The sequence below is a fragment of the Archocentrus centrarchus genome, unplaced genomic scaffold (genome assembly GCF_007364275.1).
Source record: "Archocentrus centrarchus isolate MPI-CPG fArcCen1 unplaced genomic scaffold, fArcCen1 scaffold_33_ctg1, whole genome shotgun sequence".
In the NCBI taxonomy this organism is placed as follows: Eukaryota; Metazoa; Chordata; class Actinopteri; order Cichliformes; family Cichlidae; genus Archocentrus; species Archocentrus centrarchus.
This window is the reverse complement of record NW_022060261.1, coordinates 167540-228483: the sequence shown is the minus strand read 5'-3', so window position 1 is coordinate 228483 and position 60944 is coordinate 167540. Positions and strand designations below refer to the sequence as shown.

Below are 60944 nucleotides of genomic sequence, written 5' to 3'. Positions count from 1 at the left end.
CAGGAAACACAGCAGGCAGTGAAAAGCTCAAATCATTCACTGATTACATGAACACAGCTGCACAGAGGACACATGACTTTACTGTGACACTGAACAGGAGAGGACTTTGTGTATAGTCACAGTGCAGTCTGTGATAATGTGCTACTCTTAAACTAAAGACAGAGATAGACGACAACGAAGAGTCTTTTTCATTTTGACTGCACACAGTTTTCCACAGTGTTTTTTGTCCAAACTTTATTGAAACTTGTTGCTGCATCATCTCTAAAATGAGCAGATCTATAGACGAGTTTGTGGGTCTGTCAGCTGTTTGTGTGGAGTTGTTCTTTGTGTTCACCTCAAACCAACCTGAGTGTCATTTCTCTTTAGTTCTGATCTCACTGCTGAGCTGCACAACAAACCAAGGTCAGTAACCTTCTTCTGTCACAGCTTCAACCTGATAAATGCTCACTAATATGACCTGTTTGGCTTCATGTTTCATTGTAACCCTCACAGCTCGTCTGACTGTGAGTCCCAGCAGCTCTCAGTTCTTTAAAGGAGACTTTGTGTCTCTGAGCTGTGAGGAGGACGACAGCTCTGCTGGATGGACTCTGAGGAGGAACACAAGCAACCTACAGAGGACTCAGTGTGGAACAGATGGATTTGGAAAACCAGCTGGTTCTTCCTGTAACATTATTGTTTTCCCATGGGACAGTGGAGTTTACTGGTGTGAGTCCAGAGAGGGTGCCATCAGTAACATGGTTAAGCTCACAGTCTCTGGTAAGCTGAGTGTGTGGAGTTAGTGTTGATGAAGCTGTGTGTAAATGGATGAAATGCTGTAGTTTGTCTCTGTGTTGAGGTGGATCAGTGATCCTGCAGAGTCCTGTCCTCCCTGTGATGGAGGGAGATGACGTCACTCTGCTCTGTCAAACAAAGACCACTCCCTCCAACCTCCCAGCTGCTTTCTATAAAGATGGCTCCCTCATCAGGAAGCAGCCTACAGGTCACATGACCATCCAGCATGTTTCCAGGTCTGATGAAGGCCTCTACAAGTGTGACATCAGCGGTCATGGAGAGTCTCCATCCAGCTGGATCACTGTCACAGGTGACACACTCACCTGTCTGTGTTTCTGCAGGTTTCAACATTCACAATGTGACCAGAACTTAATGACTGTGTTTGCTTTATTTTAGAGAGACACACCACCACACCTCCACCTACATCCACACCTCCACCTACATCAGCCTCTCCTGGTTCCTCTCTCCTCCCTGTGATCTCCTCTGTTGGATCAGTCTGTCTTGTGGTTCTACTGGTGTTACTGGTTCTGCTGGTGAGACGATGTGTTCACAGGAAACCTGAAGGTGAGACTCAGACTTCCTGATCTTTCACATTTGAGTTTCTGTTAATGTAAACATTATACTACTGTTATTTATTATGTGTTTGTGTTTAATTTCCATGCAACTCAGTCACATTGTTACATATAACAAAAAAAATCCAGTAAACTATTTTCCTGTTAAATTTGAATCATTTCAGCAGTTCAAGATGAAGCAGCAGAAGATGAGGTCAGAGATGAAATCAACTACAGTGACATCAACATATCAAATCCTCAACTTCAGCCAAACAAACAGAAGAAAGGTAACATTGGTGTTGTTTGTTTTTTTGTTTGTTTGTTTTTGGTTACATGATTCTTCGGTGTGTGTAGTCAGATATTTACATCAAAAATGCTCCAACTGCACAAACACAGTCCAGAGGTTCATTACAGGCAGCCCAGTTAGCTGAGGTGAAGCCTAGCAGACAGCTAGCAGCTACAGCCGCCTGTGTCACCATCCACCTGTCAGTCAATGAGACCACGCCTCTAACTATGCAAACCTAAAGCCTAAATACAAGTTAAACAGGTGAAGTGGCTCCGTATTGTTGTGGTTTTCACATTTGCTTGGCCAGTGAACGATCACTGGTTCAATTCTAGCCGGAGACAGAAAATCTCCTTTGGCGCTGCACCAGGATAAACTTCCAATGAACAATTCTGACAAATCAGAGAGAGCTACCTGCTGTGGTGACAGTGATAAGGGAGCAGCTAAATGTAGCTTCTTCTTATACAATTTAAACACATGAGTTAAAAATAAAATGTCCACAGAGACCAAAACAGTTTCAATATCGGTCTGTAAACATGTTTATTTCTGCTGTATATTTTTTACATGGAAGTCATGTTAGACTGACTCACTGCTGGAGCCTCATGTGTTTTCATGGTAGATGGTTGGTTTGCTCAGTGCTCAGCTGTCAGAAGCCAGAGATGCTGATCCTGTAGATGCTCTGGACTGAGCATCATTTAGACAGAAGCTTTATAATAACTGGTCCAATGATGTTACATATATATAATATATATATGGTTAGAGCTGCTTCTTGGAGGACTTTGGTAAAACCTCACACTGCAGCAACATTCTTCACATCGATGATCAAGTGTAAAAATGTGTGTTGTTCTAACAGTAAAACAAACACCTTAATTATTTGATGATACAGTTTAACCCTGAAATATTTTTTAAATTTAATTTTTACAAACTTTTTATTTGATTTGTTTCCTTTGTCCAAACTTCCAATAAGTCATCGTAACCAAGATTTCAAGTCTGTAAAGTCTCAGGTTGCGCTCACTGAGTGTTCTTTGCTGGCCTGTGTGTTTGTTGTCTGTGGTTAACAGAAGCTAACAGAAGCTAACACCTCTGCAGTCGTACAGCTTCCTGTTTCAATCACCTGCGGGTGTTGCTCAGAGAGAGCAACAACAAATAACTGCATTAAGTGAACTTCAGTGTTTTTCACAGCTTATCTTTGAACTGACTTTACTGCTTCATATTTACATGACATCAACATTTTAAATGCATTTATCTCAGTGAGTCTGTGTGTTATCCTGCAGAGAGTGCTCCAGCTGCAGACTACTCAGCAGTGAGGACAGAGAACATCAGCTATGGACGAATCATCATCAAGGAGAACAAAAACAGATCAAAGATGAGAGGTACAGCTGCTCTTCTTTGTCTCCTGTCTGCGCTGAGACCATCTGACTCTCAGTAAACAGCACAGCAGCAGCATTATGAATTATGAACCTGCAGGTGATCCACATTTACTGAGTGAAGAACATAAAGAATTTCAGGAGCTGGAACAGGAGTATGATCTTCAGCTCCTGTTTAATGCAGTTCAATTCAATTTTATTTATATAGCCCCATATCACAACAAACAGTCACTTTTACTGTAACGTAAAGACCCTACAGTAATACAGAGAAAACCCAACAGTCAAAACGACCCCCTATGAGCAGCACTTGGTGACAGTGGGAAGGAAAAACTCCCTTTAACAGGAAGAAACCTCCAGCAGAACCAGGCTCAGGGAGGGGGGGTCATCTGCTGAGGGGGGAGAGACAGAGAGTAATAATAATTAATGAGTAAATACAGAGTGAAAAGAGGTGAATGAAAAGAAACAGTGCATTATGGGAACCCCCCAGCAGTCTAGGCCTATAGCAGCATAACTAAGGGAGGGTTCAGGGTCACCTGATCCAGCCCTAACTATAAGCTTTATCATAAAGGAAAGTTTTAAGCCTAATCTTAAAAATAGAGAGGGTGTCTGTCTCCTGAATCCAAGCTGGGAGCTGGTTCCACAGAAGAGGCGCCTGAAAGCTGAAGGCTCTGCCTCCCATTCTACTCTTAAGTATCCGAGGAACCACAAGTAAGCCAGCAGTCTGAGAGTGAAGTGCTCTGTTGGGGTGATATGATACTATGAGGTCTTTGAGATAAGATGGGGCCTGATTATTCAAGACCTTGTAGGTGAGGAGAAGAATTTTAAATTCTATTCTAGATTTAACAGGGAGCCAATGAAGAGAAGCCAATATGGGAGAAATCTGCTCTCTCTTTCTAGTCCCTGTCAGTACTCTAGCTGCAGCATTTTGGATCAGCTGAAGGCTTTTCAGGGAGCTTTTAGGACAGCCTGATAATAATGAATTACAATAGTCCACCCTAGAAGTAGTAAATGCATGAATTAGCTTTTCAGCATCACTCTGAGGAAGGATGTTTCTAATTTTAGAAATAAATTAAATAAATTTTAGAAATGCAAAAAAGAAATTTTTTTTCATATTTGTTTAATATGTGCATTGAAGGACATATCTGGTGAAAAATGACTCCAAGATTTCTCACAGTGTTACTGGAGGCCAAAGTAATGCCATCCAGAGTAAGTATCTGGTTAGACCACAAGTCGAGTAATACTAATGTTCTTATACATTAGACTCAATTAACTATACACAGGCAGATACAACAATAATTATACAACCACTGACTGGTTAAGTCGATGACACTAATTCGTCATGGCACCCATCATGGCATCATGACAGCACCTGTCAGTGGGTGGGATTTATCAGGGAACACATGAATATTTTGTCCTCAAAGTTGACGTTAGAAGCAGGAAAAATGGGTAGCGTGTGTCATGTTTGCTGCAGCAAGGCAGAAGACCCCAACGCAAGACTCTCGAGGCTCGAATTATGTTTAACTTAAGCTTTATTAAACAATTCAATACCAAAAACTGAACAGGAGCCAGCTACACGGCTTCTGCTGGATGTTGGCTTCTGCCAACATCCGGGGCAATGCAGATGAGGACCCGACAAAGATAAAAGTAGACAATAAATTCACTAGAGCTAATGAGGAGACTGACAACAAGTGGTTAGCACTGTCCTATCTCTCTCCCCCCTCAGCAGATGACTGCCCCTCCCTGAGCCTGGTTCTGCTGGAGGTTTCTTCCTGTTAAAGGGAGTTTTTCCTTCCCACTGTCACCAAGTGCTGCTCATAGGGGGTCGTTTTGACTGTTGGGTTTTCTCTGTATTATTGTAGGGTCTTTACCCACAATACAAAGCGCCTTGAGGCAACTGTTTGCTGTGATTTGGTTCCATATAAATAAAATTGAATTGAATTGAACATAATTACAGAGACAAAATAAGGGGAAGCAAAAAGGAAATAACTTAACATGGTACAGACAGACTTGACACACAGAGGAAATCTAAAACCAACTACAACACAAAGGCTGACATAAGACAAGAGACTCCACAACACAGGGGAGGGACACTAAGGGAAAACGCAAGTAAAACTAGACTCTAAAGCTAATGGGAGCACAATAAAACAGAACACAGGAAAACAGGAAGAGAAGCTAAACACAAAACATCGAACAAGGGCCAAGACATGGGGATACAGATAGACAAAGGAAAACAAACACACAACCACAGACACAGGGAAGACAAGAACTATGGGCAAACCAGAATGAAATACAAATAACTATATCCAAAAACAGAATACAAAACTATAACAAACCAAGAAGCTAAATTATAAGCTGGGTTGCAGGGGGCTGGAGCCAATAGGCGAAAGGTAGGGTATATCCTGTACAGGTTGCCAGCCTGTTGCAGGGCCAACACAGAGAGACAGACAACCATTCACAGCTATGGCCAATTTAGAGTGACCAATTAACTTAACCCCAGTAACTGTATGTGGGAGGAAACCTACACAGACACAGGGAGAGCATGCAAACTCCACACAGCAAGAGGTGGAATTGACCTCAGACCTTCTAGATGTAAGGTAGCAGTGCTAACCACTGTGCTGGCCTGTGCTACACTAAAAGAACTCAAAACACTGGGCCACCGGCCCAGGACCATGAAAGCATTAAGATTTGAATGAGGGCCAAATTGTGATGACTAAATGAATGGGTAAGAGCATTTCCAGCACCTGTGGGGTGTTCCTGGTCTGCAGTGATTAGTGTCTATCAAAAGCAGTCCAAGACAGGAACAGTGATGAACCAGTGACAGGGTCATAGGCAGCTGAGGCTCACTGGTGTATGTGGGGAGTGAAGGCTGTTATCTAAATTGTTAGCTTGATGAATGTGTTGTTGATATCAGGCATATAAAGAGGCAACTATCATACAATGAATCCCTTTGACTTCATAAAGTTCTGCATGTAAAACCACAGCAGCTACTTCCTGTTAACTGTAGTCTGTAACTGTAGTCTGAAGCTGATGAGGCCTCTCACCACAGACAGTTCTGGTTTGGCCAGCGACAGGTTCATGTTGTGAGAACTTGTTTGCTTTGTGCTCTGTGGTGAACTGTGTCAGACTGCACTGACAGAACATGGCAGCGCTGTGGTTGTGCACCTTCCCTGTTCACATCAGCACCCACCAGTTCCTTGTAGTCTATTGTTGTTTCTCAGCAGAGGTGTAAAGAAGTGGAAAAAAACTGACAACCCCGTGCTAGCTGCAAAAGCTCAAACTTAATCTGTGCACAATCAGATTTAAAATGTTTAGCCACAGCTGACGTGTAATAGTCTCTCAGTATTGTTGTACCTGTAGTAATGTGTGTGTTTGGTTCTGCAGAGCCTGGTCCAGCTGTGGTGTACTCAGCAGTGAGAACAGAAGACGTCAGTTATGAACAAATAGCCGTCACACCAAAGAGGAAAAGAGGTACAGCTGCTCTTTGACTTTGGACAGAGACGACTGTTTCTGTGCTAAGTTAAGCTAACCACATGATGACTCATACTACTGGTCATCATTTCAAAGATATTTTTTACCATACAGTTGTGCTGTTTAAAGTATAAAACACTATGTGAAGTCACTTATAAATTTCCTGTGCAGTAGAAACTGTCCTGAAGTCTATCAGGTTTACATTTAAATCATACAAATGTCTCCATGAAGGTGAAGGGCTAATTCACCTTATGTGAGGCAGAGAATGAGCACAGAGGCTGCACCAAGGTTCAGTATAAGATAAAGAAGGATTATTTTTAACTGTGTATCATGCAAAGCCACTCTGGAAATAAGAGTTTCAGTATAAATGTGGAGACAGTGTATCTATTGTGTTTGTCTGCAGAGTGGAAGCAGCCAGTTTACCATCCAAATATCTCACACATTTTAACAATAAATAAAAGCCAACAACACCGTCTCAATGCAGATACTTTAGTAAACTTTGCTGTAATACACCATGTGCACTGCATATTAATTAACAATATTGACAATTTAACACACATTAACTGGCAGAAATAAATCTGCTTTTGACTCACAATAAGTTTATTAACAGTTGTTTTCATTCATCTTTAAGAAGCTTTTTTGGTCACCACAGACAACATCTCATCATGTACAGCTCACAGATACCTGCCTGTGGTGCACCACAAGGTTCAATTTTAGGTCTTTTTGTTTTTCTATACAAAATTAACTAGGTCAGTCTTACACACCCACGCCTCGCTTCACTGCTGCACCACCACTGTGCACCCTGCTCACCTTTACTCTCTGAAGTCACTGCTCGAGAGAGAGAGAGAGAGAGAGAGAGATGTTTTTGTGCTAGCAGAGCAAAACATTCTTACTAATCTATGCGATATTGTCCATGAATATTTTGCTAGGCCCATCCATCCATTTATTTTCTAAACTAGTGGGAGGTGGAGCTTATCACAGGTGTTGTGGTGAGAGGTGAGGTACAGGCTTTAAAGGTCACCAGTGCATCACATTGCATTGAAAGGTGGCTAAATGTTGCAACAAAGTAATTAATTAAGCAGGAATGAGGTGAAATAAAACTAAAAATATTTGACTTTTTAATGTGATTTGATGCACTTGATGAGCTAATTTGCTGCTCTGTTGGTTCCAGGTTTGATTTTGTGAATTTCAGTATGGATTTAAAGTGTGTTCTGTATGCTGGTTCCAGTACAGTCTGAACTGGGACTGTGTGATGCAGAGAGGTGCAGCTTGTAATCATGTTTCCTGTTGTTTGAACTGTGTGTGTTTGTGTTCAGCCTTTAAACCAGAGCCAGACGTCATCTACTCTTCACTGAAGTAGTCCACCAGTCCAACCACTGACGTCCAGCTGCTGCTCTCTGACTGCTCCCCCAGCACCTCACACCACAGACCATCATCATGTTACATGGGGTGGTTATGGCTCAGAAGGTAGAGCAGGTCACTGACTAATCGGAAGGTTGGCGGTTTGATTCCTGGCTGCTCCAGTCTGCATGCCAAAGTATTGTTGGACAAGATACCGAACTCCAAGTTGTTCTCCGATGCAACATCAGAGTGTACATGGGTGAATACAAATGTGTTGTATAAGCGCTTTGAGTGCTCAGCTAGAGTAGAAAAATATAAGAACTAGTCCATTTACAAAGATTTGGACTGTATATATTTTTAATTGGAGTCTTGAAATTGTATCAGTAATGATAATATAAGTATGTTAATATGTTTTATGGCCACAGTAACTTCACTCCATTTGTTTCAAATATGCACCTTGCTCTAGTTCCCACAGCAGCTGTTTACTCTGCAGGATTAATAAACCTTTGTTTGCCTCTGTGTTTCTCGTGTGGTTCTGTGGGTTTCACCAAGATGGCAGATGGAAAATTTGACTTTTTCCACTTTGGTTGTGGTTAACCCAACATCGCTTCATTGCAGAAAGAAAAGAAGCAAGCTTTAAACCGCAGCAGCAGAAACGTTTCAGTAGCTGTAAACAGCACTGAAAACTTCAGAGCAGGAAGAGAGCTTCACCTGGATGTTCTAAACCAGACAAGAACCAGCCAGGAGCTGATACATAACAACACTATTCACCCAAAAATTCTCTGGTAGCATAATATTACTCACTGGGAGTTCAATAAATACCAGCGTGGCTTCTCTTGGTAGCACCTCACACAGGAGGCATCATAGTTAGATGCTTGAACCACCTCAGCTCCTCATGATATGGATGAGCAGCAGCTCTGCTCTACTCTGAGAGATTGTGAACACCTCTGTGTTCCCCCAAATAAGATGGAGGAGGTGGCTGGTAAGAGAGAGCTCTGGGCTTCTCTGTTTAGGCTGCTGCCGCCGTGTCCCGACCATGGATGGATGAAATAATAATAAAAAAGTTATGCATTTTCCCCCATGATTTCTCTGGTGAAAACTTCCATGGTAGCACAACATATTTGATATTTGATTAACAAATTCATGTGAAATTAAGCATGTGTTTAAGTCAAACAGTTGTTTCATTAACTGCACGTGCTCAAAGTTTTAGTATGAAATTGATGAGCTGCATGTATCCATGTAGTGTTTCCAGTTCAGCAGCTCCCTCTAGTGGCCACATATAAAGGCTGTGGGAGGATGGTGTTAATCTACCACACCAGGCAGGACCCCAGGTGCAGGCTGTGCAGAGATGCCCCTGAGACAACACAGCACATAACAGCAGGGTGAAAGATGCTAGCAGGCAGGGCATACATGGAACGCCATAACCAAGTGGCCTACATAGTACACAGGAACATCTGTGCCAAGTATGACCTGGAAGTCACAAGGTCAAAATGGAACACGCCCCCAAGGGTGGTTGAGAACAACAGAGCTAATATCCTGTGGGACTTCCAGATACAGACAGACAAACTTGTGGTGGCTAACCAACCGGACATCGTAGTGGTGGACAAACAAAGGAAGAAGGTCCTGGTGATAGACGCTGCAATACCAAATGATGGGAACATCAAGAAGAAGGAACACGAGAAGATCGACAAATACCAAGGAGAGAGGAGCTGGAAAGGATGTGGAAGATGAAGGTAACAGTGGTCCCTGTGGTAATCGGAACACTCGGGACAGTGACCCCCAAACTGGGAGAGTGGCTCCAGCAGATTCCAGGAACAACATCTGAGATCCAGAAGAGCTGGTAACAGCTAAGATACTGCGCATGAAGGTAATTTTAAACCTCTGTTTTACAGAAAGAAAACATTTTCATAGGAAGAGCACATGTTCAGCCTGTTAAACAATGGAAGCATCATAAATGACCTTCTTGTATCCATGTAGTGTTTCCAGTCCAGCAGCTCCCTCTAGTGTCCATATCTAAAGCCTGTGGGAGGATGGTGTTAATCTAAAATGTGAATCATAGTGTTCCAGTCAGTCATCAGTGTGTCTCTGCACAGCTGTCATTAACATGTGTTCAGAGGGCCTCAGTGTGTGAATGGTTCCAGTTCAGCTCCATAACAGCAGCGTCCCTGGTTTGATTCCTGTGTTTCAGCTCATATCTGCCTCTCACTGAGGGGGACGTGTGTGTGTGTGTGTGTGTGTGTGTGTGTGTGTGTGTGTGTGTGTGTGTGTGTGTGTGTGTGTGTGTGTGTGTGTGTGTGTGTGTGTGACTGGTTGATCTTCAAATGTATTTTCACTTGTACTAATGTCTATCTTTAGACAAAGAACAAAAGTGAGCCCCCACACACTGCCTCTGCACCAATAGTAAAGCTGGTGCTCAGAGGAAGAGGGCGGGGCTTTACTTGGTGTCAGTGAGAGAAATGAAAAAAAGCTCAAATGAGTGAGAAGGACGATGAAGGAAACATCTGTGCTGTGTCTGCTCTGTAAGTAGAATCTCTGTGTTTGTTTGAATTATTGACCTTTGACTGTCTGCTCTCCTGATAACTGATGATGGAGGAGAAGACATGAAAAACTAATCAGGCTGAATTCAAGTTCAAACACCATGAGGACCAACTGCAGGTCTGAGGAGGAAGTGTAACAATGTTACTGATGAATCTAACAGTGAGAAGCTTCAATCAAATGTTGCTGATTGTGTGAACAGAACAGTGCAGCGGACACACACCAGTTAAAGTGGGATTGTGTAAATCCTCCTGTCATAATGATACTGTAACTTTAAGCGTTTCCTGGTTCAGCAGGAACTCCATTAGTGGAGCATGAAGTCCAAAATGTTGTGATCAGTTTATTTTATAATTGTGTCACTGTGAGGATGAAAAGTTCAATCCTGGAGCCTCTGTTAGACTACGGGCACCATTTTCTGACCTGCTTTGGCTCTCTGCTCCTCTCAGAGGGAAGCATCACTGTAAATCAATACAAAGTTGTTCTGAGTGATCACCTTTGTGTGTTCATGTCAAACCAACCTGAGTGTCATTTCTCTTTAGTTCTGATCTCACTGCTGAGCTGCACAACAAACCAAGGTCAGTAACCTTCTTCTGTCACAGCTTCAACCTGATCAATGCTCACTAATATGACCTGTTTGGCTTCAGTTCTCAAACCTAAAGGTGGAGAGACCCCGGTATTTAAGCCCCAGTAGGTTTGACCCTGATGGTGGTTCTGACCCACTATTGTTCATGTACATAATCACATGTGCCAAAGTGTCAAAGGAGGTGTGGGTCATTACAATCTGTAGTTTAGGGTGAAAATGTGAGGTTTTGACCCATTCTATCAAGTGAACCTGCTGAGGTCACCTGAACAAAGGTGTGAGTGGTGGTTCAGTCACCTGGGAGGGAGCTCAGGACAGCACTGTAAGTGGGGGAAAGTTGGTGACATAATCCACCTCCTCTGTTCAATGATGGTTGTTCACAGTGAACATAGATGCTTCTTTTGCTCCTCTTTCAAACCATCTGTTTTCCTGGTCCAAAATGTGAGCATTAGCATCCTCAAAAGAGTGACCTTTGACCTTCAGATGCAGATGTACAGATGAGTCCTGTCTGTCGAGGTGGCTCTTCTATGTTGTGCCATTTGTTTGTGAAGTGACTGAGGCCGCTTTTCCACCTACGGAGTTCCAGTGCTCGTGCCAGTATTTGAACCATTCAGCGGCGTTTCCACCGCGGAAGCACTCAGTGCTCGACCAAAAAACAGGTTCAACTCTGGCCCTGTAAACTAGTTGGTTTTAAATCAAGAACGCGTGATAAAGCGGCAGAGGGGCGTGACTCTGCCATCTCAGCATCAAGTTTTCTACCATATTACATGTGTATTACAGGAGAAAAGCGAAGCGATTTTCACGGCTGTGAATTAGGTTGGACTCTAAGGCTGAACTTGCTGCTTTGTATCAGTTCATATCACAGATAAAAGGACACAAAGTGCGTAACCAAGAGCCAACACAAGTGTCGTCTTTCTCTAATCTCTGTTTGTAGTATGTGTGGATTCAGAAATGTTTTTCTACAGGTGCTAAGGGGGGGACTAAGCATGTTACTGAGGGTGCTATGAAGGATCGTTTGTTCTGTCAGTTCTCAACACAAGCTATTTTCTTGGGGTTGCTATGACTTTTCCAGTACCCCCTAGCCCCCCCCCCCCCCCCCCCCCCCCCCGGTGCTGCCACTGAATGTAGAGCTCACTGCACTCTTCACTGCACAGCATATACTATGTTGCTAGATAGAGTGGGGCGAAACCTCACTAACGACACACTCCTTTTTCCCCCCTTGGTACATGTGATTATGCACATAAAGAATAGTGAGTCAACAAGCACCTCCAGGTAACTACACCCACAGAGGTTAAAATATCTAGAACTCTCCACCTTTTAGTTTGAGAACTGAAGAAGTCTTTTGAATGAGAGGAGAACCATCCTCATAAAAACTAAAGAGGACCAGCAGCTTTTTTCAAGATCCAGAGGCTACTGTGACCTGGATGACTGAGAAACTACACAGACACAGTCCCAGATATAATATTGTTGAAAGAAAGAATTAAGCAAAACAACCCTGCAATGTCGTTTTAACCCTCACAGCTCGTCTGACTGTGAGTCCCAGCAGCTCTCAGTTCTTTGAATTAGACTTTGTGTCTCTGAGCTGTGAGGAGGACGACAGCTCTGCTGGATGGACTCTGAGGAGGAACACAAGCAAACGACAGAGGTCTCAGTGTGGAGGTACTTGGGGAGAAGGTGCTGGTTCTTCCTGTAACATCAGTATGATGATGCATCATGACAGTGGAGTTTACTGGTGTGAGTCCAGAGAGGGTGCCATCAGTAACATGGTTAATCTCACAGTCTCTGGTAAGCTGAGTGTGTGGAGTTAGTGTTGATGAAGCTGTGTGTAAATGGATGAAATGCTGTAGTTTGTCTCTGTGTTGAGGTGGATCAGTGATCCTGCAGAGTCCTGTCCTCCCTGTGATGGAGGGAGATGACGTCACTCTGCTCTGTCAAACAAAGACCACTCCCTCCAACCTCCCAGCTGCTTTCTATAAAGATGGCTCCCTCATCAGGAAGCAGCCTACAGGTCACATGACCATCCAGCATGTTTCCAGGTCTGATGAAGGCCTCTACAAGTGTGACATCAGCGGTCATGGAGAGTCTCCATCCAGCTGGATCACTGTCACAGGTGACACACTCACCTGTCTGTGTTTCTGCAGGTTTCAACATTCACAATGTGACCAGAACTTAATGACTGTGTTTGCTTTATTTTAGAGAGACACACATCCACACCTCCACCTACATCCACACCTCCACCTACATCCTTTTTTCTCTCTGTGATGTCATTTATTGGATCAGTCTATGTTGTGGTTCTACTGGTGTTACTGGTTCTGCTGGTGAGACGATGTGTTCACAGGAAACCTGAAGGTGAGACTCAGACTTCCTGATCTTTCCTGTCTGAGTTTGTTTACTAGAACAAAGTTCACATTATTTATGATCACAGTAACTTTCATACTTGGAATCTATTCAGATATTGAATTTATATTTTTGTTAATTTTGGATCATTTTAGCATATCAAGAAGAAGATGACATCATCACTGACATCATGCACAGTGCCATCATAATATCAAATCCTCAACAACAGCCAATAGCTGGCAGTCATCACCATGGTATGTGAGATCAAAGGCCTTTAAAAAAAATACACCTGGTTTGTGTTAAGTTTCAGCCCATTGTTGTCATAGTGAAGCTGTCGGTCAGTGTTTATACAGGATTATTGTGTTCTTAACATAGACCAAAGTGAGACAGTGTGACTTTGGAGTCTATAGTCTTTTAATGCTCTGATCGAGCCGTGTGACACAAAATTTCATTAGGTAGAAGAAGATTATAGAATTATAACCAATGTAATTGATTGCATCAGATATGGTATCAATTTTATCTATAGTTGGATAGTGTACTGGTAACATTATTATTTCAAACAAGAGGCTGGGGGTTTAAATCCCAGCCAGGCGTGTGAATCCAGTAAGGGTCCCCATACCTCGGACTATGCTTGAAGCTCAGACGTTACCCAGCTTGGCAAGATCCGCGTCAAGTGTGGTGGAACCAATGAGTAGTCTACTGGAACATGGCCATGGCACAAATGCACATGAGATGAGGCTTGGGAACTGTTGGAATGCTACTACACATGCAAACAGCCAGATGATTAACCTTATACCTCCGAACATGTTGAACGTGACACAGCGTACTTCAAAAGTGCCACTGTTTGCAGACCTCTGGCAATAAATACCACAATATCCCTATATGGGCTGAGCTTTCAGGACCTGTTAGAATTTTTCCAAAAGACAAACGGTTGCGGAGTTACGGTAAAAAGCCAATAGTTCCATTGATCAGCCAACTCGGCGCTGATACACTACATCTTAACCAGCTGATCATGAGTACCAAGGGCAGAGAACTGCCACTTCAGCGGTGATTGCCTGGCGTTAAAGGCATAAAGTCTACTAGAATACTATGGACAATCCCTACTTCAGCCTTTACTGAAACCAAAAAGTTACAGCAACCACAAGGAGCTGTTCAGTTCACTGTTCAGGAGAAGCTCGACAAATACCAAGGGCTCAGAGAGGAGCTGGAAAGGATGAGGAAGATGAAGGTAACAGTGGTCCCCGTGGTAATCTGAACACTCGGGGCAGTGACACCCAAACTGGGAGAGTGGCTCCAGCAGATTCCTGGAACAACATCCGAGATCTCTGTCCATAAGAGCCCAATACTGGGAACACCTAAGATACTGTGCAGGACCCTCAAGCAGGACCCTAGCTTGGAGGGCAAAGACCTGTAATCTAGTTGTATTTGCAGTTTTTTTAACTAAAGGCTCAGCCTCAGGTCCAGATGTCAGGCGTTTGAGACACATAAAGAAACAGAGTGAAGGTAAAAATGTTCTTTGTTTCAATAAATGGACTTTATTAAAGTCGTGCATGTGAAACCACAGCAGCAACTTCCTGTTGTTGATCACAGTTGATCTGAAATAGCTGAACATTCTCACTGCAGTGTTAATACTTTGGTCAACAACAGTGTTCATGCTGTGAGAACGTGTTTGCTTTGTGCGCTGTGGTGAAGAGTGTGATTCTGCGCTGGAGAAAGATGGCAGCTTTGTGGTCGTCCAGCTGCCTTTTTCTCAGAAACAGCCCCCAGTTCTTTGTGGTCAGTCAGTGTTTCTCAGCAGAGGTGTTAAGAGGAGCAAAAGCTGTGAAAGCTGCTGCAGTTTATAAAGCAGAACATCAGTGATGTAGCAGCTCATCAGGCTCACGGTCCATCACAGCTCTCAGGTTACTGTAATGTGTGAAGGACACAAAGAAAGTTACAAGTTTTCTTGTTGTTTGGCTGTATTGGACAAACTAATGAGAATTAAAATCCACTGAGGAGTCGAGGAGACTCACAAACAGTCACATCCACACACATTCATCTGGTTTCACTGAAATCACATCAACACTCTGAGAGCAGCAATTCTTCTGAAATATGGAGGAACAGACGACCAAAGACTCCATGATCCAAAAGTCATCATTGACTCTCTTCATGATGCAACATTACAAACAGAACAAATGTTTTGTCTCATTTAGCTGCAGTGTAATGATACAGCTGTACTGCTGCAGTTGTTGTACCTGCAGTAAATGTGTTTTATTCTGCAGACACTGATTCAGCTGCAGTCTACTCAGCAGTGACAACTGAAGACGTCAGTTATGGACCAACAACCATCAGATCAAGGAGGCCCAGGTACAGCTGCACTGTAACAGAGCCAAGCTAGCTGCTGTTTGCAGCCATCATGCTAAGCTAACCAAACCACATACACTCAAGCTCAGTCCCAGTTCATATTTACCAGTGTGAACTGGGACTGTGTGATGCAGACAGGTGCAGGTTGGAGGTCTTGATTGAACTCCAAAGCTTGTAATCATGTTTCCTGTTGTTTGAACTGTGTGTGTTTGTGTTCAGACTTTAAACCAGAGCCAGACGTCGTCTACTCTTCACTGAAGTATCCACCAGTCCAACCACTGACGTCCAGCTGCTGCTCTCTGACTGCTCCCCCAGCACCTCACAGACCATCCATGTGTTAAACATAGTTTTTTTATGTTTTGAGCCTTTTTCTCATGTATATATTCTCATAACTCATAAAAATATATCCTATTTGAATTATAATATTTATTATCATTATTGTTATTCTTATTTTGCAGCAAAATCAGCAATGAGACGTATTGTATGATCCAGTGTGGGTTACAGTTAGGGTGCAGTTTATGCTGTTTTCAGAACCTATTAGTTATAATATTTCCATTTAGACACACAGATGAAAATCTCACAGAGGAACAGATGAGAACCTGACTCTAAACTTCTGGAGATCTGATGGATGTTCACAGGTTACTGCCACAAACTGGAGGATCTCCTCTGGGTTGGCTGGGAGCATCTTAGGGTCACTGAGGAGGATGTGGGGAACATTGTGGGAAAAGGGGCGTCTGAAATACTGCGATACTCAGGTTGTCCTGATGGTGCTGCAGCACCCCCTGCTGGATCATTGAGTCAAAGTCAACACCAGAAACTCCTTTATTCAAAGTTTTTTTTTTTCCACAAAGTCTCATCTTTTAAACTGTTGCAACATCTTCCTGTGTGTAATCTGTGAATCTCTGAGCTTCTGTACTCATGTATCATTCAGCTGTAATGATCAGACCATTTTATCAAAAATTAGTTCATGATTAGCAAAATGCTGGTTTGTGACAGCAGATGTGACGTCAATTTTACATCAACATTTCATGCTGTTCATGAGATACTGCATGGTGTGTATAAAGGCCCCTTAAGGAGTGAGCAATGATCAGTGGGCACCTCCAGCTAAATCATTTCTTTGCTGGAGGCTCTGGCTGCACTTTCTCTGACTCCTCTCTGCTTGATGCAGTAACATAAACATTAGAAAATGCCCGTTCACCATTACAGAGAACACAGTAACAGTAATGTTACCTCAGCTGTGCTAGTTTACAGTGACTTTTTTGCTCTAAAATAACAAAGTCATATTTCACACCTTCTTTTCTTTGCTTATTAACTCTAAACACGAGAAGAAAAAAAAAAGTGAATTCACCCTGAGGACAATCAGCAGCTGCAGCTCTGAATGTGGAAAGTTTTATTCAGTGTGAGCGCTGACACTGTGAAGTATTAAACATACTGTAAATATGTTCAGAGTTCTCTGGAATACATTTGTGCTCCTCCCCAGTTTAAATTAAAAGCATTAGAGCTCAGACAGGAAGTACAGTTGAGCCCCTACAGTTGACTATTTCATGATTAATCTGAGCACATATTTAAGTGAAGGTAATCTTTATCCATACTTTATTAAAATGCAACCATTTTATGAAGAATATAACTTTTCTTTCATGTGTATCTTTAACTACTAAACTGAAGGAGCTCATTTATGAGCTATCCCTGCACTACTTACACTCAAACATCTCCCTCGAGTTTTACTTTGTTTCTTCTCTTCTGAGAAAGATCCATTCAGAGGCTCTGGTTTGTTTTTGGGTTTTTTTAGCCTTTTTTTAGCAGAATTATGATCTGAATGTGCTGTTGAACCACACAGTTGCTGTCTGGCTACAGGTGCTGGTCATAAAATTAGAATATCATGAAAAAGTTGATTTATTTCAGTAATTCAATTCAGGCTCCTGTTGTTAATGTTTTTCCTTTTATTTTATGTATTTGTGTTATTTTTCACTTCCATATACATATGCCAGAGTTGACAGGCTGAGGGAAAAAAAGGGAAGAAAATAAACATAATGGTTCATCAAGTGCTGCATCTGTAAAAGCAGAAGGAAAAAAACAACAACAAAGAATACTTGGAAAAAGAATTTATGTGGGAAAAACAAAACAAACAAAGCATGGCTACATAAACCAAGAATATTTTTTGTGTTGTGGTTGCAAAAGTGTTTCTGTCTATGTACTTATACTTATTACTAATGAGGGAGGAAAGCCACAACTCTGTCCACCAAGAGCCAGATCCCTTAAGTATTTTCATTTTGTTCATAGGCTAAAAAATAAAACCCCACAGTACCTGGTCTATTACCTTGGAAGCGACATAGAGGCAGTATGTTGGACTGTTGCCTCCCATTCTACTCTTCAGTATCCTAGGAACCACAAGTAAGCCAGCAGTCTGAGCGTGATGAACTGGGTATGTGTCCACTGAGTCCATTTCTTGGCTGGATCGTTCTGTCATGGCCATCACTGGGCAGGACTCAAGGGTAAAGTTTAACAGGTTTATTTACAAAGAAGGTTCAAAAAGATGTCAGCACAGTCTATCAAATGTGAATTTCAATTTCCAGACAAGACGTGTCAATCCAGTTTCCTGCTCTACAGTTTCTCTCCCAGAAACCAAAGCCTCTCCTTCTCCAGAATATCTGCACAGAAGGGAAACAATAAGGTATCCACAGCACAGATGGGAGTTTGGGCAGAACAACAATCAGAGCCAGCTTCACAGACTGTGGTTAGCTCAACAATGCAGCAATGACTGAAGAAAAACCACGAGCTTAAACAGCAGCAGCAGATGAGGTCATCAGGAACAGGTGTAACAATGGCTTCCAGCTTGTGGAGTCAAAGGGTGGAGACCCAAAGACGGTCCCACCCTTGAAACACAAAGGTGAGGTTAACACACACAAAAACACACAGAGGAGAGAAAATGGAGAGGGCATACAGGAGACTGAGGGGCCATGACACAAAGTTACAACAATGCTAATACATTAATATCTAAACTATATTAAATACCAAATGAACTCATGTTTCCTTATAAGACATTTCAAACTGTTTGGTTCTTTTCTATCAGACAGCCTGAGCTGACCAGATATGTCAGCTCTACTGAGATACCTTTGCCTTAACAGACCAGCAGATCATGTGACACAAACCACACAGTCCATCTGTACAAACACACACTCATTATTGAACCAGTTTGACCAGGACACACACACACACACACACACACACAGTGTGTTTAAGAAACCTTTGAACTTTGTCCTGAGTTTGGATCATACTGCCATGTCTTGGATGGATGTGTTCTTGGAGAAAAAATCCTCGCTGACAAAGTCTTAATGCATTTATACAAAGTTTATTGCAAAAAACAGACAGTGTCAAAACAGGCGCTTTTTCCTTTGCAGCCCTAACTCAACTCAACAATGGGAGGACAAAGGCTATATAGTGTTGGCGAAACCCCCACATCCTAACTTTCCATACATGGCTATGAAAACAGCTTCAAGCCATATCCTATATCTGAACATATGGTCAATTCCTTATATGGAAGGCCAGAGAAGCTACAAGGGGCCCTCTCTGCATTCCTTTTAAGCTGAGGCCAAACCTTTATGTTAAATTCAGGTTACCCTTTTACACAAATCAATAAAGGCCTAAATGAAAGAGACCACATATGCATATATAGAGTTTAACATAGCAGTACAGACACCACAATACTCACACAGCAACAATTTATGAAGTCTGTTTATTACTCTGAACATGTCGGACAGGAGGTCATGACCTTTGACTTTTCTTCTTCAGACCAAGTTGATGTAAATCCACAGAGTGGGACGTCGTCTCTACACATTTACCTGTTTTACTGAAACTACTTCACTTCCTTCACATCACTTTGCATTTGTGGTGTTTGTTTGTCAAATGTGCGCACTCACAGCTGACAGATGGAGCATCAAGGATGTGATTGTAAAGGTGTAGCTGTGGGTGCTGATGTCACACAGGTGTGTCTGTGTAAACCAGCTGACCAGGAACTACAGGACAGTTTAGTGTTTGTCACTTTGACCTTGCTTATAACTCGACCCTCACTGACTTCTTCCTTCTGGCTCTTCTATCAACGTTCCTGTTGATTTCCAGCTTTTTCCTGCCATCATGAACTTCCTGTCTTGGTATCCAGCTGTGTGGATGTGGCTGTCAGTAAATCAGGAACTGCTTCAGTTCGGGTCATTTTTCTGGCTGATGAGACAAACGTGTGCAGCAGTGAGGAAGCAGAGTGATCAGTGATGAGATGTGACTTTATTAGAAATGATCTCTTATGAGCTGGACTCAGCATAGAGAGCAGAGGGAATGTTTCCATGGACTGAATCAAAGAGTTACTGATGACCAGAAACAGTTTCTGATCTTCACCCACTCGTGGTCACGCTCTCCTCCACTTCCCTCAGCTCACGTCTCCTTTCATGAACTGATGATGCTGACATGTTTCTGTCTCTGCTCTCACCTCAGAGCAGGAAAAACACACAAAGCTTCACATTAGAGGAAGCTGAGGGAGCCGGTCTGTTTCTGTCTGTAACTCTCACATCATCATCAGAGTGCTTCATGACTCATTTTGTCCATTGTGTGATCATATTATGAAGTAGCATGAAAATAAACTCTAAAGAAACACTGAAGTTTGAACTTTAGTGCATTTTAAACTGTTTGGATCTGTTAGTCTGAGCGATCTGCTGCTCTGTGAGCTCTGATAAGAAACTTCAAACCAGACAAGAGAAAAAATGCAGATTAAACTGCACAAACACACAAACACACACTGAGGCTGCACATACCAGCAGATCATATGATAGGACACACACATAGAGTCTGTGTGCAAACAAGTCAGTGTTTGACCAGTGTGTGTGTGTGTGTGTGTGTGTGTGTGTGTGTCAGCATCACACACACACACACACACACACGCACGCACGCACACACACACACACACACACACACACACACACACCTCTTTTCCACAGAGCTGCTGAGGCTCTGATGATTAATTTGTTATTAGCTCAGGAACAAGAATCACATTTTGTTGTCACTTAAAGTTTTATTAACACAAATCATCATTTATGAGTTTTTCACCTGTTACATTTATAAAAATATGAAGTTTGTAAAATCAGTTTATTGTAAATGAATCTGAAATCAAACACTGAAGGCTGTTTGATGAAGTTGAGTAAATGATGAGCTTCGTTTTCCTCTTAAATAAATGCTGTATGATGGATCTCAGAGCTACATTACAATAACAATAATCATAAACCTTGTTAAGTACTGATAGATGATGTTAATAATGAGCTGTTCTGGTTCTGTTGGGCTCTCACAGAGTGAAGCTGAGCTCTGTGAGCTCTGACAGACATGAGCAGCAAACACAATCAGAGATCCTTCTGTTCTCTCTCAGGAATTGTAGCCAAATGTTTCTCATGCTGTAACGTGTCCTGAGCAGCTTCATATCCCACATGGTGATACGGTCAGTTATCAGAGGACACATCAAATCCTCTGCATCACAGACATCACACTGCTGCAGGTCATTGAAGTATGATCGTCCCATCATGCTAATGCTCACAGAAGAGATCAAGGATTCAAGGATCTTTGGACACTGCATTAAAGTACAGGTGGATTTTCACATTAAACAATAATAAAACAGTGACCTCTGACACTAAATTAGAGCTAAATCAGATTTTGTTGTCAGACTGTGACAGCTGGAGTGGATTTCCAGCCCCCACCTTTGACAATACTCAGAGTGTTTGTATGTTTTCACTGAGTTATTTGACATAAACAAACAAACTAAAACAGAAATAAATAAAGCCAGCTGATTCTGAGGGGGCAGGATCAGCTGTTCTTTATATCAGATGTAGCACTCAGCTGATAGGTGGAGAAAACAGGAATGTTGTTGATAAGGTGGAGCTGTGGGTGCTGATGTCACACAGGTGTGTTTGTATAAAACAGCTGATACAAGGAAATGCAGGTCAGTTTGGGCTGTGGCTGTTTGTACAGAGGTCACATTTATATTTAATCTTTGCAGATTGATTTGAAATATTTACTTGGGTGGATTCAGTTTGTCAGCAGAGAGTTTGAGGCTCTCAGAGCTCCTTCATCAACAGTAAGTGTTTAAATGATGTCTTTCAACCTTTTAGCTGATCCGACTGAAGTTACTCTCTACTCACAGATGTGTGCATTGATTGTGTTTTCATATGTGATTATGGTTCTTACACTAAGTCATAGACTAATAAAAAAATACAGTATTTCCTATGAAAATGTAATTATGGAAGAAAATACTTAAAAAGGCTTCACATCGTTACATGCAATGTTTCAGTCTGACCTCATGGTGGCAGTGTTGTTTTATTGATAGAAGTAAAGAGGAGTACAATAAATGTTTTAAACCATGTTTTCAGACACGTTTATAACTATTAATGTGAATTAACTTTTAACTTTAAACATGTTACCTCCATCTTCAGTCCTCTGTGAATCATCACCTTAACATAGTGGAGATGTCTGTGTGTCGCAGTGATCCCAGGAGCTATGTTGTCTGGGGGCTTGTCCCCCTTAGAATAGAATAGAATAGAATGCCTATATTGTCATTATACAGGATGTACAATGAGATTGGAGGGCCACTCCTGTTCAGTGCCATGTAACAGAAAATCAAAAAATATTACAAAAATATTATAATCTAGTATAATCAATATGATCAAGAGATATACAGAAAAAAAACAATGTGTAAAAAATACAAAAAATAGAATGTATAAAATATATACATACATACCTACATTGGTGCATCTGTACATTGTAAGAAAGTAAATGCTTGTATACATATAATAATGAAGATGATGAATATTGCACTTGGTGAATGAATATTGCACTAGTGAATGAATACTGGATATTACACAATCTAGGAATGTTAGATATTGTTCAGTATGAATAATATAATATTGCACAGAGATGTGGGTGTTGCACAGTTACAGTGGGTGAGTGTGTGAGTTCAGGGTGGTGATTGCTGTGGAGAGGAAACTGTTCCTGAGTCTGTTTGTTCTGGCTTTGATGCACCTGTAGCGCCTGCCAGAGGGCAGCAGGTCAAACAGGTCAAAGCCAGGGTGTGAGCTGTCCTTGATGATGTTCCTGGCTCTGCTGATGCAGAGGGAGGTGTAGATGTCCATCAGGGAGGGGAGAGGGCAGCCAACGATTCTTTGTGCTGTCTTGACTACCCTCTGAAGCCTGACCCTGTCTGCCTCAGTGCAGCTGCCGTACCATACTGTGATACAGTACGTCAGCAGGCTCTCAATGGATGAGCGGTAGAAGGTCAGCAGCAGGTTTGAGTCCAAGTTGTTCTTCCTGAGGACCCTCAGGAAGTGAAGTCGCTGCTGAGCCTTCTTGATAACAGCTGTGATGTTATCTGACCAAGAGAGATCAGCAGAGATGAGGACACCAAGAAACCTGAAGGTGTGGACCCTCTCCACACGCTCGCCGTTGATGTAGAGGGGAGCTGGGTCAGTCCTGTGCTTCCTGAAGTCGATGATGATCTCTTTGGTTTTCATGGTGTTCAGTACCAGGTTGTTCTCTGAACACCAGGCTGTCAACTTCAGGACCTCCTCTCTGTAAGCTGCCTCATCTCCCTTTGAGATGAGTCCGACCACTGTGGTGTCGTCAGCAAATTTGACGATGAGGTTGTTATTGTGGGCCGGACTGCAGTCATGGGTGTAGAGACAGTACAGGAGGGGGCTCAGCACACAGCCCTGTGGGGAGCCAGTGCTCAGTGTGCGGGTGGAGGAGAGATGGGGGCCAAGTCTCACAGTCTGGGGCCGCTTGTAGGGTCTCCCATAGCAAATTGGTCCTGGGAGAGGGAAGCAGTCTGAACTAGTGCGGAAGGTTGAGAGATACCGACTAGATATATATTCGGACTCACCTCAAGGCATGGCCAGGGCTCTGGAACCAGTCCCTCAGTGGCCTCAGAGTCTCATCTCTGTTCTATGCGGATGATGTGGTCCTATTGGCTTCATCAGGTGGTGGCCTCGAGCTCGCAGTGGAGCAGTTTACAGCTGAGTGTGAAGCAGCTGGCATGAGAATCAGCACCTCTAAGTCTGAGGCCATGGTCCTCTGCCAGAAAAGAGTGGAGCGCCCACTCTGGCTCAAGGCTGAGTTCCTGCCCCTAGTGGAGAAGTTTAAGTATCTCAGGTCTAGTTCATGAGTGATGGAAGAGTTTAACAGGAGATCGACAGATGGATCGGGGCTGCGTCTGCAGTGATGCGGATGCTGAACTTGTCTGTTGTGGTGAAGAGGGAGCTTAGTGTAAAAGCGAAGCTGTCTATTAACCGGTCGATCTACGTTCCTACCCTCACCTACGGTTGTGAGCTCTGAGTAATGACCGAAAGAATAAGATGGTGAATACAACCGGCAGAAACGAGCTTCCTCGAAAGGGTGGCCGACCTCTCCCCTAGAGATAGGGTGAAGAGTGCGGCCATTCGTGAGGGGATCAGAGTAGAGCCGCTATTCCTCCACATTGAGAGGAGCCAGTTGAGGTGGTTTGGGTATCTGACACCTCTTGGGTGAGGTGTTCTGGGCATGTTCCACTGGGAGGAGGCCCGGAGTAGATCCAGGATACACTGGAGAGATTATATCTCTCAGCTGGCCTGCCTTGGGGTCCTTCTGCATGAGCTGGTGGAAGTGGCTGGGGAGAGGGAGGTCTGGGCTTCTCTGCTTAGGCTGCTGCCCCCACGACCCGGCCTCGAATAGGCACAAGAAAATGGATGGATGGATGGATGGAACATGTTACAGTTTTCAGTTATGATTGTGTTAATGAACTCGAATCAAAATACAGCATTTCATATGATAGAATAATTATAGGAGAAGATTTACATACAATATGGGCTTCACTCTATTTAGTTATCTGCACATAGGACAGCTGATGCAACATCATTGATTTTTTTTTAGAAAAATGTTGTTCAGTCTTTTTGTTTATTTTATTGTCTCTATCATTAAATTAATCATAATTTAAATTAATGATAATATAATGATAAATGAAACTCAGCTCTCCACAACCACAAAGCTGTTTTCAGAGCAAACAGTAACACATCCATCAGCTGTTTTTTTGAGGAAATGGGAGACTTTCAGATGTGCTAACTTGTCCCACATGGTCATATGAGCCTTCAGCCTTACTCAGAATGCACTTTTCCCACAGACACCTGTTTCTGTTCCTCTGAGACTTCAGATCACTGTAATGTATTGAAACTGTGACATTGTGACAAAGATGTAGACAGTTGGAGCAGGGGGTGTAAAATAGATCCTAAATGTGTTTTTCAGCCTTGAGGATTTCTTGTGGAAATCTGCTGAACTTGTGAAGTTATGAGGCAACAAACTGCTGGAAAAAGTGCCAGACGCAGAACTAAATGAATACATAGAAAGTCCAACAGTGTCCATTAAAGTAAACAGTGCCCACAGAGGGAGCTGCTGTGGAGGAACTTTGACCCTCATGTGAGGCTTTTGTGTTGTGTGTATGATTAAGTAAAAATAGTGTTTCTTTTATTTATGCCTAAACATGTTGTACAGCTTTGGCTTTATGTGAAGTGACAGAGTGGAAAGTCACCTACGTGTTCACTCCCTGTTACTGTCACAGTTTTGCATGCATGCTGTTTGTTTGTCAAATATCTGAGCTCAGCTGCAGAAAACAGGAATGTGGTTTCTCTTCTGTCACAGTTCTGGGTGTGTCTGTGTGAAACAGCTGATACAAGGAAACAAGGATCAGTTCTTTGTGTTTGGCACAGAGGACACTTGTTATATTTCAGGTTTAGCATTTTTTTGGGATTTTACTTGTGTGGATTTTATTTTTCTCCCTTCTGATGATCAGCAGAGTGTTTGAGGCTCTCAGAGCTCCTTCATCAACAGTAAGTGTTTAAAATGACCTCTTTCAGCCTTTTAGCTGATCTGACTGAAGTCTGTGAGCTTCAGTGGATTAACAGATTGTTCATGTTAATGAAGCAGGATTAAAGCTTCACTTTACTGCTTCCTGTTACACATGAAGCTCAGGTGGAGTTAGTGGAAGCATCTGATTTACTGTTGGCTGCTTTAATCTGTGAAAACACATCAGATTCAATGAATTCACAGAGTTTGATCATCACTGTTAATTCCTTAGCAAATAACATAAATTATATATGTGGTATTGTAGCAGACTGTAAGTCTTTATTTTAAATTCTGGTTTGTTTGAGGAGACTTACCAATGTTTCAGTTCACTTCATGGTAGCAGTGTTGTCTCATTTGAAGCCTACAGAGGAATACAAAATGTTTTAGAGGTTTAAAACATGTTTATAATTATTCAAATAAATTAACTTTAAACATGAACTTTGTTTATGTTGAAGATTCATAAAATACACTATTTCTTATGAGGAGTAATCATACAGGAAGATATCTGTAAAATATTATCTACACATTCATATAGTATTTAGACACTGCATTAAAGTACAGGTGGATTTTCACATTAAACAATAATAAAAGTGACCTCTGACACTAAGAATAATGTTAATAACAATAATAATAATCGACTAATATCACTTACTGAAGTCAAGAAACATGATCAGAATGTGAAAAATAACTTTATAATAATATTTAATACGTCTCGGTGGTCACAGTGTCTCTAACATCCACCAGGGGGTGCTGCAGCGCCCTCAGTGTCCCCACTTCTCACAGATTTGAATACAAAAGAGTTTTTGTTATTTCCAGACTGATTCAAAGAGTTTACTGAGTGTTTAATGACCACAAACAGTTTCATATCACTCACTGTCAGCTCAGACAAAGGAAGTTAACATTTAATGGTTCCTCTTGTTTACTCAGTTTCATCATGTGTCCTTTCATTCATGCTGGGAAATTTCTCCCCGTCTCACCACAGAGGAGGAACAATAAACAGGAAAAGACACAAAGCTTTACATTAAAATCATGATTATCAAAGTAGCTACTGATTAATCTTCTGTCCATTAATCATTTATTTGTTTAGAAGAAAACATCATGACATCTGTAGGTGTTCTGTCTTCCTCCACCAGTGCAAAGACATGTAGTTAGTGGTTAGGTTAACTAGTGACTCTAAATTTCCATGGCTGCTGAAAAAAGCTCCACACACACCCCTCCCTCAATTCAATTCAATTCAATTCAATTCAATTCAATTCAATTCAATTCAATTCAATTCAATTCAATTCAATTCAATTCAATTCAATTCAATTCAATTTAATTTAATTTAATTTATATAGCACCAAATCACAACAGTCACCTCAAGGCGCTTTGTATTGTGGGTAAAGACCCTACAATAATACAGAGAAAACCCAACAGTCAGAACGACCCCCTATGAGCAGCACTTGGTGACAGTGGGAAGGAAAAACTCCCTTTAAAAGGAAGAAACCTCCATCAGAACCAGGCTCAGGGAGGGGGGGTCATCTGCTGAGACCCTCAAATTTGATAAGCAGAGATGGATGGATGGATGGATGAAGGAGGGAGAGCAGGACATTAAGTTTAGAGAATTTTTTTACATCTGGGTGTTTCTGTCAGTCTAAGCTATGCTAGTTCTAACATGAATCTTGGAAATCACTTTAACAAAAGACAAGAACTGATGAAGGTCCTTAAACTGCACACCAGCAGAACACCTGATATGATACACAGACACACACTGTGGCTGAACATACCAGCAGATCATATGATAAACACACAGTCTGTCTGTGCAAACAACAAACACTCACTGCTAAACAGGATTGAATACAACCAGGATACTGACACGCCACACAAACACACACATACACATACACACATGCGCGCACACACACACACACACACACACACACACACACACACACACACACACACACACACACACACACACCTATTTATGTCATAAATTTCTAAAATCTCAAACCTCAAGATCAGTTTTGCTGTCTCTGTTTGCTGCCTTCAACATCTTTCACCTTTTCCTCAGCAGCCAGTGTCAGAGCAGGTCCAGGGAAAGAACCACAAGCATCCTGCCACCTTGTCAAGGTTATGTAACCCCTCCCATGTATTTCATCGATATATGGGAGGGGTTACAGGTCCTTTTTGGTTTCTTTATTCAGGAGGCAGAAATCTACATCAAACTGCCAATCATCCTTCAGTTTTATAGACCTTAGCAGCCCAGGAGCTGGGGCGTGGTCTGCTGAGTCCAGCCTGTTGCATCACAGGGCCTCGTCAGCTGCACCCTCTCTAGCCAGGAGGAGGCATCTACAGTAGGGACTGTGCATCTTCAGTATCAGTATCATGTTGAATGAAGTCATTCTGGTTCACAGCACCCTCTGAAAGAACTGTCACTCAGCTGTCACAGTCTCGAGCTTCAGAATTCATCAACAACAGCAGGGCATACGAGCAGTTCCTGACACTAGTCTGACCCAGCAACTGTCAATTTATAGCCTCACTGGGCTCAACAGCAGCCTCCTTGACAGTGTATTGTCAGTAAGGCACACAGCTAACTGGAGGGTCTCTCTTTGACAGACCACCTACCAGCCCTGGACAACAGCTGCATGAAAAGTTTCCAGTCAGCCTTGATGTTGTGTCTAAGGGTCTTTGTGGAAGTGTAGAAGGTGTCTCTATGAATGAATTTCTCTCTCAAAACCATCAGTCACTGACCCACAGGCGGCACGCTGGACACCCCAGTGACCAGAGCAAATCCAGCTTTGTTAGTCATATTTGCAGTCATTTGCCTGACCCGCTCTCTGTGCTCTTTAAACCTACACTCCCAACTGAGTCGGAATGTCCACGGGTGTCCTTGTCAGCTTTCCACTTAATCTTGGAGCAGTCCAGTGGAAGCATCCACCAAAATCTGCAGCCAACACAGTACAAAGAAGACACCATCAGCATGAATAAAAGAGAGGAGAAACTCTTGCCTCTACTTCTGATACGAGTTGTAGTCATACTGGTCAAATTTTGTATTTAAAAATAAGGGAAATGTCAGGGTTGCTGTGGCAGGCAGGAAAGGCGAACCCCAAAAGCAGAACTCAGAAAAGGTGAAAGGTGACTTTATTGAAAATGAGGATCATACAAACAAACAAACTGGGCTGGACTGTGGCCAGAACTAAAACTAATCGGTACAAGGAACAGAGAAGCACACAGCTGGAACATGGACAACAATACGACAAAGAACAGAACAAAACTGAGGGATTAAATAAACATCAGGTAATCAGGGCAAGAGGAAACAGCAGATGAAGCAAAAAAACTAATAACAGGGGAAGCAAAACTAAACACAAAGCACAGGGAACTCAAGACTGTCAAAATAAAACAGGAAGTGACTAAACAAGGTACACGTGGACTTGACACGCAGAAAACTAAACGGGGACCACGGCACAAGGAAACAGACAAAGAGAGACATGGGACAGCAATGCAGACTAGTCACAACACTGGGAATAAAACTCAATATGAAAACACAGGAGGTCAGGGTCAAGACAAAAGGACAAAACAGACAAAAGACCACAGATGCAGGGGAGACAGGGACAAAGGCAACAAGAAAACCAAAACAAACTATGAAATAACAAAATTCAATGAAAACAAAGCTAAACACAAAATGCTGGGCAGACAGCCCAGGACCATGACAGGAAATTTTACACCGCTTGCTACAAGCTATCCCACCAGCCCAAGAGGTCCAGTATCACTTACATTTTAAGACAGAGAAATCTAAAATAACTACCTGTCAGCCACTTACAGACTACATTTAGGTGATCAGAATCTGATAGGCCTACCTTTGTTGACACTGAAATGTTATGGACATTCCTATGTATGTATTTCCTATAATAGAGCCTAAATGAAAACACCAAAGAGAACTGAAGTACATTTATTTAAGAGACACTAAAATTAACATTACAAATCTTACAGAATGTGTAATTGTGCCCCATCCTGCTCCTCTTTAGGAAAGTAAATTTTCTTTCCCATTTTTCAAGATATTTATTCTTCACTTTTTTGGCAGGAATGCCTTCTCTCTCGTTCCATCCATCCGTCTGATTTGTTGTTCCAAGTTTGTTCCAGCAGACCAAACCTGGAACAACACATGAGGTTAGTGAGTTCTGTCACTAACCTCGTGAGAACTGCCTCCCAGGCTACTGCAGGTGGCAGTTCTCACAAGGCTAGTGACAGAATCCAGTTTGGAGAGGCACAGGAATGCTTTAAATTATTTTATTACAATAAAATAATTTAAAGCAGGGTTTTAAGAGGGTTAAAATACGGGACTTTCACAGCCAAAATGGGAAACTTGGCAGGTTTGGTTGTCGTGTCCCTCCAACAGGAAATAGTGAAAAGCCAGAATCCAGTTTACATGCTGTTTATTTGGAATGTACACAGGTTAATGTGGGTCATAGACAACAACAAAACTACTGAACTACTGAATACACACAGCACACACAGCAGGACCTGTACTTTAAGTACAGTAACTAAGTATTTATTTGTACATCGCATATCTAATCACTAATGAATCTTAAGGGAAAGCTCCAGTTTGCTCTTTACGCCCATCTTAAAGCTCATGGACCCAAAGTTGTGTTAAGTGCATGTACATGTGCAGAGAGGCAGAAATCAGCTGCTCTATTCTAAATAATCAATCAGCTCTGAATCTCAGCACAGACAAAGACACGTCAGCAGTCCCGTCACCAGATCTCAGTCTTAATAAGGGGGGCTTATGAAATCCAACAGGGGGCACCACTATTATTAGCTCGATTAGTGATCTGGCTTGGGTGGGCGGGCCCAAGCATATCAGTGGGCGGGCACGGCCCCCTAGGGCCCACCCATAGCGATGGGCCTGCAGGGTAGACTGGATGATCTAAGAGTAATGGTCACATGTAATCACAGAACAGGATGTTAGAAAGTGGGCGGGTCAAATGACTTTACTGTCACAATAGTTTCATTACCTCATATTTTTTTATCGCTTGCTTTTTGGACATTGTAACAGGCTACTTCTTATCACAGGATCTGGGATCTGGGATCACAAGGCAGATGAGATAAAGCATTTCTGCTAAACGGCCAAGTGGATGCTAAACGAGGTAGCAGCTACCACCAGGCCCCGCGGCAGCTACCACCAGGCCCCGCGGCAGCTACCACCAGCCCCCGCGACAGCTACCACCAGGCTCCGCGGAGGCTAACACCAGGGCACGCACCAGCTACCATCAGGCCCCGCATCAGCTAACACCGGGCCTCGCATCAACTACTAACAAGCCCGCAGCAGCTACCCCCAGCCCCGCAACGGCTACCACCAGGCTCCGCAGCAGCTACCACCAGGGTCCGCACCAGCTACCACCAGGGTCCGCACCAGCTACCACCAGGGTCCGCACCAGCTACCACCAGGCCCCGCAGCAGCTAACACTGGGCCTCGAATCAACTACTAACAAGCCCACTTCAGCTACCGTCTGCCGTCCAAGTATGTGCTATCACTGCATTCCCGTTATCGCCGGGTCGGTCAGAAAGCGCAGATCAATCTACAGGCATCAAAATCTACCCTTTCTGTGGGGCTTTGGAATTGTCAATCAGCCATGAACAAGGCGGACTTTATCTCAGCCCATGCCAACAATCTATCTCTACAAATACTGGCTCTGACTGAAACTTGGATCAAGCCTGAAAATACTGCTACTCCAGCAGCTCTCTCTAATACCCATTCTTTCAGCCACACATCTCGTCCATCCGGACGAGGCAGGGGGACAGGCTTGCTAATTGCTAATGGCTTACAATACACTACTTTACTATCATCAACTACATATACCTCATTTGAATACCATGCCGTATTGGTTAGCGCTCCAGTTAAACTTGGTATTATTGTCATCTATCGTCCTCCCGGAAATCTAGGTGAATTCATAAATGAACTAGACATGTTACTGTCCTCCATTCTGAAGAATGAGTGTCCCGTGCTCATTCTAGGTGACATGAACATTCACCTTGACAGCCCTGGCTCTACTGACTTTAAATCTCTTATGCACTCTTTTAATTAAGAGCTAGTCCCCAGTCCTCCAATTCATAAAGCCGGTAAAAACCTGGACTTAATTTTCACACGTCATTGTAATACAGAGTCACTAAAGGTCACTCCGTTTCATCTCTCAGATCACTTTTTTTTTCAGTTCAGTATCCGCATTTCAAGAAAACCTACTGCTGTTCCAGCTATGGTCACTTTCCGTCATAATCTCAGAAACCTCTCTGTAGATCAGTACTCATCACTAGTTGCCACTACTATGCCTTCATTAGACTCATTCTCCTCTCTCAGCATGAACACTGCCACAGATACACTCTGCTCCACACTGAGCTCCTGTTTGGACAGCTTCTGTCCCTTGAGATCTCGTATCATCCACACTAGCAAGCCACAGCCATGGCTCAAAAAACAAGTCCCTCCGGAAGCTGCGTTCCAAACTCCGGGCATAAAAAGGGCATCATGTCTGACTTATCTAACTATCAGCTTCTTTTGGCTTCCTTCTCAGAACGCCTTACAATTGCCAAAACAGAATTTTACAAGGAGAAATTCAACTCGCTGACAGATTCTCGAACACTATTCACAGCATTCAAATCACTGTTGAATCCTCCACCTCCTCCACTGCCTACATGCCTTACAGCTGATAAATTTGCCTCTTTCTTTTCTGGGAAAGTGGCGGCCATCAGCAGTCAGTTCACAGATCTACCCACTGTTTCTGGTTCTCCGTCTTCATCATTCAAGGACAGTACATTCACTTCATTTACTCCTCTCTCTGAGAAGGAAGCACAGGCCCTTCTAACATGTAGTCGACCTACTACATGTCCTCTGGATCCGATTCCCGCTGACCTTCTACAAACCATCGCACCTACAATTATTCCAGTCATCACACATGTAATTAATACTTCCCTATCCACCGGTGAATTTCCGCTTACTTTCAAACAGGCCCAGGTGACACCTCTACTCAAAAAACCTTCTCTTGACCCTGCCCTGGTTGACAACTATCGACCGGTCTCGCTACTACCTTTCCTTTCTAAATGCATAGAAAGGGCAGTGTATAATCAGATCTTAGGCTTTCTCTCCCAGAATAACTACCTTGACCAAAACCAATCCGGTTTTAAAAAGGGACACTCCACGGAGACGGTGCTGCTGTCTGTGACCGAAGCCTTAAAAACTTCCAGAGCTGCTGGTCAGTCCACAGCCCTCATTCTGCTGGACTTATCAGCAGCCTTTGATACAATCGATCATGACCGACTCCTAACTACACTCTCCAATATGGGTATCTCTGATACACCACTATCATGGTTCAGGTCTTACCTTACCGAACGCTCCTTCAAAGTGTCATGGCTAGGACAGTTGTCTTCATCATGTCCACTGTCCACTGGAGTGCCTCAAGGCTCAGTACTCGGACCCCTCCGCTTTTCCATCTATACTTCCTCCTTGGGCCTGGTTATTTCCTCTCATGGGTTCTCCATTGCTTTGCCGATGATACTCAGCTCTACTTATCATTCCCGCCGGATGACTCTACGATCTCAGCACGGATATCTCATTGTCTCTCAGATATATCCTCATGGATGAAGTCACATCATCTTCAACTTAATCTCTCTAAGACAGAACTACTGGTGTTTCCTGCAAAACAGTCGGTCCAACGCAATTTCACCTTAACAATCGATTCTCTCTCACTTTCTCCGGCGAAGGTTGCCAGGAATCTGGGAGTCATGTTTGACGATCAGTTAACATTTACACACCAAGTGGCCTCTGTTACTCTGTCCTGTCGCTTTGCTCTATATAACATCAGACAAATTAGACTGTTTCTAACGCAACATGCTGCTCAGCTCTTGGTGCAGGCTGTGGTCATCTCATGCCTTGATTATTGTAATGCAGTATTAACGGGCCTTCCAGCCTGTGCTATTAAGCCATTACAGATGATCCAGAATGCAGCAGCACGTCTGGTCTTCAATCTTCCGAAACGGGCACATGTCACCCCACTGCTCACTGAAGTTCATTGGCTTCCGGTTGCTGCTCGCATCAAATATAAAGCCTGCACAATTGCCTATAAGGTACTGACAGAACAGGCGCCCTACTACTTACACCTGCTCCTAAAGGCCTATGTTCCATCTCGGCCTTTGCGCTCCTCTACCGAATGCTGCCTTGCTTTACACAGCATCCACCCGAAGCAATCCAGACTGTTCTGCACCATAGTTCCCAGATGGTGGAACAAGCTGCCTACCTCCACCAGAGCAGCTGAGTCCCTTGCTGTTTTTAAAAAACTCCTAAAAACTGCGCTCTTTGGTGAATACCTGCACTAAGACAATCACTTTTGATGTGTATAGACATACATCTTTAATGTGCCATTGTTTTTAATGTTTAATTCTTTTAATGTTTTATTTTGTCTTGCTTTTATATTATTGTATCATCATTGTAAGTCGCTTTGGACAAAGGCGTCTGCTAAATGTAATAAAGTAAAGTAAAGTAAAGTAAAGTACTTAATGTCTTTGCTAACTAGCTAACAAAAATAATTTTCAGCTCAGGAAACCCAATTTTAACTACCACAAAACCACTGGAACATTCATCAGATGATTGAGGACGGTTAGCACAGAGTACTGTGAAAATCTTAGTTTGATAGTTCGGTTATTGAAAGCTAGCTTTGCCTTCTCCCAGCATCCTCCCCTCAGTGCTCTGACTTAATCTGCAACAGTGAGGGGATTGTTAGTTATTCATAAAGGTAATCTATTACACTTTACTCATATTTGTCTTAAAAGTAATGCAATAATGTTACTTAATTACTCCCCAGTCAAAGTAATATTTGTCCACTACTTGTTACATTGCTTTTTCTGTAACATGGCCTAAAACGCATCGTGATTACAGTTAATAAAAACCTCAGGCTACAGTCACACAGACACACACGTCCATCATGATGAGGACACACATAATTTTTCTTTTATTTATGAACGAACACAAAACTAACTCAGAGACTTCAGGTAGAAATGGAGGCTACAGTGCTGCAAGCCTCAGTGCTCACAGTATTACAGAATAATGTGATTACATGAACGCGTTACTCTGGAACGCCTTACAGCCAGCAGTGATCTGCACTTCATAAACAGAGAAATTAGAGAAAGAGAAAAGTTTCTCTGTGACTTTCAATCAAAGCTCTCAGCAGTAATTCCAAATATTTCTCTGGTGCACTTTTTTTTATTGAAAGCAGTAAAACTGTTTAAAATGTGCCACAAACTGGGGAAGAAAGCTGTTCACCTTCAAAGTAAAAGTGGTGACTCAGCGCTTAAACCCACATGATTCAGAGGGTGCGAGTTTTATTTTGAAGGCAATCTGTTTCCAGTTTTTGTTACACTTTTCAGTTTGACTACAGCACGAAGAGAAACTCCGTAAAGTTTGTACACAAATCCATCAGTTCAACTGCAGAAACATGCTAGCAACCAAAGCAAATGCAGGGAGGTTTCGCTAGGCAGTTGGGGTTATTGTTGCTAGGAAGGTGGCTAGCTGTAGGTCACTGAACACCCAGTGTAGCTGAGACTGCCGTCAACCACCAGCAGCTGCTCACAGCCGCTCAGAAAATTCTCGTTTTCCCCCTCATGGTCCGTGGTTAGCGAACGGTTAGCAAACCACGTCTGTTTGACTGGGTCTTAGCGCTTGATCCTACGCTGTCAAAGATTTTTGTCACATGTAAAATGAATAATCAGTTATGTCACTTGGGGAGGGGTCACGTGCAAACACTGGGGAAACTTCCTTTCCGTGTTAGCTTAGATGCTAAACACGGAAATGGATTCGTTAACATGCGCTCCGCTCCGCTCGACTTTGCTGTTTGTGGGCGTCTTCGTGTTTGTCGCTGCAGGTGAGGTTCCCTCTGACATAAACAGGAACATAACGTAAAAGTTATACTGTAAGCAGATTTTTCCGTGACCCAGTAACGAAAAGTACGGTACGAAATTCAGCGACCACAAGCCATCTCGGAAAGTCGGACAAAGCCAGACTTCACAATACAAGATGGCAGCAGTGCTTTGAAAAATAGCAGTACTTGTAAAAAGCAACAGTACTTTTAAAAATCAGCAGTGCTTGTAAAAAAAAAAATAGCCGTACTAGGAGGGGAAAAAGTGTAGCATTTATAATGTTGTTGCTGTTTTGGAACTGGAAGTGACGTCACTCATGACCTAACCTCGATCAGCAGCTGCAGTCAGAAAAAGGAAAATATTATTTCTTCTGGTCCACAGTGAGATGGAGTCTCCATCCATGGGAGGTCACCAACCTGTTCTTCTGCTAAATAAAATCCTGTTTAACTAATGAGACACAGTCAGCTCAGGGGAGGGGAGGGGGGGGGGGGGGGACTTCAGTCCCAGCTCCAATAACAGACTTCTGAGGTGAAAAGAACACAAAGTCAGTGCTCACAGCTGGCTGTGGCAGCCCCAGATGCCACAACCTGCAGGGATCGTAGCAACCATGTCCCTGTGGCTTCATGTGAGGGGTGCAGGGGCCTCTTTTCAGGACACTCATCTACACACTTTTGCTCAGTACTGCTAAAACAGAACAAAGAAAGTTGTTACTAAGTATCACAAATTGAAGGCCATGTGTCAAAGTTTATCTCAGTGTACTGTCAGTTATATGTAATTTAATATTTATATGCTCAAATCTACAGATTAAGCAGCTAACAGGAGGTGGAAGAGGTTTAATGTTCAGAATGAACGCTAATATTAATGAGAGGAAAGAAAAGGCAGTGTAGCTGCTCCTATTGTCCTTCACTCGTTAGCTAACATAGCTGAAACGGTGATTGCTTAGCAAACCTCAGTTACCATTTTTCCACTGCCGAGGTGCCAGTGCAGGTGCAGGTGTCAGTTCCCATGAACCAGCGAAACGCTTAAGAACGAGCCGGCGTTTCCACCATTCTCTGCGAACTGATCCTTTACATGTGAGTGTGGGCGGGTCCTCGTCTGGAAATGGAAGCTGAAGGGCGCAAACGTGGGAGAACACGCTGTTGTGCTACAAACACATTTCACAGGCCAATTGTAACTTGTGTGTGTGTGTGTGTGTGTGTGTGTGTGTCTGTGTGTGTGTGTGTGTGTGTGTGTGTGTGTGTGTGTGTGTGTGTGTGTGTCTGTGTGTTACGCCTGTTGAAATCTGCATTGTGTTCTGGTGTGAAATGATGAGACGGGAGACAGAACTCGACCTCTGGTTCATTTAGTGACAGGAATACTGAAATCCATGAGCTGTGTGTCGTGGCTCTTCTCCGGCCATGTTAGAAAGCCTTGTGACTGTTTAGTAACCCTGATTAACATGTAATAAATAAAAATTAATGAACCAGTCCTTTAAACATGGTTAACAAACAATTTATCACTGAAAATACAACTTAGAAAAATAATGCATAAATTAATACATGATACAATATGAAAAAAGAATTAACAGTATAAGTTCAATACAGTTCGATATTTAACCCTGTTGAACTAAAATCATATTAACAAGCATCTAACAGTATTTGCTACACAAAAACAAATACTGGAAGTTACATCTTCAAGACATCAATTAATACAACTAAATATCTCCATACCTGTAATACAGGGATACATAAATCCATGAGCTGTGTGTGTCATGTGTCTGTTAGGCCTGGCTCTTCTGATGAGAGACAATGTGCGCCTTTAAAGGAAAGAACACATACCATGCTTTTAAATCCTTCCTTTTCATAAGTAGAACTGCAGTACTTTGGTCTGAATTCCTCGTTATTGTAGCTCCACAGACCCCTCCCCCTATAATCAATCATGTGGGTTAATACACCCAACAACCAAACATTTTGATTTGTCTACTTGCAACTGGCATAACTGAACTGGACTACAAAATCACTGCGAGGAAAAAAAAATGGCAGCTTCACAAGACGGGTTAGCTGGAAGTACACGTCCTTGTTTAGCAGTTCCACAGCAAATACTGTGACGTAAGAGGAAAGAAAACGTAACAGGGAATAGAGAAAACTGAACAGACTGAAAAATATGACTCAAAACGAATATAAAAATATCCACACAGTACCAGGACAGAATACATTTAAATTTCCTGCACTGCTACACACTCAAAGTACACAACAAAATGTATTTAAGGCTAAAAAGAGTGGATTTTGTATATGTCTCCTTTAAAGTACAGTAGATATTTCTTTCTTTTGCTCTCTCCTTGCGACCAAGCTAACTTAGCATGCTAGCATTAGCTTTATAACCTTGAGATGAAACTCATTAAAAACTAGCTAACACAAACCTCTGCAAAACTCACACAGGACGAGTCAGAAACAAATAGAACAGGATACACCAGTGTGGTCATATAATAATTACAATTAACTGCTTTAACAAGCTTTTATCAACAGAGAGCGACGTGACAGCAGCCTACCTCCAGCCATGTCAGGAACCACTGTGACCTGAACACACACACACATACCTACATCATCACACAGCGCACATCCACACACACATATACTCCAAACACACAGGCAGGAGATTATAACCCCAAATAAACAGAAAAGAGGTGTTTATGTGAAATTCACAAGTTAATAACAAAACCGCTACACAAACCAAACTACTGCAGCATCTGTGTGCAGCACAGAGGGAAACACAGACAGCGATTAGAGCAAGACGACAAGTACGCACTTTGTGTTTAAACTGCTACAAATCAGCAAGTTCAGCCTTAGAGCCCAACCTAATTCACAGCCGTGAAAATCGATTTTCTCGTGTAATACACACTATGTAGTGAAAGAAAGTAGTATAAAACAAATAAAGAAGTAGAAACCTGTACATCGAGGTGGCAGAGTCACGCCCTTCTGCTGGTTGTGTCATGTGTACTTGGTTCCAGTCACAGCAGATGACCCCCCCTCCCTGAGCCTGGTTCTGATGGAGGTTTCTTCCTGTTAAAGGGAGTTTTTCCTTCCCACTGTAACCAAGTGCTGCTCATAGGGGGTCGTTTTGACTGTTGGGTTTTCTCTGTATTATTGTAGGGTCTTTACCCACAATATGAAGCACATTAAGGCGACTGTTTGTTGTGATTTGGCGCTATATAAATAAATTGAATTGAAGAATTGAATATCATGATGACTCAAAACAATATCCAATTCATTGTTTAGCCAGAGAAGTGCAAGTTTTTTAACCAGTGTTGATAATAGATCATCATTCAGTCAAACACCCTTTATCGTCTCCAAGTGAAAACAATAATTACATTCATTGTAATCCAGGAGAAGTTTAGGCACAACTAAAGTGTATTTACTGAAGAGAGATGAAGACAGGCCGAATGATCAAAGAGTAAATTTGTTTTCATTATCAGGCTCTTTTGTTCTTTCCTGAGTAATTAGACAAACACACAGGAATGTGCGTACACACACACACACACAGAATAATTTAGTAATGAAACTATTCCTTGAGTAACTTGAATAATTAGATTATAAAAAGATCCTCTGCACAAATTTGTTGCTTTGATGCTTCATTTATACTCTGCAGCTCAGGTGTCGCTCTGATTGGCTGCTGTAAAAGTGAACAGTTGTACTTTGACCTTTAACCTCTTTGTGTGGTTTCCTTTTTCAGAACAAAAAAACATCACAGCTGAGTCTGGACAGAACGTCATTCTGCCAGGTCGAGCTCCAAACAACAACAACATCTTAGGTGTAGAGTGGAGCAGAGCTGACCTTGGGAAAGAATATGTCCTGCTATATCGGGGTCGGCGCTTCGATCCAGAAAACCAGCATCCATACTTTGTTAATCGGGTGGATCTGCAGGACAGACAGATGAAGGATGGAGACGTGTCTCTGATTCTGAAGAATGTGACAGCTGCTGATGCTGGTACATACGAGTGTCGTGTCATACAGAGAGGATCAAACCGGAAGAAGAGAGCTAATCTGAAGACCGACCCCATCAGCATCATCTACCTGAGAGTTGCTCCTCCTCCAGGTGAGTGAGCAGAGTTCAGTGTGTCTGTGATCAGAGGTGAAGCTGCTTCCTGGTTGTTGATGTTTGTTTCTAAAGATGTTGTTGATGAGACTTTGTAGAAAGCAGCTGGTCTGAGTGATGTGATCAGAGTGCAGTAGATAATGTCTGACAGCAGTTTGAAGAGGAAATGGATTCTGTTCTGTTCTTCACTCATCACCTACCTGACAGCTGACACCTCACACCTGTTTCTACCTGCAGGTCCAGGAGGAGGAACCACAGAGGATGGAGGGAAGGAGGATGGAGGGAAGGAGGATGGAAGGAAGGAGGATGAAGGGAAGAAGGATGGGTCTGTTGGACTGATAGTTGGTCTGTCAGTTCCTGCTGTGCTTCTTGTTTCTGCTGCTGTTGTTTTTTTGATCTACAGAAAATCTAACCAACAGGGTCAGGATTCATTTCAGCCTCCTGTTGAACTGCAGGCTGTTGGAAATGGCTCAGTGTTTCCACGTGATGAGAAGCTTTCATCATTAAAAAGCACGAGAAAGTCTGACTGAAGAAACTAAAACAGTAACATCTGAGGAGAAAAACAGAAAAAATATTTTTCAGAGATTTAACAGGAGGAATGGTGGTTAAACAAAAAGGAGAAGATCAGGCTGAAATAACTGAGGGGTAGAACATTAACCCAAGATGCAGAGAACCCAAGACAGATAACATAAGACAAAGAAAACATGTGGAGGACATCGAGCAGCTGATCTATTTTTAGTTTTACTCCAATGATAAAATACATCTTAAAAAAATCGATATTTTCCAGCGTCCTTGAGATAGTCCCAAGAAATGCAAATGTGACCCCAAAATAAAAAATGAAATTTAAGTGATCCTGTAAAGATAGAAATGATATTTAATCAACAGGCTGAGATCAGAGAAGATGCTGCCTGTTAGAATACATTTGAAAAAGTTAAAGCCTGCAGCTTTTTTTGTCAGCATTTTATGCTTTTATATTAATGTATTTTCTTCCAACTCTGAGTATTTTTGCAATCTGTACATACTATCATTAGTATGTACAGATTAACACATCTGTACATACTATCATTAGTAGTACTCGCAGTGTCAGTAGTAGTATTCTGATTACATGTGTTAAATTTTCCCGGTCTGCATCATTTGTTCATGTGTTTGCTCTGAAGCAGCTCGGGAGGAAAATGTCAGTTTTGAGTTGATGCTGTTTGAGCCTCCAGGTCTGTGTGAGGTTACATTTCTGTCACAATTCTATGTGGCACAAACTAAAGCTATCAACTCTTAAAAGAAGATTAAAATATTTCAGTGATTTTCTACACAAGATGTTCTGTTTCTGAGTGAACCCGTCTGAAGCTTATCATCCACAGAGGTCAGCAAATAACTTTGTTTAGGGTTTGTTTCCCCTCAGTGTTCCTGGTTTAGTGTCCTCTGTTACAGCATCAGCATCAGTGTGTTCATCTTCACAATCAGCTGTGTGTGAGATCAGACTTGATCTGTGAGGTTTGAATAGTTACACACACTGACTGAAAACCACCTGGATTATAGATCATCACTAATCTGAAATTCAATCCAATGTTATTTATATAGTACCAAATCACAACAGTCGCCTCAAGTCGCTTTGGCAGCTATAAGTGAACGTTCTGATGGATGGTGAAGCTGGAGCTAACCTCTGTAGATGCAGACTCAGGTGTTTCCTTTGATCTGTGATGCTTTCACATTTTTTATTTATTTATGTGAGTTTCATAATAAATTTTTTTTTACAAAAACTGTACTATATGCCTGTCTTAATTGAGTCCAAGGTCGTAGTAATGAGTTTACTATTGGGCGGGACACATATCAGAAACCTAACAGATCCATAAATACTCTGAGCAAAGCACAAAAAATGCTATTTGAGCTTTTATTTTCTTCTTTTTCAAATATTTCTTGGAAAAATATTGTTGTGTACACCTATGTTACTGCATGTATAATTTACATATGTATATGTTTTATAATCATAAGATGTGGGAAAACCATCAAACAAAATGTCTTGAGTCTTTTGTCAAGCACAATGACCATGTCATTCCAGGGCTGTAGCTTACTTTATCAGGTGGCTGCACTGATACTAGCCAGCTAAATATTTCAGTAGCACAAAAATAATTTAGTACACCATGCAGAAACTCAGTTGGCATGAGTGCTTCTCTGCGTTGCTGTCTCACCTTTACATGTCTACCAGCCACCAGCTGTTGTAGTTGAGAACTCAGTCCTGGCCACCATACTGACTACTTTGATGCCCTGGTGACCTGTATGCAACCGTGTCAGGATCTCGTTTTGAAGTGTCTTTGGAATTACAATGTGCATACCTTTTAGCAGAAGTCCGTTTACCTCTGTCAGGTCCCCTGCATGCTGATGTATGGGAAGCATGGACCTGGAATTTTGTGTTTTTCCACCCAGCCATGTTTACAGTAGTGTTTGACTTGTTTTAGCATTTCATCTTTGTCTTGCTGCTCTCTTATCTGTAGAAATCTCTCCTCCGTTGCCAGGAGACATAAATGCACCTGATGTGCATACAAGTCTATTTCATCGCTCTGCAGTTGCTATGGTTTTCTCCGGGACACGTGAAAGTATCTCATTAATCCCATTCTCAGTCTCTGCACTCGTGGCAGCAGTTCATCCAGGTTCTGAGCCCAAGAGTGGTACCAATGGCTTTTGATTTGTCTCAACATTAAACTCAATACCAATAAGAAAATCTAAAAACATGATCATTCATGTGATCAGGTTATGGCTAAATGCCTCCTTTTCTATTTGGGAATATCTTTGCTCTGTGTTGGTTAGTGCTCTTGAGGCAAATGCCACCGGCTTGGTTGTGTCCTGTTTCTGAAACAGCACTGCTCCCAGTGCATAAATCCAGCATCAGCCGACACTGTAGTTTGAGCTTTAGGATTGGAGAGTGCCAAACTTTGTGGTTTGCTCAGTTCTGATTTAATACTGTCAAACGCTGTTTGTTGAGCCTCATTCCAGCACCATATGTTCTTAGTGCTGAGTAATTGAATGAATACCTTTTTTAGTCCCACAATGGGGAAATTTTCAGTTAACAGAACACCCATCCAAGAAATACAAACATAGAGACAAACACAAACAAACAGGGGGGACAGGTGTCTGAGGTCATGCAGCTGTTTTGCCAGTGCTACCTTTAGCAGGAAAACAGAAAGAGATACACTGGGATAGTTAGGTTCAAAAACATCATCTCGTACTGTGTTCATTATTATGTACACATCATTATGAAAGCAGCAGCACATTTAAAGCCTGGAGAGCACTAGGGTGGGTAGGGGAGGGGCTGCCAGTGGAGACGAGCAGGATACTGTGATGGTCACACAGCTTCCAGACCAGCAGTTCATGATGAGATGGTACAGTCAGCCTTGGTTGCCAGGATACCAGTTCATACAGGTCACAACACAGGGCGGGGGTGAAGAGCATGTGTGTACAAACATCTCCAGGAGATGATTTAGACAGACAGCATCCAAGGCCGTCTGGGAGACAAATTCCAAATACTGCAATTGTTTAGGTTCAGGCCGTCATAACTATTTACTGACAGACTTACAGTTTTGTGGTAATAAGCTGAATTTTTGGTTCTACTCCGCCACGCAGAAACAGAGACTCCAACACTCCTCCAGATGTAATCCACTTTGATTCAGCTCTACTGAGTCTGATTGAGTTCGTCCTGTTTCTGCATCCCTCATAGGCAGCCTTACTAGGGCCTGAACAGCTGCCCGGAAACCAGGTATCCCCAGGTCCAATTTGGGAAAAATCCTGGTATAAATATAAAAGCCACGTCCACACAGTGCAGCCAGGAACGTTATCTTCCATCCCCACAGGAATCCATAACATAACCAGCCAGGTATGTAGTCGGACCAGAGGAAAGAGGGTTCCCCTTCTCGCAGTCTCCTCATGATGAGAATCTGATCATCAATAGTGCTGAGAGACTAGGTGACCAGATCCATAATTTAATTATTTCTGGGATGTATGAAGAGACGCTCTAAGCAGCAAAACAGCAAAAGCAGGGGTAGATAGGGAGGTTGGGGAGAAGAGAAAACATGTCCGTCTCTTCTGAGAACAGGAAGAAAAAAGAAAAAAAATTCTCTCAATGGCTGTGTTTTCTCTGCTAGGTGGGAAAGGTATTTTCTGCACTTATTCAGAACGGACTCGGACAGCTCTGTTAAATGTGGTCATTGTCAGCTGGGCCTGGGTCTGTGGCTTGCTGAGCCTTGGCACCTGTGGGACACGGCTGTGGAGGCCCGGGAGTTACCCCTCCCTACCACTCCACGCTGCTCCCCACTGATCGTCACTGCCACCCCTGGGGTGTGGGTGCCCGTGTCTATGTGTGTATGCCCGGGGGTATGTGGCCGGATGTCTTGGCGTGGTTTCTGACCCGCCCCCTTGGCAGCTGTGGCCTGGGGGTGCTTGGCCTCCTTGGCGTTGGGGGGGGGGGGGGCTCTGCCCGGTGTCGGGCGGTTCTCGGCACTTGGGGCCTTGGGGCCCACATGCTCGGCTCGTGCTGGGGGTGCCGGCCTGCAGGGGGGTGGGCTGCTCATTGCCTCTGGCTCTCTGGACTCTTGCCCTTTGGCCGTGGGGGCTCCGTCTAGGGTCTCCCTCCTTCCTCCTCTGGGGTGTGCACTCAGTTGCCATCAGGATGTGTGGCTTCAGGTCTTCTGAGCTCCTAGTGGGCTGTGGATGGCCTGGGTCCAGTGGGTCCTTTACTATTTGCCTCTGGATCACGGGGGGCATGGTTGCAGTTTCTTACCCTTATTGAGTACATTCCATGACAGAGGCGCATACACACATTACTGCAAACAGCAAGATTGTGTGTATGTGTATATGCATTTGTATAGACGTGAATGTGTGAATGTGTGTATGTATGTATATCTCTGAGTATTTTTCTTTCCTTTCTCCCCTTTGTCTCCCCCCCCCCCCCCCCCCCCCCCCCCTGTTTTTTTTCTTTGTTTGTTTGTTTTTTGTTTGCTTGTTTTTTGTTTGCTCCCCCCCCCCTTTTCTCTATCCCTTTCCTTATTGCCTGTCAGGCCTGGCATGAATAACTAAATAAAAAATAAAAATACAAACATTAACAAGAATAGCTTATAGAGCTGTTCTTGTTAAATCAAATATGTTTGGTACATCATTGCATTCGGATCATCATTCCGATTGCGAAAATAGCCAGACATGACAGGCTTTTAAAAAAAAAAAAAAAAAACGTGGTCATTGTCGGTTCTAGGGGCGGGGCCACAGGTGCATTGGTCCCATCTGAAATCTGATAGGCCCCCGGAAGTGCCCCTGTCCTGGCACTCATCTATCCTTTGTCCGAGAGCGAGGATCAAATTATAGGTGGATGCAATTCCATGCCGAAACACCAGTAGCGCTAATGAGCCAAATAGGAATGCTCAGGGTGAATAAAACCTACAGAAGAAGAAAGTTTTTTGACAAACAACTGATGCCAGTCTACATTTTGAGGAGTTTGTTGGTAATGATAAGTCATAAAAACCTTCTTACTCACAGCTGTCACACAGTGTAAGTCTGACAAACATTAATTTAAGAGGCAAAGTTAGTTCAGAGTAATGTTAACTGAGGCCCTTCTTGTGTTTGGACATGAATGTTAGCATTTCACTAATTCATGTACTTCTTTGTAATTTGCATTTGTGTGTTAACATTAACTATAATGTTTGGCAGTGACAGAGAAGAATATGAAAAGAAAGGGTCAGTCTCAGGAGGGAATTCAGCAGTTTGCCAGCTGAAGATGAGCAGGGTGAGAGGAGGGAGAGAGCAGCAGGACACAGCAGACCAGAGGCTGGTCAGGAGCAGGACACCTCCAGTCCCTTTGCATCAGGTCAGGAATCATTTAGGGAGAGCAACAACAGTTAATGCTGTAATGCAGTGGTCTTCAACTTTTTTGAGCTTAAGATCCTTGAACTTGACCCTGAACAAGGCAAGATCTACCTGTTGAAGCACTGAACATAAAAAAATAACCCAAATACTTTCCAACTCTAGGCTTTTATTTATGTAGTGAATTTGTTGTTCATAGTGGACAAAAAAACAAAAACAAAAACAAAACAGTATATTTCTAATAGTACAGATGTAGTACCATTACCATGACCAAACCTGCTTCATGGAAATTACTACATTTACTGTTCATTCTTTTTTAACAGAAGGGGTAAATTAACACATTTTTGTAATGAACAGATAACACATACTGCCATTTATATAATTTTCCTGGTTGAACTTTACTAAAGTTGCTACATTTCCTTTTAACATGTGAAATAGCAGGATGCCTGGCAACAACTTTTCTAATCAAATAAATTGAATGTGAACAATTCTGAACAATATTATGCAGTATCACTTTTTTACAGAGCCAGAAGGAAAAGCTTCTCCAGAAAAGCTCAATCAAGTCTATGTGATGGTTGGGAATGAACACTTTCTGTAAGTTTTTTGTAGTTTGGCTCATAGGTGCAGACAGCCAGCCTGATGCAGTCTGTGAGGTGTCTGTCAGTGAGGGAGCTCCTATACTTTGACTTAATTATTTTCATCTGTGAAAATGCCATCTCACAGAGATAAGTGGAGCCAAAGTAGGCACTCAATTTCACTGCACATGTAGTGAGAAGAGGGAACTTCTCCCTGCTTACAAGTACCTTACTGGCTAAAAATGTATATAATATTTTGATATCTGTATATAGTGTTTTGATGTGTGTATATGTATGTATATGTAAATGTGGGTATTGACACTGATATATATATTTATGTATATAGTGCTTATGTATATGTGTATAGTTTTTTGCTATTTTATTTTATTTTATTCTATTCTATTTTAGTTTTAGATTAGTTATTTGTTCTTACTCATTCTTTTCATTTTTTCTCTGTACTGAGCTGCTGTAATGCACAAATTTCCCCGTTGTGGGATCATTAAAGTTTTATCTTATCTTATCTTAAAAGTCATTGTCCTTTGATCTGGCTTTCAGTTCTATGTCATTTTGCAAATCAATTATCTCCATGTCCACACCAGTTTGTAATGCAAATGCATGATGAAATTTTGCTGCTGTCTGCTCTACATCAATGTGCTGAAAGGGGTTTGAGACAAATGCAGCAATGTCCTCCATGACATTTAACTCACCAAAACACGAACCAAACTCTGCTGTCACTTTGTCCAGATGTGAGCAGTACTCCTCAGGATGGAAAGCAGCCTGATCTTTGATTGTTTGAGAGAACGACTTGAATAAGCGGTGTTGCAGAGTTTTTGCTCTAATAGAGTTGATCAGTTTGACTACCAGTGTCATGACATGAGAAAAGCCCAAGGCTTTCCCAATCAAGGCCCGTTGATGAATCATACAGTGGTAGCTCATGAAGTCTGGGAAATTGGGATCATTGCGGCACAGCGCTATAAACCCCAAGCGCACACCCCGCATCAGTAGTGATTGCTACCAGTTTATGGATGGGAATGTCATTTTCACATACATATTTTTTAAACTCATTGAAAATATCCTCACCTCTTGTTCTGTATTTCAAGTGCAAAAGAGTGAGAAAGTCCTTTGATGTAAAATCCTCTTGATTGCAGCTTTGATTTCATCGTTGTTTTTGAAGTCGTTAAATATTGTGTTTGCTGTAATAGTCATTGCCTCCTTAAATAATTCCCCATCGGTAAATGGCTTTTTGTTTTTAGCCAAAAAATTACTTACACGAAGCAATGCTTCTGTTGCAGCTTTATGTCGTGCAGTCGGTATAATGAAGAGTGACTGCTGGGCTTTCAACTCCGATTTCAGCTCCAAAACATTCCTAGCACGGATAGCAGTCTTTGGTGGGAAGAGTTCCTTGAATTTTGGGTGGTTTGTGTTGTGGTGCCGCTCCAGATTTCCTTATTTACTCAGTGCTTGTGTTTGGTGACATAACATACATATACACTTGTCTTTAAGTAACATTAAAAAAAAATTCGTCCTCCCATTCTGGATGAAAACAGTATGTTTTTGACTTCTTCCACAGGGCCTCCGCCATTTTGGCTGCCTGCTACTTTGCAAGGCTGCGTCTTGTGATTGAGTGAGTGATTAGCGTAAAAGAGCGTTTAAAAACGGCACAATGTTTTCATTGGTCACTATGGCTACGGGAGGAGAGGGCACACAAGTGGTATGCAGATGGTGTATTTAATTTTCCTGTTATTTTCGGGATCTACTGGTAAAGTCTCAAAGATCTACTGGTCGATCACGATCGACAGGTTGACAACCTCTGCTGTAATGTATGAAATGTCTGATATTGTTATTTAGTGAAATGGCACATAAGTTCACTGACTTCTTACACCTCATGGTGATAAGATTTACCATAACTTTAATGTAACGGCTTTAATTTTTATTGGTCCATATATCACCACATCTACCACAAATACTTGGCACCTCTATGAATACTGTGGCCCCTTGATGCCCCTTACTCAGAAAAATCCTAGATCTGCCACTGAACGTGGTGACTTCTCTTTATTCAATCTTCCAACAGTTAGCCCCCTTGTCCACAAGAGGGTACTACATCAAATCTGTACTGACCCAGTCACTGCCATAACAATTTGCAGCCACAAAGTGCTGACCAATTGACTTTGTGTCCATTAAGTCGAGTTTTTCCTATATATGAAAGTAAACTGACAACAAGACTTCATAAACAAGCCGTATTCATGGTAACATTCCCGACAGACCGTTTTACCTCATTCAAAGAGTTTCTGACTCCTGCTGCTGTCTCCGCCTCCCAAACACTCAGAGCCACTCAGAGGGAGGCGGGGGGAACACAGAGACATGATGCCTTCAAAATAAAAGCACGGCAGTTAAAAATTTCAAAATCAAGTATTTTTCTCCTCTATGGAGTAATTTTTCATACCTGTCAAATCTGTTTTGGCTGGGAAACTCTCGTATTTTATCCCTCTGTCCTGCCATCCTCCCGCATTATTATTTTTCCCGTATTTTAATATAATAATTTTTAAAAGTGTTCCTGTGCTGCTCCAAACTGAATTCTGTCACTAGCCTCGCAAGAACTGCCACCTACAGTAATAGTAGTCTGGGTGGCATTGTTCAAAAAAACCCCCAGAAAAAACAGCTAGACCTCGGTTGGGCTCTAGTTATGTTCAATACCACAGATTTCCTTTCCAGCCAAAAACTGAGTAAAATTCAAGCTGGTATTGGTGATACCAATATTTTAATGACACCAATGTAAACCACTTTCAGTTATCTTACACTTATCTTAGGAAGTTACTTGAATAAATCTAGGCTTTTTTTTACCTCTATGAGATTATATCATGTAAGCATGATAGAAATATTACTCCAACCTGCAGCTATGTGTTGAAGCATGTGTTTATTTCATTACTTATACCATTTTAATTCATCTATCCAACTCAAACAGCGACCGTGCTCATCACTCCTTAAAGCTCAACATTTCTATACCTAGATAGTGCCTGACTGGAACACCAAAGAACCCTGCCAGAGACGTCAGCACCTGACATTTGGCTCTCCTCCTTGGTCCATGTCATCATGTATGCCATGTATTCAGTATTGTGGTGTATTCTGAGGTGTATTTACAAACAAGGTTTGTGTTGTCACAACTTATGACTGTTTTCCCACAACATCAAAGATCATGTCTTGGCTCTTTGTGGAGATGAAATAGCTCCATGCGTGACTGCTTTTATGTCTTGTCATTGTGTCTATGTTTGAGTGAGTGAGTGAGTGAGTGAGCAGCAGCAGCAGCATGCTGCGCTTGGGCATTATGTCCTTATGCATTACACACTTACCAAGCAGAAGAAAAGTAGTTCCCATCAACCCCGTTTCATTTAGGCAAGATCTCAATGATTTAGTTACTTTCTAATGTGTTCTTGTTAAGATAAATTATGTCAAATGACTGAAGTATTGAAAGTACTGATACTTTTAAAGTATCGGTTGTATCAATCTGCTGGTGGTACATGCCATGCAGAGGCGTGTCCTTCGATGATGGTTCCTGTTCATCCTCCTCCTCTTCTTTCTCGGGTTTCTGCTGCCTGAGGTACTCACTAAGAACCAGATCTTTTGTGGCCATCTTCCTGATGTATTCATGGATCTTCGTTGTTTCATCTAGGACAGTGGTTCTGACACTCACTAGTCCTCGGCCACCTTCCTTCCGCTTAGCATCAGGGTGCTAGATTTGGATTCGTCTCCAATGTTGCCTTCTGGCAGTGTAATCCCCTCAGTTCTGACTACTTTTCCTCTCTTAATTACCATCTGACGACAGTTCTGTAGTCTGAATGACAGTCTATCATTGCCGTAGATCCTGGTGGTGTGGATCTGTGAATCGATATCTCGTTCACTCTTAGCATATAGCTTGATGTCATCCATGTACAGGAGGTGGCTGATATTTGCTCCATTCCGTAGTCGGTATCCGTAGCCAGTCTTGTTGATGATCTGGCTGAGGGGATTCAAGCCTATGCAGAACAGCAGTGAGGACAGAGCATCTCCTTGGTAAATCCCACACTTGGTGATGACTTGTGCGATGGGCTTGGAGTTGGCCTCTAGTGTTGTTTTCCACATACCCATTGAGTTGTTCTACGCATTCCAGGATCATGTGAGCGGCATCGAGTCATAGGCTTTCTTGTAGTCAATCCAGGTGGATTTTATATATATATATATATATATATATATATATATATATATATATATATATATATAGATATATATATATATATATATATATATATATATATATATATATCTTACTTTATCACTGTTGTCCAACTGCTTGTAAATAAAATAATATTTTTCTGGTCTCTCTTTACTTTGGCTTGATCCCATAGTGAGTATAAATTTGATATCCTGGTACACAGGCATGGATGGGTTTCCAGTCCAGCAGCTCCCTCTAGTGTCCATATCTAAAGCCTGTGGGAGGATGGTGTTAATCTAAATGTGAATCATAGTGTTCCAGTCTGTCATCAGTGTGTCTCTGCACAGCTGTCATTAAAATGTGTTCAGAGGGCCTCAGTGTGGGAATGGTTCCAGTTCAGCTCCATAACAGCAGCGTCCCTGGTTTGATTCCCGTGTTTCAGCTCATATCTGCCTCTCTCACTGAGGGGGACGTCCACTACATGGAAATGGAGCATGTGTACATAAAAAAAAAAAAAACTCTGCACCAATAGTAAGCTGGTGCTCAGAGGAAGAGGGCGGGGCTTTACTTGGTGTCAGTGAGAGAAATGAAAAAAGCTCAAATGAGTGAGAAGGACGATGAAGGAAACATCTGTGCTGTGTCTGCTCTGTAAGTAGAATCTCTGTGTTTGTTTGAATTATTGACCTTTGACTGTCTGCTCTCCTGATAACTGATGATGGAGGAGAAGACATGAAAAACTAATCAGGCTGAATTCAAGTTCAAACACCATGAGGACCAACTGCAGGTCTGAACTGACTCTTTATCTTTGATCAGGAGTCCAGGAAACACAGCAGGCAGTGAAAAGCTCAAATCATTCACTGATTACATGAACACAGCTGCACAGAGGACACATGACTTTACTGTGAGATTTAGAAGTAGAGGTATATAATCAGTATAGTGTAGTGCACATAATGATCATGTAAGAGTTGCTTTTTAGAATACGAATCTGAAACCTTTGTTGTCATCAAGCACAGGTGCTTGACTAAAATGGTGACAGCTGCTCGTGATGTCACCAGTGTGTTACAGGAAGAAAGCTATGTATAATAAATAAAAATAAATATACACAAGGATATATAATACAAATGTGTGTTTATATGATGGATAAAACTGTTTTTAGTCTGTTGGTTCTGCATTTCCGCGACCTGAACCATTTGATGGTCCTGATGGTAGAAGGTTGAAGTATTGAGCAGAGTCTGTGTCTATAAACGTTTTTGTTCAGGCAAAGCCAGCAGGAGCTAGCGATGTCGACCAGGGTGGGCAGAGCTTTCCTGTTTACTGTTGAGCAGGCAGCAAACCACACTGTAATGCTGTGTGTCAACACTGACTCGATGGTGGCCCTGTAAAAAAGACAAAAGCAATTTCCTACTGAGTGTGTGTGTGTATGTGTGTGTGTGTGTGTGTGTGGTGGTGGTGGTGGTGGTGGGGGGGGGGGGGGGGGGGGGTTGTCTGATCACAACCTCTGGGCGGTTAGTCCGAAAGTCTTTGATCCAGGAGTAGATTTGGGGGTTTAGGGGTACCCAGCTTCTCAGTCAGGATGTCGGGGATGTTGGTATTAACCATCAAGCTATAGTCAGTGAACAGAATCCAAACATAAGTGCCTTGGAGCTCTAGGTGGGATAGGGTGGTGCGGAGTGTGGTGAAAATGGTGTCATCTGTGGACCAGTTTGGTCTGTAGGCAAACTTGTGTTTCTCATGGGACTCCAGTAAGCATTCTTTGGCGGGCGAGACTTCCAAATCACTTCAAGCACAGACATCAGTGCCACAGGTCTGTAGTTATTGAGGCTTGAGATGACCTCTTTCTTTTGGCACCAGGATGATGGTGGCTACCTTTAGACAAGATGAAACCTGAGCCAGTGACAGGGAGGTGTTTAAGATCCCAGGAACCCTGTCAGCTCATCTGCACATGCACAAAGCACTGTGCCCAGAACTCCGTCCATTCTGGCAGCTTTCTGCAGACTTATTGCCTTCAGTGTGCACCACACCCGGTGTTCCTGCAGGGTGAGAGTGGGATCACTGGTGGTTTGGTGGGTCACCTCTGGAGTAACAGGTCTGGGTGACTTGAAGCGGGCAAAGAAGTAACAGTTCTTCTGCTAGGCATCAATGTTGGCTGCAGCAGGCAAGTTGTTCTTTGTGTTCACCTCAAACCAACCTGAGTGTCACGCTTACAGAGCCAAACCCCTCCCCCACCTCGGCCAGTCCGACCATCTTTCCCTGCTGCTCACCCCAGCATACACCCCCCTCAGACGGAGAGCCAGGCCTACTGTAAAAACCATTACAACCTGGCCTGAAAACGCACTCTCCGACCTACAGGACTGCTTTGCATACACAGACTGGGACTTATTCGAACACGAGGACCTAGAAACATTCACAGGGACGGTACTGGACTACATTAAGTTCTGTATCGGAAATGTGACTGTCAGCAAAAACATCCGGGTTTTCCCTAACCAGAAACCCTGGATGAACAGCCAGGTCCGTTCACTCCTCAAAACCCGTGATGCTGCCTTCAGGTCAGGCGACAGAGCTCTGTACAGTGCTGCTCGAGCTGACCTGAAAAGAGGAATTAAAAAAGCCAAGACGGACTACAGGAGGAGAATAGAGTCCCATCTGTCCAGCAATAACACACGGGAGGTGTGGCAGGGCATTCAGAACATCACAAACTTCAGAGGCTGTGATGTGACTGCAGGAGACCTGAGTGTGTCACTAGCAGAGGACCTTAACTGTTTCTTTGCTCGCTTTGAGACACCTCAGGACCACCCATCTGCTCCAGTCCTGCCCCCCCCCACCAGGCTGCACCCCACTCACTGTCCAGGAGCATGAGGTACGGCGTGTGCTCCTGGCAGTGAACCCCAGGAAGGCTGCTGGACCAGACGGAGTACCTGGCAAGGTGATCAGAGCGTGTGCCCACCAGCTCACCCTGATTCTCACCAGGATTTTCAACCTCTCCCTGGCCCAAGCAGTCATCCCCCCCTGCCTAAAAACAGCCACAATCATCCCCGTGCCCAAAAGGTCATCTGTCACCTGTCGCCTAAATGATTACCGCCCTGTGGCCCTCACACCGGTAATCATGAAGTGCTTTGAGAGGCTGGTTCTCCAGCACATCAAAGACCATCTGCCCCCCACTTTCGACACCCATCAGTTTGCATATCGTGCAAACAGATCCACAGAGGACGCCATCGCTGTAGCTCTCCACTCTGTGTTGAGCCACTTGGAGCAGCAGCAGAGCTACGCTCGCATGCTCTTTGTGGATTACAGCTCAGCGTTCAACACAATCATCCCGGACATTCTCACCACCAAACTGCACACCCTGGGCCTCCCCCCTCTCACATGTTCGTGGATCAAGGACTTCTTAACCAACCGGCCCCAGACTGCGAGACTTGGACCCCATCTCTCCTCCACCCACACACTGAGCACTGGCTCCCCACAGGGCTGTGTGCTGAGCCCCCTCCTGTACTGCCTCTACACCCATGACTGCAGTCCGGCCCACAATAACAACCTCATCGTCAAATTTGCTGACGACACCACAGTGGTCGGACTCATCTCAAAGGGAGATGAGGCAGCCTACAGAGAGGAGGTCCTGAAGCTGACAGCCTGGTGTTCAGAGAACAACCTGCACTGAACACCATGAAAACAAAGAGATCATCATCGACTTCAGGAAGCACAGGACTGACCCAGCTCCCCTACATCAACGGCGAGCATGTGGAGAGGGTCCACACCTTCAGGTTTCTTGGTGTCCTCATCTCTGCTGATCTCTCTTGGTCAGATAACATCACAGCTGTTATCAAGAAGGCTCAGCAGCGACTTCACTTCCTGAGGGTCCTCAGGAAGAACAAACTGGACTCAAACCTGCTGCTGACCTTCTACCGCTCATCCATTGAGAGCCTGCTGACGTACTGTATCACAGTATGGTACGGCAGCTGCACTGAGGCAGACAGGGTCAGGCTTCAGAGGGTAGTCAAGACAGCACAAAGAATCGTTGGCTGCCCTCTCCCCCCTGATGGACATCTACACCTCCCTGCATCAGCAGATCCAGGAACATCATCAAGGACAGCTCACACCCTGGCTTTGACCTGTTTGACCTGCTGCCCTCTGGCAGGAGCTACAGGAGCATCAAAGCCAGAACAAACAGACTCCAGAACAGTTTCTTCGCCAGAGCAATCACCACCCTGAACTCTCACACTCACCCACTGTAACTGTGCAACACCCACATCTCTGTGCAATATTAGATTATTCATACTGAACAATATCTAACATTCCTATATTGTGTAATATCCAGTATTCATTCACTAGTGCAATATTCATTCACCAAGTGCAATATTCATCATCTTCATTATTATATGCATACACTTATTTACTTTTCTTACAATGTACAGATGCACCAATGTATGTATATATTTTTATACATTCTATTTTTTGTATATTTTATACATTGTTTATTTTCTGTATATTTCTTGATTTTACTAGATTATAATATTTTTATTTTTATTTTAGAGAGTCTGATTTTCTGTTGCATGGCACTGAACAGGAGTGGCCCTCCAATCTCATTGTACATCCTGTATAATGACAATAAAGGCATTCTATTCTATTCTATTCTATTCTATTCTATTTCTCTTTAGTTCTGATCTCACTGCTGAGCTGCACAACAAACCAAGGTCAGTAACCTTCTTCTGTCACAGCTTCACCCTGATCAATGCTCACTAATATGACCTGTTTGGCTTCATGTTTCATTGTAACCCTCACAGCTCGTCTGACTGTGAGTCCCAGCAGCTCTCAGTTCTTTGAATTAGACTTTGTGTCTCTGAGCTGTGAGGAGGACGACAGCTCTGCTGGATGGACTCTGAGGAGGAACACAAGCAAACGACAGAGGACTCAGTGTGGAGGTACTTGGGGAGAAGGTGCCGGTTCTTCCTGTAACATCAGTATGATGATGCATCATGACAGTGGAGTTTACTGGTGTGAGTCCAGAGAGGGTGCCATCAGTAACATGGTTAATCTCACAGTCTCTGGTAAGCTGAGTGTGTGGAGTTAGTGTTGATGAAGCTGTGTGTAAATGGATGAAATGCTGTAGTTTGTCTCTGTGTTGAGGTGGATCAGTGATCCTGCAGAGTCCTGTCCTCCCTGTGATGGAGGGAGATGACGTCACTCTGCTCTGTCAAACAAAGACCACTCCCTCCAACCTCCCAGCTGCTTTCTATAAAGATGGCTCCCTCATCAGGAAGCAGCCTACAGGTCACATGACCATCCAGCATGTTTCCAGGTCTGATGAAGGCCTCTACAAGTGTGACATCAGCGGTCATGGAGAGTCTCCATCCAGCTGGATCACTGTCACAGGTGACACACTCACCTGTCTGTGTTTCTGCAGGTTTCAACATTCACAATGTGACCAGAACTTAATGACTGTGTTTGCTTTATTTTAGAAAGACACACCACCACACCTCCACCTACATCCACACCTCCACCTGTTCTCATGTGATGTTATCTGTTGGATCAGTCTGTGTTGTGGTTCTACTGGTGTTACTGGTTCTGCTGGTGAGACGATGTGTTCACAGTAAACCTGAAGGTGAGACTCAGACTTCCTGATGTTTCATATGTGGTCTGATTTTTATACACATGATATTGGTCATATTTATTATGTGTTTTCATTTATATTACAAAACACAACATTTGCAGTAAAATATTTTTGCTAATAAATTTGAATAATTTCAGCAGATCAAGATGAAGCTGCAGGAAATGACATCACAGATGAAATCAACTACAGTGACATCATCGTATCAAATCATCACCAACAACAAAATAATCAGAGCAAAGGTAATATTCTTGGGTGTGTGTAAAACAGTAATTTTATAAAATATTAATACTGTAGAAGAATCCACTCAGTAAAATCAAGCTCTGCATTCCTGAACCGTCTGTTAGTTATTGTTATTGGTCAGATAATTGCATAAAAAATGTTCCAAAATGCTCCAACAGCCCAAAAAGGGTCCAGAGGTCCAGTTCAGGGACTTCAGTTATCTGAGGTGAAGCCAATTAAGCAGGCAGCTAGCAGCTACAGCTGCCTGTGCCACCATCCACCTGTCATTAAAAAGAGATGACGCCCCTAACAGTACAAACCTTAAACCTTAATACAATTTAGACAGGTGAAGTGGCTCCAGAGAGTTGTGGTTTATGTATTTGCTTGGCAAGCAAAAGGTCACCTGGAATGCTGGGGCTGCCTTCTTGCGGTGTCCGTGTGCGAGTCCTGGTTGTTGGTGGTGAGGGCTTGGGTGGGTGCGGTCTTGTGGTGTGGCTGGGGTGCTTGGGGTGATAGGTGCTGGCCCTTGGCTGGATTGTCCGGTTTTCTCTGTTGGGCTGGGATGTGGGCTCTGGGGCCTGGGGCCCTGGGATCGCGCCAGCTGCCGGTGGGTCCCCCCTGATGCTGGAGGGGTCTCTGCTGTCCCGGGCACACCACCAGGTGGGGTGGGTTGGCCCGGCCCGCGGCGGGATGTCCGGGCTGCACTTTTGGGGCTCTGGGGTACCTGCCTTGTTGGGGGTGGGGCCAGTGCGGGGGTGGGGGGGTTGGGGCAGTCCTCATAAAGTGGCTGGGTTGTATTGGGGACCGTATTTCCAATTCAGGCCAGTTTGTCTTGTCTCTTATTTGTGTTATATCCAAGTGAATGAGTATCTGGTGTGGAGAAGGCTACCCTCTGTGGTGGGGGCAGTGGCGCCAGTCTCGGGTGCTGCAGTGCTCCGTGGTGCTGTCGCTGCAGCCCCAGGCCCCTCTCCCTGCCCTGTGCTGGGGTGTGGGGGATCGGCGTGACTACTGAGCCAGCAGACAGCTGGCTCTTTTATTCCAGGTTGCTCTTCCTAGTCATATGCCCCCCCCCCCCCCCACCCCCCCACAGACACACACTTGCCTCTCCATTTTAATTGCATTACAGCTATTACAAGTGACAACACATTCTAATACACATAGGACCTTGGGGGGCCGGGATGTTACCTAGGGGATGATGAGAGGGCGCTGCTGGGGCGGCCCCACTCTGGTCCTCTTTACTGTCAGCCCACCAATTTTAATGGCACTGTAGACATTAAGGGTTTTGAGGGGTGGTTGAGCGCTGATGACTAGCAGTTGGATGCTTGAGGCTCAACTGTCCGCTCAATTTTAACTGCATCCTATACACTTCATACACTCACAAACATTAAAAAACATACACTTCAACACTTACAATAAGGGTGGGGGGATGGCTGGACCTGAGTCTGCACCTTATTGTGCCTTGCCTCCCGGCTGCTTCACATTGGTTACTCCTCTTTTTTCAGGTATTGCTTGTTTTGTTTTTTGGTATGTTCTCTTTTTTTCTTTTTTTCCTTTCTTTTGTAGTTGCAGCATTTGAACTGTTTTGGTTAATTTAGTGGTGCTCTGTCCCCTTTTTCTGTCTTCTCCCCTTTCTCTCTCTCATATTTTTCTCTCAGCCTGTCAACTCTGGAATTACTACAACATGTATATGTACACAAATAAATAAATAAAATAGAAACACAAACATTAAAAAGAAAAGATATAGAGACTCTAAAGAGCTCAACTTGGAAGAACAAATATGTTTGGCACAACACTGCCAGACATGACAGGCTTTTTAAAAAAAAAGTGTGACGTTTTAACATGGGAGTCTATTTGGACCGACTCACTGCAGATTTGTCTGATTTATGTTTTTATTTTAACTTCCAAGGTTGCTGATTGGTTTATTCAGTGCTCAGGCGTCATTGATCCTGAGAGATGTTGAGATATTGATCCTGTTACAGCTCGTTATTGAGGCATTAATGAAGCATATATACAGCATAACATATAGACCTGCTGAGTGGTTAGATTGCTTCTAGCAGGATGTTACTAAAACTAATTAGGAGGTAATTATGAGGACATGTTCTCTGATCATCACCTCTCCAAGAGGCTCACTTCATTTCAGTTTGATGCTGACTGTGATTATGGCTCGTTTATATGATGGACATGAACATAATAGATCATGTGATGGAAGAGCGAAAGTATAAAATGTGTTTTGTTCTAACAGAGAAACACGTTAATGATTTTACCATCAGTTTAAAGCTGAAGTGATTTTTCAGAGTTCATATTTATTGTTTATAGTTTTAATGACATATTTTTTAATGTTTATTAGTTTTCTTTGTCAAAACTTTAATGACTTTGTCATCGTAACCAAGTTTTAAAGTCTGCACTCACTGAGTGTTCTTTGCTGCCTGTGTGTTTGTTGTCTGTGGTTAACAGAAGCTAACAGAAGCTAACACCTCTGCAGTCGTGCAGCTTCCTGTTTCAATCACCTGCAGGTGTTGCTCAGAGAGAGCAACAACAAATAACTGCATCAACTGAACTTCAGTGTTTTCACAGCTTATCACTGAACTGATTTTACTGCTTCATTTATGTGACATAAACATTTTAAAGGTATTTATCTCAGTGAGTCTGTGTGTGTTATCATGCAGGTAGTCGTCCAGCTGCAGACTACTCAGCACTGAGGACAGAGGACATCAGCTATGGACGAATCATCATCAAGGAGAACAAAAACAGATCAAAGATGAGAGGTACAGCTGCTCTTCTTTGTCTCCTGTCTGCACTGAGCTGAGACTGTCTGACTGACCTAGTTAACAGCCTAGCAGCAGCAGTTTGAGTGACCTGCAGGTGATCCAGGTTACTGAGTAAAGGAGAGAAAGAATTACAGGAATGAAACAGGAATGAGCATCTCCAGCTCCTGTTTTTGAAGGAGCTGTCTGAAGACTGTATGATAGCATTAACAGAGAACAGGATCCTCAAATTATTCCTGATCAGGAGGGTCACTACAAGCTCTGGCTTACTGGCACTGAGCCATCCACCATCCACTCCCTGACAGCAATAAGGCAGCAAATCAGCCTAAATAACTTATTAAACTCACATAGTTTCAGTTCAGTTTTATTTATATCTCACATGAGAGACAAATAACACTGGATGTCATAAGCAGATAAGTTGTAACTAAAACTCAATATTCTGTACCAAAACTTGTCACACAGCCTCTTAATCAGGATTTGATGGTCAAAAATAAAAAACTGAGGTCTAGTAATACTAATGTTATGCATTAGACTCATTCTAGTATACACACAGACAGATACACCAATTAACCACCACTGACAGGTGAAGTAGCCGACACTGATTATCTCTTCATCACATCACTCTCATGGGTGAGATATATTGCCACGTTTCCATTAGTACGTATTCAGCACAGCTCGACTCAACAGGGTTTGTAGGCTTTTCCATTTTTCGTACCCACTCAGGTTCCAGGTGATCCAAAGGAATCCAAAAATGTGATGTCAAAAAACAGCATGCCACTAATTGGCCAAGGTGTGTCGTCACTAGTGGACTCATGACAGCGACTCCTTCACCAGAATCAACCATGCCATTTTTAAAGCCCGACAGCAAGAAACTGGAGGCACGCAAAGCACCGGGAGGCTCGGTTAAATGCCCAAACCGACAGTTTGCAGCTGTAGTTTTGCAACAAGAGAGCCATCTGAAACACACACCGTACTTATTTTAATACTTTTACTTTACAATAATAACCTCCATCCATTCAAACATTGTATAGGGGACTTATGACGATAGCAAACTGGAATTAGTTGTTAGCTAGCCTCGTCTCATGGTATCGTATCCATTGTGTTGTGTTTTCAGTTGCATATAAATTATGTCGAGAGACTACTCCCCGCGCTGTTATACTGACTCCACCCACATTGATGTGGTACTCAATTGAAATGGAAACAAAACAAGACCGTGCCGAGTAGAGTCGACCTGTGCTGAGTAGGTACTAATGGAAATGCGGCCTAACAGGGAGAAAGAGAACATTTTGTCCTTAAAGTTGACTCTAGCAGCAGGAAAAATGGGCAACACAAAGACTTGAGTGAGTTGGTCTAAATTGTGATGGCTAGATGACTGGGTCAGAGCATCTCCAGCTCCTGTGGAGTGTTCCTGGTCTGCAGTGGTCAGTATCTATCAAAGGCAGTCCAAGACAGGAACAGTGGTGAACCAGTGACAGGGTCATAGGCAGCTGAGGCTCACTGATGTATGTGGGGAGGGAAGGCCGGCCGTGTGGTCCAATCCAACAAGGAGCTACTGTAGCTCAAATTTCAAGCTGTTTCTGACAGACAGGTGTCAGAATACACTGTGCATCACAGTTTGTTTGTATGGGGCTGCATTCAGTCTGAGTGCCCATGCTGGCTCCTGGTCCAAAGTACCAACAATGGACATGTGAGCATCAGAGCTGGAACACAGAGCAATGTAAGAAGGTAGCCTGGTCTGATGAATCATGTTTTCTAATACATCATGTGGATGGATAGGTGTGTGTATGTGTTGCTTACTCGGGGAACACCTGGCACTATGGGAAGAAGGCAAGCAGTGTGTTCCACTGGGAAACCTTGGGTTCTGCCATCCAAGTGGATGTTCTTTGACATGAACCACCTGCCTAAGCATTTCTGGAGACCATGACACACTTTCATGGAAACTGTATTTCCTGATGGCTGTGGCCTCTTTCAGCAGGACAATGTTCTGCTGCTAACATCCTGATGGAGATACCACAGCACACCTTCAGGGGTCTAGTGGAATCCATGCATCCACAGGATGTTTCTCCTATTTGGTTTTGGCGCACACACAAATTTTAGCTGGTGAATGTGCTAATATTAGGTGTATAAAGAGACAGCTCTCATACAATGATTCCTTTTGACTTCATAAAGTTCTGCATGTAAAACCACAGCAGCTACTTCCTGTTAACTGTAGTCTGTAACTGTAGTCTGAAGTGATGAGGCCTCTCACCACAGACAGTTCTGGTTTGGCCAGCAACGGTTCATGTTGTGAGAACTTGTTTGCTTTGTGCTCTGTGGTGAACTGTGGACTGGGACAG

At 43.0% G+C, this 60944-nt stretch overlaps 1 protein-coding gene across 1 annotated transcript; it reads left to right on the top strand.

Annotated features, from left to right (window-relative positions):
* The first annotated feature begins 35266 nt into the window (after positions 1 to 35266).
* LOC115776550 (hepatitis A virus cellular receptor 2 homolog) lies at positions 35267 to 40574 on the top strand. The gene is made up of 4 exons (XM_030724265.1): positions 35267 to 35354; positions 39058 to 39420; positions 39658 to 40454; positions 40493 to 40574. Exons 1-3 carry the CDS (start codon positions 35267 to 35269, stop codon positions 39948 to 39950), a joined length of 744 nt encoding a protein of 247 aa, XP_030580125.1. The 3' UTR covers positions 39951 to 40454; positions 40493 to 40574.
* Positions 40575 to 60944: the final 20370 nt, after the last annotated feature.

Coding starts and splice junctions, on each gene's coding strand:
- LOC115776550 (XM_030724265.1), top strand. CDS start 35,267: ATGCTAAACACGGAAATGGATTCGTTAACATGCGCTCCGCTCCGCTCG. Junction 35,355..39,057: donor CTTCGTGTTTGTCGCTGCAG/GTGAGGTTCCCT, acceptor TTCCTTTTTCAG/AACAAAAAAACATCACAGCT. Junction 39,421..39,657: donor GAGAGTTGCTCCTCCTCCAG/GTGAGTGAGCAG, acceptor TTCTACCTGCAG/GTCCAGGAGGAGGAACCACA.